The sequence below is a fragment of the Leucopleurus acutus genome, assembly GCF_964270905.1.
Source record: "Leucopleurus acutus genome assembly, chromosome: 4".
NCBI lineage: Eukaryota > Metazoa > Chordata > Mammalia > Artiodactyla > Delphinidae > Leucopleurus > Leucopleurus acutus.
This window is the reverse complement of record NC_139146.1, coordinates 123830021-123902109: the sequence shown is the minus strand read 5'-3', so window position 1 is coordinate 123902109 and position 72089 is coordinate 123830021. Positions and strand designations below refer to the sequence as shown.

Below are 72089 nucleotides of genomic sequence, written 5' to 3'. Positions count from 1 at the left end.
TCATAGAGGAAGTGAGCTCAGGGTCTTCCAACTCTGCCACCTTGACCACTCCCCACTCGTGGTTTTGATTTGCATTTCTCTGATGACTAATGACATTCAGCATCTTTTCATGTACCTGTTGGTCGTCTGTATGTCTTCTTTGGAAAAATGTCTATTCAGATCATCTGCAAATTGGACTTTTTTTTCTTTGCTATTGAGTTTATGAGTTCTTCATATATTTTGGGTATTAGCCCCTTATCAGATATATGATTTGCAGATATTTTCTCCCATTCAATAGGTTGCCTTTTCATTTTGTTGATGGTTTCCTTTGCTGTGCAGATGCTTTTTAGTTTGATATAGTCCCATTTGTGGGTTATTTTTTTTTTTTGCTTTTGTTGTTTTTGCTTTTGCTGCTTATGAATTTTTTAATAAAGGGGGAAAACTGAATCATTTCCCTCAAATTTAGTCATTTTCCACATCCTGCTTCTAATGTCTTCAAAATTAATAACAAAATGGCAACCTAATATTGCCTATGTTTGTCAGGTCAGTTTGTTGGGGCTAGGATCACAAGCCCAAATTCACGGCCAGCCAACTATAGCTGCTGTGACCATTGCAATGAACATGAAGTTCCAAAGACTTTCTTTTTTAAATTTTTACAATTTTTTTAACATCTTTATTGGAGTATAATTGCTTTACAATGGTGTGTTAGATTCTGCTTTATAACAAAGTGAATCAGCTATACATATACATATATCCCCATATCTCCTCCCTCTTGCATCTCCCTCCCACCCTCCCTATCCCACCCCTCTAGGTGGTCACAAAGCACCAAGCTGATCCCCCTGTGCTAAAAGTTCCAAAGACTTTCTTAACACAGAGGTAACCATAGACAGTTGCACACTCGTTATTACAAACCAGACTTTATCCCCAGTCTCCTATCTTGTGTTTAAAGTAGGTGAGCAGGTAAATCTCATACTCCTGTCATTCTAGCTGAAATCCTGGATTCCTGGACTAGTAGTCAGGCCAGAACTGGCAGCTCCATGCCTTTTATCACTTGGAACCCCACCATGTCAACTTCCTGGTCCTCCAGGATATCCCAGTTACATAACTGGGGAAAGAGAATTCAAAGAAAGAGTAACAGAAATGGCTACAGGAGCTCAGCTCCATTTATAAACCATTTACTTTAATCATTAAACTTCCTCAAAAGGGACGGAGCCATGAAGAAGGAAGCCTTGGGATCTTCCTATAGGGCTGGTATATACCATGAACAATAAATTACAAAATAAACTTATTTGATTAAATAAATTTGAAGGGTAATCTTCATTGACATAACGGAATCTGAGTATTTCTATTATATAGAGAACATTTATTTTCCTTTCTCTGTTTTTAATTGATGACTTAATTCAGGCCTTCTGATTCCTCATAAGATGGTTAACTTGTATTGGCTGCAGGCACTTTCCCAGGACCAAACCCTGGAAATGTCATCATAGCAAAAGAGAGGATCTATAAAACTAAAAATAAAAATGTGAGAAACCCTGGAAAGACAGAAACTGTTTTGGGAAAAAAAAAAACAGTAACCCAGATGCAGCATACTTGAAGTCTTGGGAAGAGTTTGTTTGATATCATTTCATTTCCTCAAATGCTATTGGGTGGAAGAGTACCTTCTGCTTTGATACTGTGAGGCAGCAAAATGGCAGGACCACCAGGGCAGTGAGTGGGAGGGTCACACCAGGATGGTGCTGGTGGTGGTGAAGAGTAGATAACAGCAGGTCCTGGAGTTATCCCTTCTTCCTCCTTCACTCCGAGAGCACTGGGTGTGTATAACCAAAACATTAGGAGACTCTGGTCTATGCCCAGCTCTCAACTCCTTAAACTCACCAGGAAGGGTACAATACAGGGACTGGGCTCTCCCCTCCAACCCAAGTTCATATTACTAATGAAGACTGTGAATGTGACTGTGAGCTTATGGGGCACGCTAGATAACTGAGGAGCCCAACAGCTACAAAACAACTAAGCAAGATATAGTGGATAACGTTTGATCTTATTTCATTAAGAAATAGATTACAAATTTAAGATAAGCATAATACATGTTCTCTAAGAAAGAAGAAAGCTAGTGGTAACATGAAATAAGAATTAGTAGTTATAAAGGAAAATAAAGAAGAAAAAGCTGAGTATGAAATACATGATTTAAAATAAATAGCAGAATAGAAACAACCAATAAATTAACAAGGAGGTGAAAAAACAGGTCAAAGAACTCCACCAGCAACACCAGGAATAAATAAAGGGAAATCATGTGACAAGTGTGGCTCAAATCTTAGCTCTGCCACTTACCAGCTGAATGACTCTAAGCAAGTCACTTAACTTAAGCGACTTAACTCCTGGCAACCATTTTACCATCTGTAAAATGGATATATTAATAGTACCTACTCTATACATTTATAGTGAGGATTAAATGAGCTAATATATGCAAAGTGCACAGAAGAGTCTTTGGTACCTAGCCAATACTATATACAATAAGCTATTATCATCATTAAGATATAGGATATATAAAAGAACAATGTGTAGGAGAGAAGCACACATGTCATCATTCAATTAATAGGAGTCCTGGGAGAGAAAAACAATTGAGTGGAAAGAAGGTAATGTTTTGTTTTTTGTTTTTTCAGTACGCGGGCCTCTCACTGTTGTGGCCTCTCCCGTTGCGGAGCACAGGCTCTGGACACGCAGGCTCAGCGGCCATGGCTCACGGGCCCAGCCGCTCTGTGGCATATGGGATCTTCCCAGACTGAGGCACGAACCTGTGTCCCCGGCATCGGCAGGCGGACTCTCAACCACTGCGCCACCAGGGAAGCCCGAAGGTAATGTTTGAAGAAAAGACTGCAAATATTCCAGAATTAAAGAAAGATGAAACATCTCTGATTGAAGGAGCTCACAGAGGACTAAACAAAATGGGTGAGAAAAAAATCTATAGCTAGGCACATTATGATAAAGCTTAAGGTCGAAGAGTGAGAGAAATTATAAATGATTCCAGAAAGAAAAAAATAGAAAACCTTCAAAAGAACAATATTTGATTGACCTCAGACTTCTCCACAATAACATTGGATTCAAGAAGATAATGAAGTAATGTTTCAAGGTGTTGAAGTAAAACAAGTAAAAGAATTGGAAAAGTAGAACTTTGTATCCAGCAAAACTATTATTTAAATATGATGGAGCAAGAACGATGGTGTCAGGCATTCAAGGCTCAGAGGGTTTGTATCCAAAAGCCAACTTTGAAAAGACTATTAGAGGGAATATTCTAAGAAAAATGGAAATAAATTTAAGCAGTCACACTGAGATATATGGAAATAAGAGCTGAGTAAAGAACTTATTAAGTAATTTATAAGAATAATATTCCTGTGTGTGTGTGTGTGATGTATGTGTGTGTGTATGGTGATGCGGAACTAAAATTCCATGTAACTGCAACCAAGAATGTGTGTGTAGTTTGGCTGCAGGAGCAAGTGAAAGAAAGAGGGAGCTGAGAGAGTTCTAAAGTCCTTGTCTTAGAAAATACAAATGTTGGTAAGTATAGGTCTTCGTAAGTTAGGCATATAGAATATATAATTTTCACATCAGCAGAAAAATAATCTATCATAGAGGTGGGAAAGGGAAAAAATAAAAGAACCCCATCTTTTAGCTTCTCCCATGGTGTTAAATCCCTACTTCCTTTATTCTTAATTTTGTCATACACAGGTTGAGTTAACAATTGGCCACACACTCATTTGGCTTATTCCATTGTCACTATTAGAGACAGATAATATACTAGCTATAAATTATATATGAATATATCTAAAACCTCATTAATTCATAAGTAATTTGCTAAAATATTAACTTAATAAGTTATATTCTGTGACACGGCTGACAGAGATGGGTTGAGACTTAATTCCACAACAATTTAAGAAAATTAGGAGTGCATCAAGATTACAAGAGAGAATATTTAAATTACTCAAGACAACATTGTAAGGATCCCAAATATTTCCAAAGCAGCCATTTACTCACATCATTTACTTGCAAATATGCTCAGCTAAATCACTCTTGTATTTATTCAATCTGTTCTCAATTCTTTCAGTATTTTATCGCTCAATTTTCTGTTTAGAACAAATATTTATTAACAGTCTGGACATATGAAACATTTGAATTTTTCTTAAATTAAGACAAAAGCTTTTTCCTTTTGATCTGAAGGAGTGGGGTAAGTTTCTACTGTAAGGAGAAATCTAGTATTAAATCTTTACTAAGTGCAACACAACACTCGGGCCAACGTCACGTCAACCTTGGGTGGCAGTGTACACCCTCTAGGTAGGAAGCTGACCCATCCATGGGGATTCCAGTTTTCACAGTAAGCAGTATCGAAATTTTTTGTTGTTGTTGTTGGTTTTTGGTTTTGGTTTTTTGTTTTTGGGGTACGCGGGCCTCTCACTGTTGTGGCCTCTCCCGTTGCGGAGCACAGGCTCCAGATGCGCAGGCTCAGCAGCCATGGCTCACGGGCCCAGCCGCTCCGCGGCATGTGGAATTTTCCCGGACCGGGGCACGAACCCGTGTCCCCTGCATCGGCAGGCGGACTCTTAACCACTGTGCCACCAGGGAAGCCCAAAATTTTTTTTTTAAAAAAACTTTACACTTGCATATACCATGCGGGTGTGTTCAGACAAGATAACTGGTGCATAGCCAAGTAACACATTCCTGGTTAAAACTACAACACATGTTTCTTTGGCTTATTACTATTATCTATCTTTTTTTTTTTTTTTTTAATGGCAGAGAAGACTTGTTTTACTGAGTGGTTGGTCTTCACAACTGCTGAGGCCAAGGAGAGGAAGGGGGGAAGCTTTATTTCGTGGTCTCTGCCTCCTGGCCGACGTCCAGGAGCTTGGCCTTGGCTGGGAGCAGCTCCCCAGGGCGCTGACGTGCTTCCCGTGTTCGCCCTGAGCTCTCGGCCCTGTCAGCCAGGAGCTCCCTGCGGGCGTTGTCCGTCTGCAGCTCTGATGTGTTCCGTGAGAATCCGCCCTCTCTGGGACACGCTCTCCTTCGCTTGCAGGTACCCGCTGTGATGCAGGCGGTGGTTGCTCGTCTTAGACCCGCGGTGTTCTCTGAGTAGTGGGCAAAGAGTTCTCATCCCCTTCGTCCAGGTTGCCTTCTTGGACATTCGAACGCCCTGTGCTTACCTGTACCCGTGTGCCTGCCCTTTTCCGGCATCCAGCCCGGGAAAGGACAGTCACAAGCTTGCGGCTTGTGATCGGCTCTGGATCTGCCAAAGGGAGCCGGCAGTGGCTATTTCATTAGTCTTCTGAGAGTCCCGCCAGGCCTCGACACAGCGGAGGACGCTGGAGGCGAGCCTCTTTTGAGGCCTGACATTCTCACGGCTGCGGTCCAAGCGCCAAAGAAAAGTTAAGTTATCGGATTTTTTTTTCTCTTAAGAAATGTATTATCTTTTTACAAAATAATTATATTACAAATTCACTGTTGCAAAAACAATATCATCTGTAATCCTTTTGTTAATATTACATAGGAATATTTTACTTTTAATAAAAACAGGACTCTCCTTTTGCCATCAAAATCATAGTAAGGAGTGTTTCCCATGCCATGAATAATCTTCTGTAACAGAATTTTTAATGATTCCAAAGTACTCCACAGTATGGATGCTTTACAATTTATTTAATCAAGCCTGGAATGTTAAATATTTTTCTAGCTGTGCAACCTCTCTTTTCTGCATCTGTAAAATGAGGCCAGTACTCATGCCAGCTTTAAGGGTTGTTATGAGAATTAAATGAATTAACACATGCAAAGTCTTAGAACAGTACTGATTGATATTCCCTGTCTAAACTATGACCACCATCAGGCAAGGACCATGTCTGCCTTGTTCAATATGGTATCTCTAGGATCTAACATCAACTTGGCACAGAGGAGGTGTTCAATAAATGGGAATCGTAGTGTTGGTTTTAACAGTACTGCTGGTAGAATTAAACTCTCAAGAAATATTTGTTGAATAAAGTAATTAACATTCTTTTACTTATATATTGATAGATAACTTTTTTAAAACAATTAACTATACTAGGACACTCTGTAATAAATTCCAGGGTAAGTAACATTCCAGAGTAGCAAACATTTTGTTTTTAAATGCTAAGACCCTTTTCGTTGCCAGCTGGAAATTCAGTGCAGTCTTAAATTCATTGGAGCAACATTTTCCAGGAAGTATTCAATGGGTGTTCCACAAGTAATTAATAGCTATTCTATGAATTTGTTGGGTGATTAAAGAAGTTTGTTAAACTTTGGGTTAAACAGAATTAAACAGTTATCTTTGCCACATCTCTGAATTTTTTTTTTTTTTTTTTGCGGCACGCGGGCCTCTCACTGTTGTGGCCTCTCCTGTTGCGGAGCACAGGCTCCAGACACGCAGGCTCAGCGGCCATGGCTCACAAGCCCAGCGGCTCCGCGGCATGTGGGATCTTCCTGGACCAGGGCACGAACCTGTGTCCCCTGCATCAGCAGGCAGACTCTCAACCACTACGCCACCAGGGAAGCCCATCTCTGAACTTTTATAAAGCTACTGTGCACTGAGAATTTCTGAAAGGGATGTAGTATGTGGTGTTTCTCAAATTAATTTTATCACATAACTTTTTTTCATGGAGCATTTTCTGGTTTAAGTATTGTACTGAACACAGTTCGGGAATTCAAGGATAATGTTTCTGAGATATAGACCTTTCCATTTTATAAACAAGAATGCATATGGGGAGTAGGCTGGAGAGAAGAAAGGGATGAATGTGAAGTGGATGCTATGCTAGACACTTTACATGGAATGTCTGTGGTCATCACTGATGTTGCTTAGTAAACATGCAGGTGCCCACATTTTGGGTGCCGGTAGCATGATACCTCCTAGACCCCTTTGTTGGTGGCGACCTCCTAGACACTTTTGTTGGTGTCACCATGTAACCAGTGCCAGCTAACGAACTGTGATTGGAAAGAACATGTGGCAATTTGGAACTTAGCATGTAATTGCCCATGTGAGATTACCCAGAGCTCTCCTGTCCCTCTGCCATGGCCACCTACAATGTGACAGGTGGCAGTGCTCCATCAGTCTGTGCTCCTGAGTAAAGGGAGGAGGAATGGCTGCATGGGAGCAGACCCACAGCTACTGTAGCTCAAGAGAAAAATAAACCTTTGTTATTTTAAGCTGAGATTTGTGGGACTGTTTATTATTGCAGCCTAACCTGGTCTGCCCTGACTGATACAGTATCTTATTTAATCTAGACAACCAACATACAAGACAGACAATATTGTTGTAAGTGTAAGTGATGTGAAAGTGGAGACTTTGAGAGCCTAAGTAATTTGTGTCTAAAGTTACGCTGCCAGTATTTGAACTGTCTTATTCCAAAGCCCATTTCATTTCCATCTTATCACTCTGCCTCAAAAAATGTGTTGAAATACAACTCTTAGATTTACTAAAGTACTTAGAAATAAGTAGGAGCTAGACAATTTTTATTGAACAATGTTGCTTATGCCCTTGAATTATTCTTTCACTGGGGTTAGTGAAAGGATGGAGTCCTGTGCAACGGTCCCCAACCTTTTTGGCATCAGAGACTGGTTTTGTGGAAGACAGTTTTTCCATGGATGTGGGGGGTGGGTGGGATGGTTCAGGCGGTAATGCAGGCGATGCGGGGGGATGCAAGCAATGTTTTAGGCGGTAAGGCGAGCGATAAGGAGTGATGGGCAGCGACAGATGAAGCTTTCCTTGCTCACCTGCCACTCACCTCCTGCTGTGCGGCCCGGCTCTTAACAGGCCTCAGACAAGTACTGGCTGGAGACCCCTGCTGTACTGTGCCAGCTAAGTACATTTCTAGAGGCTAAAGTGAAGGCTGGATGTAAAATTTCCTCTGGGGTCAGCAGAAATTTGATTCACCATAATTTCAAATCAAGGGATAAATCAACAGAGCAGCATAAATTGTCCAAAATCTAATTTTGGAGTAATTTTCATCAGTTTCAAAATATGTTAGTTATAAGTTATCTAACCTTGGCATTATGAAAGCTATTCCATGCATATTTCGAAAATAAGTATTCTACTTTTTCTATAGAAGCTGGAAGATGGAGATGATATCTTTTTATGTATCAGCAATTTTGAAAATCACATAAATTACACTTTTCTTTCATTAAGTCACTTCAATCATTAATCTTTGAGAGGAAAATAAGCTGCTCTAATTTTTAATCTCTTATTCATTGATTGGACAAATAATTTTTGAGGGCACTGTGCTAGGCACTGAAGGTAGAGAATGAATAAAGCAGACCAAAATCTCTGCAGTCTTGGATGCCGTATTTTAGTAGGGGAAACAGATAATAACAAGATAATAAAATACAGTGTTAGATGGTGAGAAGCACTATGGAGAAAAATAAAGCAGAGGTAGATATAGTTTTTATGTATGATATGGAAGAAGAACGTAATTCACACAATATGGCCTTGGAAGGTCTTACTGAGAAAGTGAAATTTCAAAAAAGCCCTAAAGAAGATAAAATAGCCATCTACCTGGCTTTGTGGAGGGCGCACATTCCAGGATTATGGAATAGCCAGCATAAGGGCTGTGATGCAGAATTTTGCCTGGTATGGTCAAGAAGGCTGAAAGTCACTGTAGCTGGAGTAAAGGGAAGATTTTTTTAGTCTGGTTCATCATGAATACTGACCCTGGCAACTAGCACTGTACTTAGCACATAGTAGGCACTCCGTAAATGTGTGTTGAATAAATAAATCAACCAATGGGCAAAGGGTGTAAATGGGATTAGCACTGGTGGCCAGAGGGATTCTAATTTTATCATATGTGTGCATGTATATACACTTTTTTTTAATAAAAAAGGATTAAAGTAAATATGATCAGATCTTAATTAACCCAGTAGTCAATTCTGGGTTGTGAGAAAGTATAATGTAAGAGAAAGTACTCTTTAAATGTCTATTCAAAATTTCTAAAATTATAATAAACAACAAACAAACCATGGCAAACAATTCAAGAAATAATACCAAAAAATCACAAATCCCAAAGTGTCCAGTACAGGGCTTAGTGTTTTCACTTGCTATGTCATGTTATTCTACACACCTGTGAGAAACTTGGTATTATGTCCATTTTACGCCTGTGAAAACTAAAGCTCAGAGAGGTTATATGAGTTTTATGAGTTGACCAAGCCTATGTACAACTGGGAAAGAGAAGAGCTGAAATTTTCATATAGGTTTTTATAATTCCAGTGCTTTTTTTTGAACACCATTCTGCATATAAAATATATGAAAATATCTTATATGCAGACATAAAAATATATGTATCTGTGTATAAAAATAGGTTTTCTACAAGTATAGACTATAAGATATACTTAACCATTTGTCACATCTAGTAAAAATAAGTAGTAAGAAAAACAAATGTGTAAAATTTTAATAAGATTTCCTGCTATTAATATTTGTTCATAAAGCAGTCATTCTGATTTTGCATCCTGTAGTCATTCTACTGACTACTCCCCTTCTTTCCTCTTACACCTCCAACTAATTGACATAGACACTACTCACCCACTTCCTAGAACTTAAACACATACTTCAGACTTACTCTATTTCCTAGTTATTCATAGAACTGAAGCCCTGTTTCCGGGTTACAGGGGGCTACTGGACTTAACCAGAGAAGTGGTTCTAATTCAGTCTGGTTAGCCTGCCCCATATTCACAGGACAGAATGAAAATCAGAATTACAGATTGTAGTTGTTTCAATTACAGATTGTATTTCTTTCAAGTTTCCATTTAAATACATTATTCCTACAGAAAAAGATTCCAGTGGTGCTAAGACACAGGTTGAGATGGAAATGTATCTCATTTATTAAGAATGAGAATTGGAATGGAATGACTAAAAGCTGGCAAAACATAAAAGGTCAGTGATTTCAGGGATGCCTTAGAGATTGTACATATAAGCGGATCAATGCAAATTAGAACAGATATAATAATTGCCTAGAAAGATCTGATGCTTTAATTTAAAATGCAAACTATTTCCTTAATTTCATTTTCTGATATTTCTTTGTTAGTGTATAGAAATGCAACATATTTCTGTGTATTAATCTTGTATCCTGCAACTTTAGCGAATTCATTAATGACCTCTAGTAGTTTTCTGGTAGTGTCTGTAGGATTTTCTATGTATACTATCGTGTCATCTGCAAACAGTGACAGTTTTACTTCTTCCTTCTCAATTTGGACACCATTTATTTATTTTTCTTCTCTGATTGCTGTAGCTAGGACTTCCAAAACTATGTTGAATGAAAGTGGCAAGAGTGGGCATCCTTGTCTTGTTCCTGATCTTAGAGGAAATGCTTTCAACTTTTCACCATTGAGAGTGATGTTAGCTGTGGGTTTGCCATATATGGGCTTTATTTTGCTGAGGTATGTCCCCTCTCTGCCCACTTTCTAGAGAGTTTTTTTTTAATCATAAATTGATGTCAAGTTTTATCAGAACTTTTTCTGCATCTATTGAGATAATCATATGATTTTTATTCTTCAATTTGTTAATGTGGTGTATCACATTGATTGATTTGCAGATACTGAAAAATGCTTGCATCCCTTGGATAAATCCCACTTGATTGTGGTGTGTGATCTTTTTAATTGCTGAATTTGGTTTGTGAGTATTTTGTTGAGGATTTTTGTATCTATGTTCATCAATGATATTGGGCTGCAATTTTTCTTTATTGTGATATCTGGTTTTGGTATCAGGGTGATGGTGGCCTCATAGAATGAGTTTGGAAGTGTTCCATCCTCTGCAATTTTTTGGAATAGTTACAGAATGTTAGGTGTTAACTTTTCTCTAAATGTTTGGTAGAATTCACCTGTGAAGCCATCTGGTCCTGGACTTTTATTTTGGGGAGTTGTTTTTTTTTTTTTACTGATTCAATTTTGTTACTGGTAATTGGTCTGTTCATATTTTCTATTTCTTCCTGGTTCAGTCTTGGGAAATTGTACCTTTCTAAGAATTTGTTCATTTCTTCTAGGTTGTCCATTTTATTGGCATATACTTCCTTGTAGTAGTCTCTTATGATCCTTTCTATTTCAGTGGTGTCTGTTGTAACTTTTCCTTTTTCATTTCTGATTTTATTGATTTGGGCCCTCTCCCTATTTTTTTGATGAGTCTGGCTAAAGGTTTATCAATTTTATTTATCTTTTCAAAGAACCAGCTTCTAGTTTCATTGATCTTTTCTATGATTTTTTTAGTCTCTATTTTATTTCTGCTCTGATCTTTATGATTTCTTTCCTTCTACTAACTTTGGGTTTTGTTTGTTCTTCTTTTTCTAGTCACTTTTGTAAAGCTAGGTTATTTATTTGAGATTTTTCTTGTTTCCTGATGAGCTTGAATCACTATAAACTTCCCTCTTAAAACTGCTTTTGCTGCATCCCATAGGTTTTGGATTGTTGCGTTTTCATTTTCATTTGTCTCTAGGTATTTTTTGATTTCTCATTTGATTTCTTCAGTGATCCATTGGTTATTTAGTAGCATATTGTTTAGCCTCCATGTGTCGGTGTTTTTTGCAGTTTTTGTCTTGTTGATTTGTAGCCTTATAGCACTGTGGTTAGAAAAGACACTTGATATGATTTCAATTTTCTTTAACTTACTGAGGCTTGCTTTGTGGCCCAGCATGTGATCTATCCTGCAGAATATTCCATGAGCACTTGAAAAGAATGTGTATTCTGCTGCTTTTGGATGGAATGCTCTTTAGCTAACAATTAAGTCCATATGGTCTAATGTGTTTTTTTTTGAATTTTATTTTATTTTTATTTTATACAGCAGGTTCTTATTAGTTATCTATTTTATACATATTAGTGTATATATGTCAATTTCAATCTCCCAATTCATCCCACCACCAACCTCCCTCTGCCCACTTTCCCCCCTTGGTGTCCATATGTTTGTTCTCTACATCTGTGTCTCTATTCCTGCCTTGCAAACCGATTCATTTATACCACTTGTCTAGATTCCACATATATGTGTTGATATATGATATTTGTTTTTCTCTTTCTGACTTATTTCACTCTGTATGACAGTCTGAAGGTCCATCCACATATCTACCAATGACCCAATTTCGTTCCCTTTTATGGCTGAGTAATATTCCATTGTATATATGTGCCACATCTTCTTTATCCATTTGTCTGTCAGTGGGCATTTAGGTTGCTTCCATGACCTGGAGATTGTAAATAGTGCTGCAATGAACATTGGGGTGCATGTGTCTTTTTGAATTATGACTTTCTCTGGGTATATGCCCAGTAGTGGGATTGCTGGGTCATGTGGTAATTCTATTTTTAGTTTTTAAAGGAACCTCCGCACTGTTCTGCATAGTGGCTTCATCAATTTACATTCCCACTAACAGTGCAAGAGGGTTCCCTTTTGTCCACACCCTCACCAGCATTTGTTGTTTGTAGATTTTCTGATGATGCCCATTCTAACTGGTGTGAGGTGATACCTCATTGTAGTTTTGGTTTGCATTTCTCTAATAATTAATGATGTTGAGCAGCTTTTCATACGTTGGTTGGCCATCTGTATGTCTTTGAAGAAATGTCTATACAAGTTTTCTGCCCATATGTTGATTTTTTTTTTTTTAATATTGAGCTGCATGAGCTGTTTATATATTTTGGAGATTAATCCTTTGTCTGTTGATTCGTTTACAAATATTTTCTCCCATTCTGAGGGTTGTCTTTTCATCTTGTTTATATTTCCCTTTGCTGTGCAAAAGCTTTGAAGTTTCATTAGGCCCCATTTGTTTATTTTTGTTTTTATTTTCATTACTCTAGGAGGTGGGTCAAAAAAAATCTTGCTGTGATTTATGTCAAAGAGTGCTCTTCCTATGTTTTCCTATAAGAGTTTTATAGTGTCCGGTTTTACATTTAGATCTTTAATCCATTTTGAGTTTATTTTTGTGTATGGTGTTAGGGAGTGTCCTAATTCCATTCTTTTACATGTAGCTGTCTAGTTTTCCCAGCATCACTTACTGAAGAGACTGTCTTTTCTCCATTGTATATCCTTGCCCCCTTTGTCATAGATTAGTTTACCATAGTTGCATGGGTTTATCTCTGGGTTTTCTATCCAGTTCCATTGATCTATATTTCTGGTTTTTGCCAGTACCATATTGTCTTGATTACTGTAGCTTTGTAGTATAGTGTGAAGTCAGGGACACTGATTCCTTGAGCTCCATTTTTTTCCCCTCAAGATTGCTTTGGCTATTTGGGGTCTTTTTTGTCTCCATACAAATTTTAAGATTTTTTGTTCTAGTTCTGTAAAAGATGCCATTGGTAATTTGATAGAGATTGCATTGAATCTGTAGATTGCTTTGGGTAATATAGTCATTTTTACAATATTGATTCTTCCAATCCAAGAACATGGTATATCTCTCCACCTGTTGGTGTCATCTTTAATTTCTTTCATGAGTGTCTTATAGTTTTCTGCATACAGGTCTTTCTCTCCCTAGGTAGGTTTATTCCTAGGTATTTTATTCTTATTGCTGCAGTGGTGAATGGGATTGTTTCCTTAATTTCTCTTTCTTATTTTTTGTTGTTAGTGTATAGGAATGCAAGAGATCTATGTGCATTAATTTTTTATCCTGCAACTTTACCAAATTCATTGATTAGCACTAGTAGTTTTCCGGGGGCATCTTTAGGATTCTCTATGTATAGTATCATGTCATCTGCAAACATGACAGTTTTACTTCTTCTTTTCCAATTTGAATTCTTTTTATTTCTTTTTCTTCTCTAATTGCTGTGGCTAGGACTTCCAAAATTATGTTGAATCACAGTGGCAAGAGTGGACATCCTTGTCTTGTTCCTGATCTCAGAGGAAATGCTTTCAGTGTTTCACCATTGAGAATGATGCTTGCTATGGGTTTGTTGTATATGGCCTTTATAATGTTGAGGTAGGTTCCCTCTATGCCCACTTTCTGGAGAGTTTTTATCATAAATGGGTGTTGAATTTAGTCAAAAGCTTTTTCTGCATCTATTGAAATGATTATATGGTTTTTATTCTTCAATTTGTTAATGTGGTGTATCATATTGATTGATTTGCATATATTGAAGAATCCTTGCATCCCTGGGAAAAATCCTACTTAATTATGGTGTATGATCCTTTTAATGTGCTGTTATGTTAGATTCTGTTTGCTAGTATTTTGTTGAGGATTTTTGCATCTATATTCATCAGTGATATTGGTCTGTAATTTTCTTTTTCTGTAGTATCTTTGTCTGGTTTTGGTATCAGGGTGATGTTGGCCTCGTTAATGAGTTTGGGAGTGTCCCTTCCCCTGCAATTTTTTGGGAGAGTTTGAGAAGGATGGGTGTTAGCTCTGCTCTTAATGTTTGATAGAATTCACCTGTGAAGGCATCTGGTCCTGGACTTTTGTTTGTTGGAAGATTTTTAATCACAGTTTCAATTTCATTACTTGTGATCGGTCTGTTCATATTTTCTATTTCTTCATGTTTCAGTCTTGGAAGATTTCACCTTTCTAAGAATTTGTCCATTTCTTCCAGGTTGTCCATTTTATTGGCATAGAGTTTTTTGTAGTAGTCTCTTAGGATGCTTTGTATTTCTGCCGTGTCAGTTGTTACTTCTCCTTTTTCATTTCTAATTCTGTTGATTTGTGTCTTCTCCCTTTTATTCTTGATGAGTCTGGCTAATGGTTTATCAATTTTGTTTATCTTCTCAAAGAACCAGCTTTTAGTTTTATTGATCTTTGCTACTGTTTTCTTTGTTTCTATTTCATTTATTTCTGCTCTGATCTCTATGATTTCTTTCCTTCTGCTAACTTTGAGTTTTGTTTGTTCTTCTTTCTCTAGTTCCTTTAGGTGTAAGGTTAGATTGTTTATTTGAGATATTTCTTGTTTCTTGAGGTAGGCTTGTATTGCTATAAACTTCCCACTTAGAACTGCTTTTGCTACATCCCATAGGTTTTGGATCATCATGTTTTCATTGTAATTTGTCTTTAGGTGTTTTTTGATTTCCTCTTTGATTTCTTCAGTGATCTCTTGGTTATTCAGTAACATATTATTTAGCCTCCATGTGTTCATGTTTTTTATGTCTTCTTCTCTGTAATTTATTTCTAATCTCATAGTGTTGTGGTCAAAAAGGATGCTTGATATGATTTCAGTTTTCTTAAATTTACCAAGGTTTGATTTGTGACCCAAGATGTGATCTATACCACAGACTGTTTTGTGTGCACTTGAGAAGAAAGTGTAATCTGCGGTTTTTGGATGGAATGTCCTATAAATATCAATTAAATCTATCTGGTCTATTGTCATTTAAACTTGTGTTTCCTTACTAATTTTCTGTCTGGATGATCTGTCCATTGATGTAATGAGGTGTTAAAGCCCCTACTATTTTTGTGTTACTGTCAATTTCTCCTTTTATATCTGTTCAAAGTTGCCTTATATATTGAGGTGCTCCTGTGTTGGGTGCATATATATTTACAATTGTTATATCTTCTTGTATCGATCCCTTGATTATTATGTAGTGTCCTGCTTTGTCTCTTGTAACAGTTTTTATTTTAAAGTCTTTTTTGTCTGATATAAGTATTGCCACTCCAGCTTTCTTTTGATTTCCATTTGTTTGGTATGGGAATCCCCTCACTTTCAGTCTGTATGGAAACAATTCTATTTGCCATTGTATCAAAAAGAATAAGATACATAGGAATAAACCTACCTGAGGAGGCAAAAGACCTGTAATTCAAAAACTACAAGATGCTAATGAAAGAAATTGAGGATGACACAAACAGATGTAAAGAAATACCATGTTCTTGGATTGGAAGAATCAATACTGTTAAAATGACTATACTATCCAAGGCAATCTACATATTCAGTGCAATCCCTATCCAATTACCAATGGCATTTTTCACAGAACTAGAACAAAAAATTTTTAAATTCATATGGAAACACAAAAAACCCGAATAGCAAAAATAATCTTGGGAAAGAAAAACATTGCTGGTGGTATCACACACCCTGATTTCAGACTATACTACAATGCTATTGTAATCAAAACAGTATGGGTCTAGCACAAAAGCAGGCACATACATCAATGGAATAGGGTAGAAAGCCCGGAAATAAACTTGCACACTTATGGCAATTAATCTACAATAAAGGAGGTAAGAATATACAATGGAGAAAAGGCAGTCTCTTCAATAAGTGGTGCTGGGAAAACTGGACAGCTACATGTAAAAGAATGAAATTAGAACACTTTCTAACACCATACACAAAAATAAACTCAAAATGGATTAAAGACCTAAATGGAAGGCCAGACACTATAAAACTGTTAGAAGAAAACATAGACAGAACACTCTTTGACATAAATCACAGCAAGATCTTTTTTGACCCATGTCCTAGAGTAGTGAGAATAAAAACAAAAATAAACAAATGGGACTGAATTAAACTTAAAAGCTTTTGCACAGCAAAAGAAACCATAAACAGGACAAAAAGACAACCCTCAGAATGGGAGAAAATATTTGCAAATGAAGCAATTGACAAAGGATTAATCTGCAAAATTTACAAGCAGCTCATGAAGCTCAATATTAAAGAAACAAACAACCCAATCAAAATATGCACAGAATATCTAAATAGACATTTCTCCAAAGAAGACATACAGATGGCTAATAAACATAGGAAAAGCTGCTCAACATCACTAATTACTAGAGAAATGCAAATCAAACCACAGTGGGGTATTACCTCACCAGTCAGAATGGTCATCATCAAAAAATCTACAAGCAATAAATGCTGGAGAGGGTGTGGAGAAAAGGGAACCTTCTTGCACTGTTGGTGGGAATATAAATTGATACAACCACTATGGAGAACAATATGGAGGTTCCTTAAGAAACTAAAAATAGAAGTACCATGGGACCCAGCAATCCCACTACTGGGCATATAGGCGGAGAAAATCATAATTCAGAAAGACACATGCACCGCAATATTCATTGCAGCACTACTTATAGCAGCCAGCACATGGAAACAACCTAAATGTCCATCAACAGAGGAATGGATAAAGAAGATGTGGTACATATATACAATGGAATATTAGTCAGACATAAAAAGGAACAAAACTGGGTCATTTGTAGAGACATGATCGATCTAGAGACTGTCATACAGAGTGAAGTTAGTCTGAAAGAGAAAAACAAATATCATATTTTAACACATATATGTGGAATCTGAAAAAATTGGTATAGATGATCTTATTTACAAAGCAGAAATAGAGGTCCAGATGCAGAGTACAAAGGTATGGATATCAAGGGTGAAGGAGGGGTAGGATGAATTGGGAGACTGGGATTGACATATATACACTACTGATACTATGTATAAAATAGATTAACTAATGAGAACCTACTGTATAGCACAGGGTACTCTACTCAGTGCTCTGTGGTGACCTAAATGGGAAGGAAATGCAAGAAAGAGAGGTACATATATATATAGCTGATTTACTTTGCTGTACTGTAGAAACTAATACAACATTGTAAAGCAACTATACTCTAATAAAAATTAAAAATAAAATAAAATTACCAGAAAGTTAAAAAAATAAAATAAAAAATAAATAAAAAGAAATAATAAAGAAACCCCCCCAAACCCCAAATAAACAAACAAACAAAAAAAATGTGGACTGCATTGTGGATTATAATGGCATTCTATTTTCCCCTTAGAATTCCATGGGCCCTGTATTCCCTGCATACGAGAAAATGCAAAATGTTCTTGGCACAAAGAAAGAGTCTCCTTCTGCTTCCTCTGATGTGACAAGTGACAGAGTTGGATAGTCAGAGCTATAGTCATCTCGGGAGGGCACCACCTATGGGGTGCAATAAAAGAAAAGTCACACCTGAGGTACTGCTTTGCTTCAGGAATCCTTCATGGCCAGGTGTACTAATGTCTCTGAGCCAAGCTGGCCTCAGCCAAAGTAATTTTCTTCATTGAATATATTTATGATGGCACTTTTAAAAAGTGCCATCATAAATATATAGAAGTTAAAGTCAAATTTAAAAGTTTCTGTGAGAGCTAGTACATAAGATTGTAAGTCAGAGGTGAGGAGTTGGGGATCCAGTATTGCCTCTGACTGGCTCTGTGACATGGGGCTGGCACTCCAGCCCCCCAGATGACTCTTAAGGTGTCAGTCAGCTCTGGTTCCATTGTACCTTGTTATCCAAGGAAGCATGCAACTACACCAGTGAGATAACACAGGAAAGAGTTCATCATGGTCTCTCCCCAACCAAGTGTTTACGTTTCTAATCTTCACTATCAGAAAATCATTTTTTACATGTGTCAGTTTTCTCATGTTATGAGTTAGGTCAGAGGGGGAAAATATTTTTTTTCTGCATTACCTAACACTATTTCTAATATTGTAGTTGATTAAAAAATTAATTGGATGACTGGATTTTTTTAATTGAAAATGGGAAACCAAGGGCCAGATGATCAGCATAGCTCTACCATTATTGACAGATGATGTTACTGAAAGATGAGTTACTAGCATTCCATATTCTGAGGTTTACTGCAGTTTTTTTCTGTACTAGGAAGGCTACATCAAATTAATATGGTGATTCTAGCATAATGGTTCTCCATTCTTTTTTTAAATTATTTTAATTTTTAAAATTGAGGTATAATTGATATAACACTATGTTAATTTCAAGTGTACAACATAATGATTCAATATTTGTATATAATGCAAAATGATCACCACAATAAGTCTAGTTAACATCTACCAATATATATAGTTACACCTTTTTCCTTGTGATGAGCACTTTTAAGATCTGCTCTTAGCAACTTTCAAATATGCAGTACAGTATTATTGACTATAGTCATCATGCTGTACATTACATATTACATCCACATGACTTATTTATTCTATATCTGGAAGTTTGTACCTTTTGATCTCCTTCACCCGTTTGCCCTCTCCTCACTTCCTGCCTCTGAGAACCACTAATCTGTTCTCTGTACGTGCAAGCTTCTTTTTTTCTTTTCTTTTCTTTTTTCTTTTCTTCTTTCTTCCATTTCCCCTTTATTCCTTCCTTCCTTCCACATAGTTACTAGCATTGCATATTCTGAGGTTTATTGCAGTTTTTAAAAGTGAGATCATACAATATTTGTCTTTCTCTGTGTGACTTATTCACTTAGGATAATGCCTTCAGGTTCCAACCATGTTGTCACAAATGGCAAGATTTTATTCTTTCTTATGGTTGAGTAATATTCCATTATATATATATATATATATATATATATATATATATATATATATGCCACATATTCTTTATCCATTCACCCATTGATGAACAATTAGGTTGTTTATGTGTCTCCAGGCCTTAGCTATGGGTTTACTCCCTGTGTAGACCATTAACCTATGTACAAAGATCCCAAAGATTTGCTGCCTTGGAAAGCTAGGTTGCTAATCATGGGAGGTACACTGAATGGATGTAAAGATGGCTTGGTGTAACCTATCACCAAAACTGGAAAAAGCGCTATTCTACTTTATAATCATCTTGGTACTAGCATTCACATCCCAGAGTCATGAAAAATTAAAATTAATCTGTCAGGCAGAAAGCTGTTGCTCTCAGGGTGAGAAAGTAAAGGGCAGTGAATTGAATTAAACATATTTAATGTAAGTATGGAAAAAGCTCCTATACTTCTGAAAGGGTTTTGAGATATCATTTAGATTTGAGCGTCACCAAATTAAAGGAGGTTCTCTAGCTCCCAAGCTATATTCATTAGTTCTATAAACATGCAAGTAGTTGCCATGTTTTTGGTGGATCTGTGCCATCACAGCCAGATATGGATGAAGGAAGCTCCATCACATGGAAAACAAAGCAGACTGCTACACAAGTCTGTTCACTTTTTACTCCTTTTATTAGGACCAAGCTGGATTTTAAACATTTATAAGGACTTCTCATTGCTTTTATTTCCCTTTTGGGGTTTTGTATTTTATAGAAGGTATGTGAAGATAACTTAATCCAAAAAGCTTGCATTTAATATGGGGAAAAACACATTTACATGGTATCCAGATCCTTTATCCAACTATATTTTGCATACTCCTCCAGTTTTTTATTGGTAACTTTTTCTTTCCATGTTCCACAGTATTATTTATCTTTCTGGCATTTACAGAGCTCCCCTTCTATTTTCTCCCTCACCAATAAGTATCTTTCAACTTTTGGCTTCTTTTCAGTCAAAATCACCTCTACATAGCTTATCTTCTTTCTTCCATTCATTTGGATCACATTCCCCATAAACTTGCAAATAAACTTCTAATAAACCCTAATTTGGGATCTATTCCTGAAAAATAATTCAAGTTGGTATAAGTGTTTTAGCTTCTCTTTTCTAGGAACCTTGAGAAATAAAGTTAAACGTCATTCCTTCAATTTTACATGTAAAGAATATAGTTTTAATAGCATTTGAGAAATATACCTATTTATAGGCTATGGATAATAAAAGATTTAGAAGGAATATGACCAAAACGACATATAATATAAGCAGCAGAGGGGTCTTCAAGTAACACTGTCTTATCTAAAGCAAGTTCTTTGGTCTGACTCTAATGCCTATTGAGGAACTTTTCTTTATTTGGTTTCCTTTACACTTCGAGTAGAAGAAAAAGGAAAAAAGAAAACTGGAAATGTAAAACAACCCTTCAGTCTGCTTCCAAGAACATCTTGTGCAGCTCACAAGATAACATCTCCACCTAGTGTCATTTTAAGGATCCTACAGCAACTCCTTAAAAATTGATTAAACTTTTCAGACTAATATGTCTAACACAATTTTAGTTAGTTTAACCTTAAACATGTGTTATTTAGAATTAATTAATTGGAATTGGGGAGGCATCAGCATGAAAATTAAGAATGTAAGGAGTCTTTCTTCAGAGAAATAAAAAGAGCAGCCACAAATAGTAATCAATATGATAGAACAATTATCCTTGTAGTTCCTGAAGTGGAGAAATGACATGCTTTTTAAAAAAAAAAAAAAAGCTAAGTAGGTGTATCCCATCAGTCTAGGTTTTCTGGTTGCTGTACTTTGAATGCATGCAGCCTATATAAATGAGATTGGTATTCATTGACTGAAAGGCAGAGAGTTTAGGGAAGAGTATTTGTTGAGCTTCTAGTATGCACTGGGTATTATGCCACTTGTTTCTGGACACACTTTGAGACAGTATAACATAGTGGTTTTGTCTGCAGGTTTCAGAGACAAACTGGGGCTACTTATTTGCTATATGACCTTGAGTAAACTACTTAAGCTCTGTGTGTCCCAGTTTCCTCAACTGAAACGTGGGGCTACAGGGGGCTAGCATGTTTGTCAAAGTTACTGGGAAAAATAAATGAACTAATATGTGAAAATCCCTTAAAGTTGTTTCTGGCACATAGTAAGTGCTCACTATTAACATCATCATTTAAACCTCATGAACCCCATTTTAAACTAGGGCTCAGAGAAGTTATTTCTCCAGGGTGTCATAATCACAAAATGGTAACATAGGGATTTGAGCCCAGATCTGTATGACTCCAAAGTTCTTGCTCATTCCTTACTGTTGGAGTATGTTAATATATATATATGTGTGTGTGTGTATATATATATATATATATATATACGCACACACGACTTGTTAACTAAGGAAATTTAAGACATTCATTAGTGCCTCGAATATATGGAGACAACAAATTGAAATCACAAATTAGTGTAGAAGAAAGCAACACGAGGTTGGGAATTAGGGGGGGCCTGTTTACTGTGTTAACTCAGTGGATTATTCTGGGCATCAAGTTCCTCCTTTGTTAAAGGAGAAGCTACATGATCTAGGTTCTTTCCAGTTCTAACACTCCATGACTCTATGGAATTGGTTCCTAAAGTCATCTTTTTCTTTCGTTGTCTGCCACATAAACCCAAGCTCTATTTTTAAAGGAGGCAAAATTCAGGGTTATGCGTGCAGAATGTGACACAACCGTATCCATGAAAGCTGCTTTTACACGAGTACAACCTGGTTCTTCAGCTCCGCCACGGCCAAATCACTCTCCCAACTGATTATAGCTGTACAGTCCGACCTATTACTACTAAGTCTCCGATTCAGCCCAACCTCTTGCGCACTTAAACCACTCAATCTTTACAAGTCTACTCTATTGCAAATCCTTCTTTTAGGCTTATATCTCCCCACCCCCACCCCCAAGTCCTTATTTAAAGAGGTTCATAGTATATATGACCGTCTTGGGTCAGACTAGCAGTTTAAGACTTGAAAACGCTGAGAAAAAGAACCTTTACAATGCATCCACATTCCCCCACAAGTAAGAAAAGTACGGAAGTTCAAATTACAGCCCTTGTTTTTAAACGCCTCAACAAAACACGCAGGACCCTTTTTTGGTATCAGTCTCTGCCCAACTGCGCCGACAACTGGCTCTCCTCGCTCCAATTGGCTAAAGCGTCTGTCACTCCAAAAGTTTTTTTCTCCCCTTCCAAGAGCCACCTTCGGATTTAAACCTTAGTCCCGCCCACTCCCCCGCCACCCTCCCCAGGGCTGGTCACTGATTGGTCGAGGCGTCATTCCGCGTGGGCTGCCAAGGCCACCGAGCGCTGCGCCAGCTGGGAGACCAGGCTAGGCGCGAGGACGCCGCGAGCTTCTCCACGTGGGCTCCCCTCCCCCCTGCGGCGACCACCGCTCCGAGCGACTGGCCCCGAAACGGTGGCGGCGGTTTGTGGTCGTTGGTCCCAGGGATTTAGGACGAACATTTGAAGACCCGAGGGGTGAGGAAGGGATGGGGGCCGCAGGGACACTGGAGACCCTGCCTCCTGGCTGCAGAAAGCCCTGTCCGACTCCCTGCCCCGGCAGTTGAGCAGCGGGGACCCAAGCCCGGCGGGAGGCGGTGTTTGCGGGTTACTCAAGCCCGGCGGGAGGCGGTGTTTGCGGGTTGCCCCAGCCCCGTCGAGCAGCGGAAGGGCAGGTGCCCTCGGCGTGGCTTCCCGCCCCAGGGGCATCTTTTGAGCAGACTGGGCCCGCCGTCGCTGCTTGCGCCGCGTGGCCTCGCAGGCAGTCCGCCCCCAGCCCCGCGGTCCTGTTGGGGCCCCTCTGCGGCTCCTTCCGTCCGCGGCGCCCTGCCCTCTCTCCGCCTTATTTCCGCTCTCCCCCGCTGCCTTCCGGCCGCTTCCCATCCGCTTCCCTCCATGTTCTTCTTCTAACGCTCTTCTGTCGATCGCCGCAGGTCCAGGCCGCCCGCCTGACCTCCCGGCCGTGCAGCCGTTGTCGCACCCGCGCGTTCCCTCTGGAGGCTTTGGGACGACGCCCTGGGCGTCCCACTGCTGGGTGAGATTTGGCAATTACGTCGTTCTTTTCATCGAGTTGTAACGGGGATGAGCCTCGAACTTTCTTCTCAGCCTTGGACTCTCTTCTGTTCCTCCCCAAGGGCTCTCTCGTGTGTCGGGTGTTGACAGTGGCGGGCTGCGGGTGTAGAGGGTGATAGTGACCCCTCTCCCCCGCGACAAGCGGCGTGCAGCCGTGGACTACTACACGCGTGAATACCCGCACAGTATCATCTTTGTTTCCTAACGCCACATGGTTTTAATTACTAATTAAATAAAAATATTTTTGGGGGGTACCGGAAAGACCAATGAACCTGGAGTCAGGAGACATGAGGTTACATCCTTGCATTGGTTTGAATTCTGAGATACTTGTGAAGCTGCTTGGTTTATTTGGGCACCGTTGCTTCATATGTGAATTTAGTTTAGCTAATGTTGACGTTTCTTTCAGCTGTCTGTTTACATTCTTGATGAATACTCTATAGCCTTTATCGTATATGGTGATTCTAATATAGGCCAATATCATGGAACATCAGCAGGTGCTTTTAAAGACTTGCCTTCTTTTACACATCTGTACCACTTTGTGTTTGAGGATGATGCCATAGAACCAGGAAGCAGGATATGTTGCATGTATAAGTAGACTAACATATAAATAACATTCGCGTGTTGATAGAATTTTGCTTAGTTAAATAATTAGAAGGTATTTTCCTTTCACGAATCACTGCAGTGTATAGTTGAGGAGTTTGACAAACTTCCATTTAGAGCTTTTCAGAATTAAAGTTCATCATGGGCTCTCATGATATATTCCTTTCCAGAGTACACATTAAAAATATTCTATTTTAAGAATAGCTTGATTGCAATTATGTGCCATTATAGACATAAAGATTAGTATTAGTGCTGCAGTTATTAAATATTAGCAGTGCCGTAATTAGCACTGCTTCAACTGCTAATTTTCACTTAAGAAGATGGAGTGTTCAACTTGAACATAATTACCTAAGATTATAATACATATCAACACTTGAAATATAAAGTGAAATGTAAAGTGTATCTTTTATTGAAAAATAAGATGTAGCATTACTAGATATATAATGAGGCAAAAATTATTAGTAACAAGAATATGCCCAATTTGTGGACAGAAATTAAGCCTTATATTTTTAAGGGTGTCATTTTTGTTGTTAGGAAACTTAGACATGCTAGTTTAAGGAGGGTTTGGTGTAAAATCTGTCCAGATTTGCATATTAATGCTGGTTGTTGTTTCTCATTTTATTACCTGAGAGTTGGTGAAGCAAGAAAATGAGGGAAGAAAATATGATCTCTGTGTTCAAATTGTAACAGATTTCAGGTGACAGATTATAGAAAACCTTATGTAAGCAATAGTAATGCATAATTTTGTAGTAGTGTACAAGAATTTTGGTCCTATTGTGGATAGCTTTATCCGAAGATCAAAGAGCATATTACACTTTTGTATTCAAAGCACTATTTTAAAAATTTATTTTTAGTTACAATTATTTTTTAAAGTAGTTCAATTTTTAAGTTTTTTCTGAATTTAAACTTGCCCTCCACAGTACTCCTAGAGGTTGTGAGACACCTAGTACTAAAACTTTTTATGCTTTATTTATTTAACTTCTAGGAATAAAAATGTGCTCTCATTCTTTCATAAAAGTAATGGAATTGAACTGATCCATTTATACCCTTTTAATGTTAGACTTACACATCCATACATTTTTGACTAATCCTTCTCATTTTTCCAACCACGTTCCTGTAGTGCAGTCTGTCACTAAAATGAGTTGTTGCTAAAAAACCTCCATTGACCTGCTAACCATGTACCACACTCAGTAACAACTGAACAAATGAGAAACTTAATGCCATGTAATTTAAAGGATGCCTTAAAGATCTAATGTGCTTTCTATAAATGTGTTTTGATATTTTTAAAATTAATACTTTTTCACTATTGCATTCAGTTTTTAAAAATCCAAATAAAATTTATAAAATGTTCATTTTCACAACTTCATAAATTTTTACAGTAATTCAGAAGATGAAGTTTCCATTTAAGTAGTTTGAACACAACTGACAAGTTCCTTTAGATGAATGATTAATTTTCATTTATATTTTGCTAAAATTGTGCTTGTTATTTTTTCATTAATATATTTTCTATTTTGAAAGGGAGTAGGAATTTGAAATTTTATATTTTTGTTAACTTATTAAGATGTTTAATATTAATGAAGATATAGTTAGCATTTCAAGCTAAAGGCTTGATTCAAATTGCTGCTTGAATATCTATCCTGTGATTGGCTATACTATCTCGGACTTCTGCTTTATAGCTTAGTGGATTTTTTGTTTTTCTTCTACTTTTGAAACTGAGATGGAGAGGAATCTTTGAAAGTCCAAAGTTTAGGAAAAAATATTTATCTGTGAAAACTAGAGTTTATAGAGTACAACAACTTTTAATCTACCCTTCCTACTTTTTTTTTTTTTTTTTTGCGCATAAACCATGTATGCCATTCTCATGCTCAGGACCCTCCTTCCTTTACTCAGATTCCTTGGGTCAGCAGGGTAGGAAGAAAGTTTGTAAAACACTTAGGGCTGTGAATACACAGCTGAAAGTGGCAGAGGACTAACTGAGCCTTGGAGGCTTCAGTTGGTATGTCAGCTTTGTCATAATGTATTGGACTGCTATGCTTCCTTGGAATTTTGGTAATTCTCAGATTGATTCTGGAACATTTTGGAATGAATATAAAGATATTGTATGCCTGTTTTAGATTTGATTTATAATTCTCTAGTTGAGATTCCTGAATTCTGGCTCTTTTAGAAATGTATTTTGGTTAAATTAAGTATGGTCTTCATGTTAGATATTTTTAAACTTTCTTAATTGTGACTTAGATATGTGTATATGTTACTTGTGTTTTGGAGACTTTAAGAACATACTCCTTTTTAAAGAGAGGGTAGGATTGGTGACTTTCCAGTGTATCTTATACTTCTGTAATTTCAAGTTTTTATATTTTGATTGAGATTTCTTGAAGTGTACTGAATATAACATACGTTTCTAGTATTTCTTTAGTGAAAAGAGTCTTTAATGTGGAGTCTGGCCTATTGGGGGCTTTAGATAATGTCTTCAAAAATATAACTTCAGTGACATGGATAAACCCAAAATATATGTCTATAAAGTAATTGGAGAGGTGGGGTGAGTTGAAGAAATCAGCCATTTAGAGCAGGCTATGCATTACAGTAAAAAAAAAAAAAAAAAAAGTCCAAGACTTCTTTGGATAAAATGGAAGCAGAAGCTGTATTTATCTATTATGTTTATAGGCAGTAAATTTCGTGTGTAAGGTAGCATATTAAACTAGAGTCATTTTTTCCTCATCCTTTTTCCTGCAGCCTGTTTTAAAAATAGAAATGTCACACTTTGCTTTTCTCTACATTGTATCAATGTGATGTCTTTAGTGTATTGGGCCAGTATGATGTCCTGTGGGATGTTTATTCCATTAAGGTTCCTCTAGACTAAATGATAGAAGAGAGCCAGAGTTTATAAATCTCTGAGGGCTTGAGCCTCAGGTCTTTTCAGTTACTAGTTTTGTGACCTTAAGCAAATTTCCTTACCTTACTTACTCTTGATTTTCCAATGTATAAAATTGGAGGTGGTTTAGGGTCCACTTGCAATTATAATATTTTCTTACTGTAAAGTCTTCAGTGATGGTATAATGGCAAAACCTAGAATAAAAACCATCTTAAACAGAGAAAGGTAGTTATATCATTTAAAATGCTTTTGATTTTAAAGGAATGATAGTAGAAAAAAATTGTGTTTAAAGACAAAAGGTTGGTTAACTAATCTTTCTCTCATTAATGATTTTGATTGTCAAAGAGTAGCATCTCTTTTATAAGAATCTATTAATAATACATTGATTTATTTATTGGGATTTGATGTCACATTAATAAAATATATTCCTGAAGTATAGTATAAGGTACACAGTTAGCTGAATATACAGACTTAAGACTTTTCCCTTGATAAGACTTCTTTCCTACTTCTGCCATTTAGTAAATATATGAGGCCAGTAAATTAAAAGAATCTGAAAATTATATAAAGAGAAAGGAGACGTTACTAGCCATGATGAAATGAACATGGAAGGAGGAATTAAGGAAAAGCTGAACAGCTTTTTACTTTTTATGGAGATGGGCCTTTACAATGTAGCTTTATTATTTAAAACAAAAGTTCTTTAGGATATCACATATACCTGTTCTTCAAGTGTAAATACATTTTTAAAATGAATTATCAGTACCCAAATAATATTGATGGGTGGATATTCTGTTTTATTACAAGGATGACAGAATGTTGACTATTTAAGCCATTGTTGAATTCTGTTACTATTCACTGGTTAGACTAGGGCAGATTTAAGTTGTTTTTTTTTTATTATATTTGGAAAGATAGCTCTTAATTAAGCTTGCACATATGTAAAAGTTGTGTCTCGGAAGAGGGGGATAAGTTAGGTCATTTCATGTATGGAGCACCAGTTGGATTAGAGAGGAGGGTGGGAAGAACTGGTTGGTTAAACCTAAGAAGATGAAATTCAGTATGACTCTAAAATCTAGTTACTTGATATAGGCTAGGACAGATTTGGGTTTTTTGGTTTTTGTTTGTTTTTTTGACAGTTTGCTTAATTTGAACTGTGAGTGTCATGCAGCTGTGTAAAACATGTAATCTTTCTCTGTACTGGTGGACTTTTCAGTCTTGGCCATCATGCTTTTAAAGGTAAAAGAGGATAGTGAGGGAACATGAAACTATACAAGAAGCAGTTAATACACCCATTTTCCAAATGGCTCTGTAGAAAGCTAATAGAGTTACTAAGGAAAATTAGGGTATCATATTGAAATGTTTGGAAAACACTGAGTTAAACAAAGCCGAAAGGTTTGTTTAACTAAAACTTTTTGTGGGCTTAAATATACTGGTTTTCCTTGTGATGCTCTTAAGAGGAAGGTATAGTGATTCTCAGATGTTTTTAGGCATTGAACACAATTTTGAGACCTGTTAATAGCCCCTGGAATAATCATTTTAGGGACATCAACTTAGAAGATGTTGGGTTAAAGAAACTGATAATGTTTAACCTGGAGAAGAGAAGAATCGTTTTTCAAATGCAGTTATATGAAAGAGATATGTTCAGTTTGGCCAGAAGAATAAAGTCAGAACCTATAGGTGAAAGTTACAAGGAAAGAGATTATGATCCATTAAAAGGAAGAACTTTCTTAAAGAGTTAGCCAAACTTACATTGCTCTAGTGGATAGTGAGTTTGTTGTAAGAATTCAAGAATAAGATGGATGACTGCTCTGCAGCAATATTATAAAGAAGATGTAAACATCAGGTGGGTGGTTGAATTAGATGATTTTTAAGGTCTCTGATAAGTTTGAAATTATTTTATTAGGGGTTTTCCAAAAAGTTTTTGTTGATGGATTTTTTTTCCCTCTAAGTTTGTACAGTGTTGTGGTTTTTTTTTTTTTTTAATTGTGTTGTAGTTTTTCAAAGAAGGCATGAGTAATTGATTAGTTATTTTAACCTTTTTTTTTAAACTATTCTGAAAAAAGTCTGGATTCAGGTACTGGTATTGCAGTTTATAAGTTATATGATCTCCGGCAAATTATATCACTCTTTGGAGATCTCAGATTATTAAATAACTAAAACGAGGGTAATATAAAGTAGGGGTTTAGGAGTCCAGTATTTAGGCAGACGGGTCTCTGATTTGCATATCTACCCTACAAGTGCTATGACTTTTGTCTCTCTTAGTCTTAGTTTATTTATTTTTAAAATGGAAAAGAAAACTTACCTCACAGGGTAAGTACTAAATGAGATAATGTGTATAAAGTGCCCGTCATCATGCAGAGTATATAATGTGGTAAATAAATGAATGCAGAAATAAGCATAAAATGGAATTTCAGAAATTAGTAAAGGTAAAAGTGTAAAGTGATTTGTCAAAGGTCTGTTGACTGAGAAGTAGAACCCAGGTCCATTACTTTTAGTTAAACCACAATGTCTCTCCCTGTCTCATTCATTGAGCATTAAACATATGCCAGGGAATGTACATTGTGGTAGAGATCTGGAAATAAAAGACTAGACCCTTCTAAAACTCTGTGGGGGGTTGGAGAGGAGGAGCGGTAGGGATTGACAGCCCAGCACTCTGAGATGGTAGCAGTACAAAGGAATACAGTACCTAATTTAGCGTTGAGAAGGGAGGGTCGACAAGGGTTTTTTGGGAAAATATTAAGAGTGGGAAAGGCCAAGAAAGTGAGGAAGGACTGTGGGAGCAGCCTATGCAAAGGCTGATATATGAGAACATGGCATATTTGTGAAATTGCAACTAGATAAGTGTTGTTGTTGACATATAGTAAGAAATGAAGTTGGAGAGGGGTAGGTGGGCCAGGTTAGGAAAGGACCTTTATGACTTTTCTAAAAAAGAGTTTAGATTTTATCTTTACGGAAGAGTGGGAAATCCCTGAAAGGGCTTTCTGCTTTTAATAAAAGTAGCATACTCTTGATATTCACAGAAAAGTGACAAATTAAGGTCCCTTAACTCCTCATTCCTACTTACCAATGATAACTACTGTTAAAGTTCCTTGTAAATTTTTCCAAAATTGTATGCCTTAATTTTTGTATTCACAAGCATCTGTGAGTGTATACATATATATCTTTAAACAAAACACACAGTTGATATATAGTAAAATGTATTGTTCTCCAACTTACTCTCATGTGATATTTCTTGAATATTTTTCCATATCAGCACACACAAATCTATGACATTCTTTAATAACTACATAACATTCCATTGTGTAGTTATACCATAAATTTTAAATCATTCCTCTATTGGTAGACAACTAGATAGTTTTTAGACTTTTTATTTTGCATACAATGTTTCAGTGAACATGCTTGTGCGTATATCTTTATATACTTGTGCAACTATACCTGTAGGTTAATTTCTTAGTAATTGAATTACTGAGTATATGTACATTTTAGATTTTTTTTTTTTTTTTTTTTTTTGCGGTACGCGGGCCTCTCACTGTTGTGGCCTCTCCCGTTGCGGAGCACAGGCTCCAGACGCGCAGGCTCAGCGGCTATGGCTCACGCTCTGCGGCATGTGGGATCTTCCCGGACCGGGGCTTGAACCAGTGTCCCCTGCATCGGCAGGCAGACTCTCAACCACTGTGCCACCAGGGAAGCCCTAGATTTTAATAAATATTAACAAATTTTCCTCAAAAAAATCATTCCAATTTAATGCACACCTGCCCAAAGTGTATGAAGTTATATTAAGGATTTTTTTGAATTTTCTGTTAGATTCTTCATCCAACAAATAATTACTGAGTACCTACTGTATACCAAGCACTGTGGTGGGTAACAGGGAAAGTGTTCAAGGCAGGTGGGATCTCTGCTCTTATGCAGCCCAGAGTTTAAACCACAGAAAGTCTGCAGGTATTTCGTTTGGTCTCTACAGTTTTTATTATTGTTTTTTTAATTGAATTAATTTCCAGTTTTTTTTAAAACCCTGCAACATTTTGTTTTCAAGGAACTATGAATCTCTTGTAGAGATAATGCTCTCTGAAATGCAGGTTTAAAACGAAGAAGACACCTAACTGGATGATGATGATGATATTGCTCTTTCCTGGATTGTAAGTCCTTTAAGGCAGGGTCTATGCGTGAACTCTCTTTGTACTAAATTTTGGAAGGAACGTTAAAAGCCACGTGGTCCAGCAATGCACCCTTTGTTTGAATTTCTCCAGCATGTCCAACCTGTATTTGAATACTTCAGTTTGGCGGGAAGATACCTTCTGTTCAGCACTTTCCAACTTTGTGCAGTTCTCTCTGCTTAGTAGAACAATACAATAGCCAGGTGTTCCTTTTTTTTGTTTTTTTTTTTTGCTGTACGCGGGCCTCTCACTGTTGTGGCCTTTCCCGTTGCGGAGCACAGGCTCCGGACGCGCAGGCTTAGCGGCCATGGCTCACGGGCCCAGCCGCTCTGTAGCATGTGGGATCTTCCCGGACCGGGGCACAAACCTGTATCCCTTGCCTCGGCAGGCGGACTCTCAACCACTGCACCACCAGGGAAGCCCAGGTGTTCCTTTTAAAATGAAAGATCATATTACCCTTGTGCTCAAAATCTCCAGTGGCTCCTTATTTACTCAGAATAAACCGTGAAGTCCTTCGGCACCTGACTTACAAGGTCTGTGTGATGTGGCAGCTTGTTACCTTGCTGACTTCATCTCCCACTGTTCTCCTCTTGGCTTTACCATACTGGTCCCCTTGCTGTACCTTATATGTGCCATGCATACTTCTACTCTTGGGCCTCTGTCCTCGTTTTTCCATTTGTGTTGAATGTTCTTCCCAAATAACTGCAATGGCTAGGTTCCTTAGTGTTATAGGGAGGCCTATGCTGCTTATCTGTTTAAAATTACACCCTGTCTTCTGCAAACCTCTTCGCCACCCATGTGCCCTATCTCTGTTCTTTTTCCCCCTACTGTTATCTTTTAACATATATTATTTACATATTACTTGTATTATCATTTGTTTTCCTTACTGGAGTATAAGCTATACAAGGGAGGAATTTTGGTCTTTTACTTACTGATGTATCCCAGACATAAGGAATAGTGCCTGGCACACAGTTGGTCCTTAATAAACATTTCTTGAGTAAATGAATGAATTAGAGTTTGCAGTCCCTGGTCAGCAGTTTGTTTTTTTATTGTTCTATTAATTTATTATACAACAGTATTATTTTATTAGAAATTACTATTAATTATATATTCTATTATATTAATTAGATAGTAAATACATTTATAGTGCTTATATGCAAAATACTATTTTAAGCACTTTATGCTTAATCCTGACAATAACTCTATGAAGTAGAAACTGTTACTATCTATCTTTTAGAGACAAACTGAGGCCAAACTTGCCCAAAGTCATAGCTAGTAAAGGGGAGGAACCAGGGTTCACATTTAAGCAGTCGTTTAGGTACCTGAATTTGCTCTCAATTATGACACCATGCTGCTCTTCTTATTTGAAGGAAATTAGCCTTTTATTATGTTGTGTTGCAGATCATTTTTCCCTGTTTGTAATTTTCCATCTTAGTTTTGTGGTATTTTTTGCCTTCAAAATAGTTAATATTTAGGTAGTAAAAATAATCTAGTAATATTTTTCTTTGAGGCTTTTTATTTTTTAGCAGGGCCTTCTTGACTATAAGATTTTAAAAATAAATTTACCCATTTTTTCCCTTAGTTCTGATTTGTAAGAGAAGCTTAAAGTAGTCATATACATATTTTATATCATCTTGACAGCATTGTGGAGATTTCGTTTGTAAGAGACAAGGCTAAAACCTGGAACAATGCTTAGGAACCTAGCATAGTTGGCCCTGCGTATCCGCAGTTCCACAGCTGCAGAGTCAACCAATCTTTGATCGAAAACATTTGAAAAAAGAAATTCCAGAAAGTTCCCCAAACTTGAATTTCCCAGGAATGCTGGCAACTATTTATATATCATTTGCATTGCATTTACAACTGTTCATATACCATTTACATTTTATTAGGTGTTCTAGTAATCTAGAGATGATTTAAAGTATGTGGGAAGAGGTGCATAGGTTATAGGCAACTACTATGCTATTTTATGAGACTTGAGCGTACGTGGGTTTTGGTATCTGTGGGAATCCCCTATGGATACTGAGTAATGAGGAAGGACTATGCTAATTCAAGTAAGAAATAATTGAGAACAGGCTGTGGGGATAGACAGGAAAAGATTGATTTCAAGAAATATTTAGGTGGACACAAAGCACCAAGCTCATCTCCCTGTGCTACGCATCTGCTTCCCACTAGCTAGCTATTTTACATTTGGTAGTGTGTATATGCTTGTAATCTCTCTACGGCAGTTGCCTCTCGATGAGAACCAGTTCTTTCTGGTACATTTACCAAATGCATTTCATTTTTGAAAAGTAGAAATTAATTACGTGCTCCGTGAGCTGAAGGAAGGGAGGTCAATTTATTTCAAAATGGTAGAATTTACATGGAAAAATTCAGCCAAAAGAAGTAAGAAATAGGTATTGTAGGGTTACATTCAAGGTCTGCAGTTGGTTCTACATGGTTCTCATTTCTTTATTTTTACAGCATTCTTTTTTTTCAGATTTAAAAAATTTTATGTTGCACATAATAGAGTTATTTCAAAGTTATTGAGAACTGTTAGATGTGGTGATAAAAAATAAAAATTCTTTCCTTCAAAAGAAAAGAAAAAAAATATTTAGAAGGGAAAATATGCAGGTCTTTGTGACTGATAGCTGTGAGTCAAAGGAAGGACTTGAGGGTTTAGTCCCAAGTTTCTGGTTGTGACAGTTTGGAGAAGGAGTAATACATACTCCTTGTGGTGCCATTTATTGGTTGGATGGATGAATTGATGGAAGTCAGGTAAAACAGGAAGGAACACTTTTGGAAGATAAAATGACATCCAGTTCTGGATCTGTTGAATTCAGGATGCCAAATGAAAATCTCATTCTCAGTGCTCGTTAGGCAAACTCAGTAGGCAGTTTGATAAATGACTTTAATAGTAGTTTAATAAAGTAGTAGTTTATTAAGTTACTTTAATAGTAGTTTAATAAAGAACACTGGGCTGCTAAATTTAAGGCAATGAGGTAGATGGCAGGTAGAAGCTGTATGGGTGCATGAGCTACTCTCCTGCCGTGTTCAGAATTACATGATTGGATGCAATAGGATTGCTTGGAAAGAAATTTAAAGACTGTAAAAAGATTGGGTGTGATGTGTATGATATGGATGTGTTTGTAGCTGTATTCCTCATCACTCAGAAAAACTCAGATATTTTAAAACAAAGAAGGACTTTTGGAGGTCACCTAATTTTAGCTCTATCAATTTATAATTTCTGAATACTTTGTTACTACTTCTGCTTGCTTTTTTCTCCTCTCCCTTTCAGTTACTTCTGTTTTCCCACTTTTGTTTTTGTTGTTGCCTTTCTCTTTTTCACTTTTGACTTCCTTTCTTTGTAGCTTAGGCCTTAAAAAGGTACTGCTTAATTGATCAGAGACATTAAAAGAGTTTTCCAGCTTCCAGTATAGGGAAGAACTTTGGGGGCAGGGCTACAGTGATAACCAAATGTAGCAGCCACAACTATCCTTGGTTTTTTGCTACTCAAAGAAATGCTTCATAGATTCCTCCTGGCGCTCCATGTCATAAACACTGCTTTTAAACTTTGCTTTAGGAACTGCAACCATGAATGAAGGAAATACAGATGGAACAAATGGATGCAGTAAAGTCCGAACTGGTACTCAGAATGAAGCAGCATTACTTGCTTTGATGGAAAAGACTGGATACAACATGGTTCAAGAAAATGGGCAAAGGAAGTTTGGTGGTCCACCTCCAGGTGTGAATTTGTTTATGTTCAAAAAATTGAATCTTTAATGTAGTCATTTACATCAGGTATATCTCCACAAGTATCCCAAACAATAGCTCTTTCCTTGTAACCGCTTTAAGACGTCAGCAATCATTTTTACTGTTGGGAGGGAAAAGAGGTAGATTATATGGTTATGCATGTCTTTCCCTTACATTTTTTAACTCTCCTCTTGGTTTAAGAAGCAGTTGAGAAAGAAGTCAGGATTAGGTCAGTCGGGAAAGGGTACTCTAGCTATGAAAGGGGTGGTCATTTGGAGAGGAATTTGAGAGTAGTGAGTAGAGGAGTGCTGTTTATACTAGATGCAAACAGGTTATTGGATATAATGTTTTGCCTTTCTACCAATAGCCAGTACAATTTCCTTGCTCAAACCCTCCAATTAACTTTCTGTCAGACTTAAAAGAAAATCTTGGCCTCTGACTGCATTGATGGCTACCATTTTACTCCTCCCTCAAGTATGCATTTCCTATACAGACCTGCATGCTCTGGTTGTTCTAATATAACTAATATAAAAAGCACTTGCTTTTCTTTTTTCTGATATATCCTCAAGGCTCATTCCCTCATTTCATTCAGGCTTTATTTTTCTCCATAGCACTTATTACTCATTGCCTCCTTTCTCTATTGAATATAAGCTTCATGAGGGAAGGGGGCTTCTAGTTTGTTCACTGTTGTATCCCCAACACCTGTAATAGTGCATAGCATATAAAAGGCTCACAGTAAATTTGTGGCATGAATTACTGAATAGTGAACATAAATATCTTATTAGAATTTATTTGTCTGTTTATTTATTTTTGTCTTTCAGGTTGGGAAGGTCCACCTCCACCTAGAGGCTGTGAAGTTTTTGTAGGAAAAATACCTCGTGATATGTATGAAGATGAGTTAGTTCCTGTATTTGAAAGAGCTGGGAAGATATATGAATTTCGACTTATGATGGAATTTAGTGGTGAAAATCGAGGTTATGCTTTTGTGATGTATACTACAAAAGAAGAAGCCCAGTTAGCCATCAGAATTCTTAATAATTATGAGATTCGACCAGGGAAGTTTATTGGTGTGTGTGTAAGCTTGGATAATTGCAGATTATTTATTGGAGCTATTCCAAAGGAAAAGAAGAAGGAAGAAATCTTGGATGAAATGAAGAAAGTTACAGAAGGAGTTGTAGATGTCATTGTTTACCCAAGCGCAACTGATAAGACCAAAAATCGCGGTTTTGCATTTGTTGAATATGAATCTCACAGAGCTGCTGCTATGGCTAGGAGAAAACTAATTCCAGGTAAACTTATCCTTTTTCAAAGGTTATTTTTCTGTGTTAACCTTACTATACATATGGACAGACGACAGTACCTCATAGATCAATTTATGAAAATATGTAGTGCCCTTAAAGAGGAATGGAGATTGTTTAAGGAAGTAAAATAAGTCAAGTGATTCCAAAAGACATGAAGCTGATCTTATGAGTCATTATTTATAATAATTTACTGATTTACTAAATGTATACATTTTAATTTAGCTGTTCATTGTTGTTTGATAAAAATACAAAGGACAGTACCTAATTCTTCTAATAAAGGTCCATCTTTGAAGTGTTTTTGTTCTTTTGACTCTTAAAATTAATTTCACCATAAGTTCTGGCTAGGTTTGCCTTAGTAAAAACTGTTTTGTGAGTAGGAAACTAATGCTGACTAAATATATCGACATGTATTTGAGTTTCTGCTTCTTTGGAGAAACAGATTTACTTAATTTTGACTTTTGTTTTAATTGTCTTCAAATTAATTTATTCTTTTTTACAGGAACCTTCCAACTATGGGGCCATACCATTCAGGTAGATTGGGCTGACCCAGAGAAAGAGGTTGATGAGGAAACCATGCAGAGAGTTAAAGTTCTCTATGTACGAAATTTAATGATCTCAACTGCAGAGGAAACAATTAAAGTAGAATTCAGTAAATTCAAACCTGGTGCAGTTGAACGAGTAAAGAAACTTAGAGATTATGCTTTTGTTCACTTTTTCAACCGAGAAGATGCAGTGGCTGCTATGTCTGTTATGAATGGAAAATGCATTGATGGAGCACGTATTGAGGTAACACTGGCAAAACCTGTAATTAAAGAAAACACTTGGAGACAGCATCTTAATGGTCAGATTAGCCCCAATTCGGAAAACCTGATTGTGTTTGCTAACAAAGAAGAGAGCTACCCCAAAATTCTAGGCAAGCCACCAACTCTTCCAGCTCGACTCAATGGCCAGCATAGCCCAGGCCTCCCTGAAATTGAAAGATGCACTTACCCACTTTTTCCTGGAACAAAGCTTACTCCAATTAGTATGTATTCTTTAAAATCCAGTCATTTCAATTCTGCAGTAATGCATTTGGATTATTACTGCAACAAAAATAATTGGGCACCACCAGAATATTATTTATATTCAACAACAAGTCAAGATGGGAAAGTACTCTTGATATATAAAATCGTTATTCCTGCTATTGCAAATGGATCCCAGAGTTACTTCATGCCAGACAAACTCTGTACTACTCTGGAAGATGCAAAGGAACTGGCAGCCCAGTTTACATTACTTCATTTGGGTAAGTTTAAAAGTACTTTAAACAATATTGTAGAATATGAAATTAGGAAGTATTATAGATTATTTATAAATTCATTTCTTTTGAACTCAACATTAGTGGTGAGTATTTAACATAAATTTTACCTCAATTTTGTGAATTCATGGTAAATTTTGTTGAGACCTTTCTTTTGTATAAACTTCCTATATTTAGCTATTTAAACATTACTTGGGGGGGATCATTTAGTTTTGATTTACTTTAGAGTTCATGATCCTGTTTCATCAATTTACTGTTTTTGTAATGACTAATCCTCATTTGAAATGATTTCTATATAAGTTACAAGATTTGTTACTTAAACCAATTTATTAGAGTGTTACTGCATCTTTGGTGAAGTCTACACAATAATCTTTTTTTGAGGGCAGGGATAGGGAGTTGGTAAAATCAGAGGCATTTCAGGTGGGTCATGTGTAGACACAACCTTATGCTCACCAATCTGGAAATCTGTCATTATTACTCATGAAAGACAAAAAGCATCATGAAGAGATGTTTATGACCATTCTCTTTAGTTTCATGCTTTAAAAAAAGTAAGTTTCTCTAAAGCATTTGAGGGATAATTAAGACAAGCTTTGGGCCATATGCTAACTAAATATTTGGCATTGTGAAGGAGGAGATGTAATATCACTCTGGTATTTTCCTACTGCCTGTTTGTTACTGTGTTAACCTCTACCCTCCCCCCTCCCCCTACACCAGTTTGTCTCATTTTTTAATGCAGCTGTAGATTTCAGTTGGTTATTACTTCGTGCTTAAAATAATATTTATTAGAAGAATATTGGCTTATTGAAAAGTCCAATAGAAAGAAAAGGTCTCCTACTAAGGATTATAATTGTTCTTGATTATAATTTCAAAGCCATAGCTTAAATTGATATATAGTTGCAGAATCATACTACTGAAGCTTATATCTATTTAAAATTGATATTCTCAAATTTGGTAAGAAAAGGAAATTGAAAAGGAAAAACATTGTCAAAAGGGAGAGTAATTTTTATGCACTGTATAGACTTGCTTATCCATCATGGCCACTCCCATGGTATTACGATGAATATTTTTAGGAGATTCTGATTAGGAGGTGGAGTCAGAATTTTAGACCTGAAGGGAGGGTTCCTTACAAGAAACTTTTCAGCAGTATCCTCAATTATTAGTTTGGAATTTGGGAACTTTACAATCATCTAAGTTAATAAAGTCTTAGGTATGATTTCTATTAAATTACAAAATAGAAATACTTCCATTTTTCTTTTAATAAAGACAACTGAGTTAAAGGTAAAATTAGGTGGATAGCAAATGATTAACAGAGTTCTTAGAGCAAATTGGATTAAATTATTCTTTCGGAGTGGAATATTAGGCATTTAGTTGCTGAGCAAGATACTTGCGTCTGTTTTAACATGGTAATGCTGAAACATTTTATTTCTATATCCATTCATTTCCCTTACAAAGTTAACTTAAATTTCAAAATTCTTAAAACTTTTTAGTTTGTCAGATTTTCTATTTAAACATGGTTTACCCATCTGCTTTTTTTTTTTTTTTTTTTTTTTGCGGTACGCGGGCCTCTCACTGTGGTGGCCTCTCCCACTGCGGAGCACAGGCTCCGGACGCGCAGGCTCAGCGGCCATGGCTCACGGGCCCAGCCGCTCAGCGGCATGTGGGATCCTCCCAGACCGGGGCACGAACCCGTGTCCCCTGCATCAGCAGGTGGACTCTCAACCACTGCGCCACCAGGGAAGCCCTTACCCATCTGCTTTTAATTCGACTTTTAAGATGTTTTTTACTTGAGTCGTAGGGCCATAGTTAACTTCCTATTCACCTGTAGTTCCCAAAGAAAACCCCTGTTCAGTTATAGCATTTCCAACTTGATTATGTTCATTAGGGATACAGTTAGCTTCAGGAATTGAAATTCTTAGAGGGCGTAGACAGTTTGCTTTAGTCATTCTATTTCAGATTTTATAAACTTTATATCAAAATTGCTTATAACAAAAAATTGAACAATTTGTGTTTTATATATTTTTTCAGTTTTAGTTCATCATCAGAGGCAAAAGCTAAGATCCAAATATAAGCCAAAAATTTCAATTAAATACTAGGGCTTGTAAACACAAGGCCCGAGGCCTTGTCTACAGACAGTACCACAAAAATCCTTATTGTGATTGACTAGAAATATGAGTGAAGCTTGAGTTAAGAGGCAACTAAGCAGGAAAAGAGAGAATTCAAGGAAGTGGAACAATCAGAGATCAGGGGTCTAGGAATCTTTGATAAGAAAGCAAATATCAGATCTTCAGAGGTCATTAAAGTAGGGGCAGGAGCTATAGACAGCCAGGAAGTTACATATTGCCACAGGGCAGGTTAAGAGTAGATTGAATATTGTTGGCAGTGTTCGGGCTTACCTTTTCCTTTTGTTAATATTGGATCCTCTGGGCTTTAAAGAGCTGATGCCTTTTTATGTGCAGTTTCCTTTAGATAAAGGTTGTAGGGTTTTGCTGGATGGCTCAGGGTTGAGATCATTTGGTGGTAGTGATGTGTTTTTAGAGGGGAAGGGATACTCTGTTACTGATATATCCTGCATGTTTCAAGCATTGGATTGTTTTGAGATCTTGAGAGGTTGCTACTGGTTCCTAGAGTCCCTTAAATGCACTTCCATTAGATCATCCTTTGCCTCTGTTTTCTTGAAGAATTTGAATCTAATTTTCTAGATAGTGAGTTTAACTGCTATTTTAAGATGTTTTCTTTGGGTATAGTATTTTTTTTTTAATTTGCTTTGACACTCTTCTATTACCCTTTCAGTTTTGATGCTATTTCGAGCATTACTATCAAATCTTACCTTAATGATCTTTTGCTATTATATGTGATATAAACAGTCATTTACATTTTTATTTCAGAGGTCTTTAAGAATGTGCTTTTACTATCCACATTGTTTTGGCATTACCACGCCCATTTTTCAAGTCTGAAAAATAAAAGAGAAAAAAATTAGACTTTATTTAGTTAAATGACGATCATTGGTGTTGAGGAAAATAGAAGTTTTTTCCAAGGGAGAGCAGGCATCTATATAAGTACTAAAGCCAGAGTACTTCTGGTGACCATTTAGTGCTCTTACTAGAATCCCAAATGTTCTCATTGCATAGTACCTTAAAATAAATTTTTAAAATATTTTGGGTTTTTTTTTGGTTCCATTTATAGCGAGCTTTATTTTAAGCAAAATATTTTAAGAAAAGCTGAAAACTGGGGCTAATGCCAAAATTACCCCCCCCACACACACACCTTTCTTTACTTCAAAGATAGAGACTGTCTCCATCTCCAAAATGTCAGAGAATAACCTCCCTAACCTCACTGGGAACTCAGCACCCAACCAGCAGGGTAAGAAATTATCTATCACCTGGTTATATTAGGAAGCTGTAATAAATAGGATACTTACTGGGTTTAATGGGTAGAGTACAGACTTGGGGGCTAGATGATAGGTTCTATACTAAATATTTGATGTATGGAAACATCTTAGGTCATTCAGTATCACATCTTTTTCAATAAGCCTTTTCTGTCTCATAATTTTGTATCTGTTTAATAATGGATCAGACTATCAGTGTGAATAATCCTGCTTTTGCTAAAACTTTGCCTCTGTTTTGAATCTGGGCCTTCTAATATTGCCACTGCTTTCCCCTGGAGGATTCTTCACCATCTAGGAGATCAAAATCAAGGAGATAAAGGAAAGTCTTAGTTTTGAAGAAGAAAGTCTTGGAAAATATTTAGTGGAAGGAGTGAGGTAGCCTCAGTGTGTGTTCATAATTCATTTTATTAAATAATTTATTAACAAATAACTGTAGGCAAGGCATTTCTTGTCTCATTTCTGTGTTTGTGTAATCCTGATGCAAGTGGTAGTTTTTTACTTGAATGACCAGCTAAAACTTTTAAAACAGAGGTGAAGAACCTCTGTCACAAACGAGCTTGTGCCATTGATTTAATTTCATCTGACTTTTGTACTGTTGTTTTGCCCATGACTGATAAAATTTAATTAAAGAACAAATCTGTTTTGAATGCCTCTCATGTGTTAATTGTACTTTCCTAAGTAATCTGGAGCTAAAGATAAATAAAACATTGTTTTGGCTCTTAAGGAGTCACAGTCTGCTGAAGAAGGCAGAGACACAAACGCTAAGCACAGGTTATTTGGGGAGTACAGAGGAAGGGGACGCCTCCCACCTGATCTTGGTTGTAAATCTTGAGGAGAGTTTATGGGCAGAAAGGGGCACAGTATGAGCAAACACCTATTAGAAAAACAGCGTGATGGTGACTTAATGGCAAACATTTCTGTATAGCATTTGCTTTGGTGATTTCAGTGAGATTTTAAGAATTAGAAATTGAGAAGATGTGGACTTTTAGTTAACTGAAATTTTATCAGTCCTGCTTTTTGAGACTTTGAAGATTTTTTTTTTTTTAGTACAACTGTGTTGACTGTGCTTGCTTCTTCTCTAAGTAATTTTTTTCTTAGATGAATCCATTCTGATTTGTGTGGACCATTTTATATGTGAATATTCATCTTTTATATCTTCTGTACTTTCTTCAGTATTTATTTTGTGTCTGACTTGCATATTGCTTCTCATATTTTGACTTTGTAATAACAAACATCATCAGAAACTTTAATTTTTTTCTCATCATTGAGTGCTAAAATATTTAATATATAATATATATTATAATAATATATTATATTATATATAATATATATATTATATATATATTATATATATAATATATATATAATATATAATATAATATATAATATATATATTCTAAGCATGATAGCCGTTGTGTTTGCTATCTCTTTAATATCATTTAAAGATTAGGGGATTAGGTTTTGATTTCTGTTATCCCTTGTAAGTTGGTTGAAAGTTATTGAAATAGAAGACACAGCAGGATGAAGGTATACTATTCTGAGAAGCTTTAATCTGAAAAATAACTGGTGCTTTTTTCTTATGAGCTATCATTATTTATAGATTGATGGGCAGAAATGAAAAAATAAAATTTTGATTTAAAAAATTTGCCAATAAATTGCTTTGAAACAAAGAGAAACCTTCTCTAGATTTTTTAAATTTAAGAAGTAATTTTAGAAGACACTTAAGCTAAGTATAATATAATGGTTATATTATAGTGAAATTTTATTATAAATAATTAGAAGAAAAATAATAATACTTTTAGAAAGTTATTCTTTTCTTTCCAGTTTTAATTATAGATCTAACTTTTATACTATTTCACACTTAAATTTTAAAGAACAAAAATAATTTGCTGAATTTGCTTTAAAATTCACCTAGTTATGTAGGATGAGCACCAGCATTTTATACACTGATTTGTTTTCATATGACCAAGTGGTGAGATGAAAATTCCATTAACTCAACTATGTTTCTTTGACCCTCTGAGAGGGCCCAGTGTTCTTGAAAATGTGTTTCTATTCCTCTTGAAACTTACAGTTTTTTTTCCTGAAAGATCGTCATCTGGTATTACTCATAATTCTTATCTTACTAACACTTGTATTAACAGACCATAATTGTTACGGAGTTGCTGCTGTGAGAGGAGAAGCTTAACAGAGTAATGAGTAGTCAAGTAAAAGTAAAAGAAGCTGTAGTCTCAGCTGCCAACAAATTGTGACCTTGAAATGGGCAATGAATCATTTACTCTGTGGACCTCAGTGCCTTCATCTCTAGAGTATCAGGGTTTTAATTGGTGACCTCTAAGGACATTTTTATCCCCCAAATTATGGTTTTGTTTAAAATATGACAAAAATTCTATGAAGTACCAAAAATAATACTTGAGTTTTTTTTGTGTGTGTACTGAGATAGATATTTGAATTAAAAATAGTTTAAAATCAAGAGCTACTTTTGTAGGAATTAACTCTTCTCAGTTTAATATTCCTTTCTTTATATATAATAATTCAAAGCTTATATTTGTCCACTTCATAGCAGAACAACTAGATAAAAAAAATGAGTCAGTTACCTGTTTCATTTTCATGATGACAGGTAATTACTTTTTATTTCTTTCCCTGAATTTGTCAATTAATTATAATCAAAACCAAGATTTTATAAAACAACCTAATTACTTAACAGTTTGGAAATTAGTTCTCTTTTTGTAACAGAAAATCTAGGAAAATAATGATATATATTAAAACATATCATGTGACTAGTATTTGTTCCATAGTTATGTTATTAACTGATGAATGTGATCATGTGATTTCATTTACTTTATACATTTATTTAGTCATGCTTGATCCTCTGTCCTACAGTTTCTTAGTATCTTTGGTTAATACATTCCTAAAATATTTGTTCTAATACACTAACTTTAATAGTAGCTACAGCTGTTTAATTTATAAATGTAATGTATGATATTTTTATTTAATATTTTAAAAAATCATGGTTTGTAAATTTTCGCCTGTTGTATCAAAGGCCACACAATAAATTTTGCATGTGCATTCTTAGATGTCAGCAGCAATTCATAATTTTGCCACATGATGTCCCCTAAAATATTTTTCAGTGTGGCTTTAAAAGGAATTTCAGTGTTGTATTGATTTTTCTCTCCTCTAAGGCTTACTTATTTTGGAGGGGTTTAGAATAGTGAAAATCTATGTAGAGGTTGCACTATCATGCCTTTATTTCTGTTTCCTGTTTAATATTTAGTAGACAGTAATTGCTTGTGCTATAGAATGAATGGACTAGTGAATGGAGATGGAAAATGTTTTGGAAAAACGGTTTTACTGTGATGAATTTATTCAAGTGATCATCTGTGCTTTTAACCATTTTAAGATTATTCAGTGTGAGTTGCTTCCAGGCCTTTTGGTTAAGATTAAATTAATCTTAAGTATTGTTAATCTTAAGTATGGTTAAGTATCTACTTTTATTAGTTAATTTCAGATATATTATCTATCCTAGAGCAATTCATTCTCTATCCTAGAAGGATACATCCTCTATCTAAGATCTGATAGTGCGTTACCTCTAAGAGGAATGCACGTCCCTCTGGAGATTCAAAACAAAAGCAAACAAAATTAAAAAAAAAACTCTAATTAGAATCTCTAAATTGCCAAAATGTTAATAACAACTTGGATTTTCTTGCCCTTAAATTTGTAATATTTGGTTAAAGATCTATTAGTTACATGTGGGCCATTCCTTACAGCAAGTGACATTTGAGCTGTAAAAATGGCCTGTATATTGATTTTTATATATATATAATAATTGACATTTTAAGAAAATGATCTATTTGGCTAGCTGTATACCTTCCTGCATTGCTTTTACTAAATATAATCTACATACCACCCTGATAATGATTTCTATTATAAATGTATTTATAACTTTATGTTAAAAAGCATATAGGAATGCAGTCATTAGAAAACACGTCTGTTGTAATTGTATTGCCTGATAATTTGATGAGTACATTCTGAACTCCCTCATTTCTTACATGTTTAAACATCATAGCTTGATTTTTATACACAGATTAATCAAGAATAAACGTGAATAAGTAAACATTGTAAACTAGGATGTACAACTCCAACTTCTTTTATACAGTAGTTATGGTGACCTTCACTTTTTCTTTTGCATATTTGATTTCCTTTCATTATATTTTCTAAGGATGTTATTTCTAGAGATACTTCACGCTTTTTTTTGTAATCCTGGTTTATAGGTGGATTGTTGTAAGACTACAAGCCCATGAAATTAATTTTTTTCTTGTTACCTTTGTTTCAACATACATGTTCCAGTCTGCTTGTTTACTGGCCAGATTAGGGGGTAAACAGATTTACAGCAGATGTGCCATATGTGTCTATGGCTTTTTTTTCTTCTGCTGCTATGTCAATTTTTGGTCCAAAGGTGACCAAATATGTAGTTATAGATTTGTGAAAGTACAATTTCCCCCCACTATCCAAGTTAGAGCATTCCTGTGAAATATTTTGTAGGCTGAAATGGCAATAAAGCGAAGAAGCAGTTACCTTAGGACACATCTTGCTAACAGAAGGACAAAATAAATCAAGGTAAAGCACAAACGCACACAGACACAGTTCAAAGCTATGATGGCTTGATGCTGAGGCACTGATGTAGTTCTGGGGGAAGGATCTTGGCCATGCCAGTCTGGATGTTCAGGCTGCATGCTGCCTTTATAACGAAATTGCTACAAAACAAACCCTGAATGCTATTTTTGCTTTTTGCCTTTTTTCATAGAAGGGAAAATCCTCTTTGGATTTCTTTTGGTTAGCAAAAACAGATACTAATGTATGGTGTAAAGTGAACTTTTGAAAAGTGGGGGATACCTGTATTGGATAATTTGGGGCACAGAATTTAAAAGGTTCCAAGTGAGCCATTATGATTCTTTGAAAAACAGGTTTAAAATTGTATTCTGCACTATAAAGTTATAATTTTTACCAAAAGCAAAATAATTCAAACAGAGAAATGTTTACTCATTTAAATGTCTCACTTGTGTGTATTAGGTGTCTACATATATTTCTTTGAGAGATCACAAATCAAGTTTCCTTGAGGGATTCCTAGGTGTAAAATTTAGATATATCAAGTGTAGGAATAATGAAGATATCAAATCGTTGGAAAGTTAATTTCTTTTCTCTTAAGAACTAGAGGGAAAGAGGAGATACTGAGCAAAAATAGGATTACTTACCCTGTGAAAGCACTCTTTTGGCTTCTGAGGGGGATTTACAAATATAATGAGATAGCTGTGTTTGTTTTTCTTTCTTTAAGTCTGTGATTTACTGACTTAAGATTTTTAAGTGCTTGTATTGAAATGCGTCTAGGATATCTGTGACTCTCTAGGATATCTGCTCTTTTTTACAATCATCTATTTCTCATTTATGCACCAGTGTCCTTTTTAAACCTCACTTTTCCTGATTTTTAAAAATATTTGCACTTTATTTACTTGCTTATTTATTTTTATTTATTGTGGTTTATGCCACAAGCAGGGAGTGGCATGTTACTGAACATGACTTGGGAAGGAGGATGAACAGCCTTTTTCCATCAATCGTCTTAGGCTTTGGCAAGTAGACAGATATCAGCCAGTCTTTGATTTAAATTGGTAAATAAGGCAAATTTCATTGCCTTGAGATTTTATCTGAATTTTTAGGCAGTAATGATTATTTTCAGTTCTTTTAGTCTGATGTTCTATTTTTAAAGTTTTTATATAAGAAGAAAATTTTCTATAGTCAACTAGCAAATATTTATGTTTACATATGAGGTATGAATAAATTGAAACTAAATAATTCAAATGTTGCCTCATTTATTTAATTATATTTATCCTGGGATGCTCTTTAAAGATGTAGTTCATTAATTCAGGGAATTTACATACATTCTAAAGCCCTATTATAAAATCCAGATTAGGAGAAAGATTGAAAGATGTTCAACTTCCCCTCAGCTCAGTTTCTTTTTGGGGAGAGATAGCATTGTCTCATATCGATGGGGCAGGCTGACCTAAGCAGAATATTAATCTTACCTTTCTCTTTTTTTTTTTTTTTTTACATGTGATGGGCTATCCACTGTAGTCCCTGCTTCACTCCCTGAAAGATATGAGGTGGCTTATTAAAAATAAGTAAAATACGAAAAGATTCAAGTCTTACATTGAAGGAATTGAGGCAATGGGAAATTATGAGTAGGAAAATAAAGCCAAGCAAAACTAAACAATATATTGTTTAGGGATGAAGGAATATATGACAAAACTATAAAGGAAAGCAAGAGAATGGTTAACACTTAAAAATTAGGATCATGATTACTTTAAGGACTAAAAGGAGAAGTTGAAAAGGATATAAGAGAGACTTCTAAGGTATTGATAATCTGTTTCTACACCTGAGTGGTGAGTGCATGTTTTTATTTTTAAAATTATGTTGACTGTACATCTATATTTTATACATTCCTCTGTTTGTATAACATACTTTTATAATTAAAAAAATAAGGTGACAAAGAATGAAAGTCAGCCAACCAACCAATAGTAAAAACCTGAATTATTTTGTCAAAACCACAATGAGTCATTCTACTCTAGAGATTGTCAGATTAACATACATACCCTGGAAACAATATGGGTTTGAATTGTGCTGGTCTACTTATATGTGGAGTTTTTTCAGTAGTACGAGATCCAAGGTTGGTTGAATGTGCAGATGTGGTGGGCTGACTATAAGTTATATGCGAATTTTCAACTGCTCAGAGGCTCAGCACCCAACCTCTGCATTGTTCAAGGGTCAACTGTAACTCAAGGCAAAATTGGAAAGTTATGTAGTATTCAGACCAAATAATTTTATTCTGCTCAGCCTATATCTGGAATGTTTTGTTTGCTTTTGGGCACCAGCATTTAATTAAACATTGGCAACTAAGGAAGACTTAGAAACTCTGTAATAAGAAGTTGGGACAGTGAACAACTGAAGTATGTAGATCTGTTTAGTCTGTAAATATTAATGCAGTATTTACGGGGGAATATGATTGCTGTCTTCAACAGCTTGAAGAGCTGTCACATAGAAGAGAGACTTCAATATGAAGCTCCAGGGGTTGGAATTAAGTCTAATAGAGGAAATTTTCAAGGAGGTATGATTGAATATAATGCAGAACCATGTAAGCTTTTAAACTACTAAAAGCTCTGTACAAAAGGAAAAAAAACTTTACTTTTTTAACATTTATTTTAAAATTTTAATTTTGTAATTGAAGTATAGTTGACTTACAATATTAGTTTCAGGTGTACAGCATAGTAATTTGATATTTTTATAGATTATACTCCATGCTAAACTTATAAAATGCTACTATATTCCCTGTACTATACATTACACTTTTTTAAACTTATTTGTTTTATACCTAGTAGTTTGCGCCTCTTAAACCTGTTTACATTGTTAAGTAAATGTATGGAGGCAAAGCAAGATTCTTTACTAGACTATTTTAACTCAGAATTATCTATTTTAACACCACGTGGAGTGTATTAGCCTTGCTATTTTGATGCCCTCTGAAAAATTTGCCCTTTTTCACACTTCGATTTAAGAAAGTTTATTTTTAGAATCCTTATTCTTATCATATGTTTTTGTTATTATTGTTTTGTTTTTATTCAGTTTTTGTTATTATTCAGTCCTGTAGGCTTAATTATTTTCATTTGCAGTTTATTAGCTGGCTGATGGTTAATCCTTGTTAATATATATGTTCATGCAACAAATATGTATTGAACACTGTGCTTTATATGAAGTCCTGAGGATCACTGTAGTGAATCAGACACAGTTGCTGCCTTCATAGAGTTTACATTGTATTGAAGGAGACAGTTATTCAGTTACAGTTCTGATAAACACTCTAAAGTATGGGGTGTTATGAGAAAATATAATTGCATGACCTGACCTAATCTGAGATGAGAGGGTCAGGAAATAGTACATTGCATTTTAGAAAGAATTACAGCAAAAGGAAGTTCAGTACTTTAAATTTAGTATAGCATACAGGCCACATGGAATAAAAGAGCATGGCATTCAGAGCCAGATTTCCTGGATTCACATCCCAGCTTCATTACCTACTTGGAAAAGTTACTTTAACCTGTCAGTACTTCAGTTTCCTCATCTGAATGTTAACAGTATTTATCTCACAGGGTAATTATATAAAATGAGTTAAAATTGTAAAGGGCCTACAGCAGTACCTTTTATATTGAAATATGCTATATAAGTATCGAAGAATAATACTTAGAAAACAAATCCAAGACAACAGATTTTTCCAATTATTCATAATAATGAATTTTATTAGTAATAATAATAGTTAAGATTCTTTGAGCACTTACTGTATGTTAGGTACTGTGCTTAATGCCTTTACATGATACTACATTATTCTGTCAATTCTTTGAGGTACTATAGATATTATTTTAATGTCTTCACTTTCTTTTTTCTAACAAATGAAGAAACCAAGGCTTCAGTAGATTGAATAATTTGCCCAGGATCCCCCAGTTGGCTAAGAGGCTGTGCTCTTAACTGCTGTTCTTTGTTAACTTCACATGATCCCAGTGAAAAACTGACCTTGTCTAATGTTAAACTTTTGATAACAGGCTGTGAACTCGTGGAATATTACTGGCAAGTTATTCTTCTAAAACTTAAAATATAGTGTAATGGGCTTTTGTTTCATACTTTATCTTCTTTTCAGAGACAATTTTATCTCCACTAGTCCAACAAACCCATATACCAGACCACTCCATGTAGTGTGGACCTAGGACATCTGTCTGAATCCTGGAGGAATCATTCTGAGCTACAAAGATCTTGTGAACATAGCTGTTTACATTGTAGCTTTCAGATTTTTAGGTTTACTCTAGGATAAGCATTGCCAGCTGATGGTATATGTGTCAAGGTGGCAGAAGATATGTGTTTTTTTCCTCCATTAGCTGCTAGACAGAATTTCAAATAGGCAAAGTTTGTCTACGTCTATTTCATGGTCTCTTGTTGCTTGGTATTCTCATTTTGCTTTTTGATTATACTCCAAACGTCTCATTTTGTAATTCAGCAACATAATTTATCACTCCAGTTAGGTCTGATTATTCTTTTTCATCATTATTTCCTTGCTCAGGAACCTACAGTGGCTTGCCATTGTAATGTAATAAAGTCCTCTGAACTCCACATTCTCCTGTTCAGGATGCTCTGTTGTTTGGCCCCATCTTACCTAACCATAGATAATACCTCTTGCTTTGATTATCTGAACTTGCCATGCTCATTGGTGTTTCCAGGCTTTTCCTAGTGCTGCTTACTCTGCTTGGAATATTATTCTACTTTTATCTGCTTTATCTGTTATACAAAGCTTTTCTTGGACATTGTAACTGAGAATGATTTGTTCTTTATAATATTACTCAACAGTTTAGTAATTTTTATATTACTGTTTATTTACTATTATAAAGTTTTGATCCATTAGGATTATAAAGCCAGGGGACTTTGTACATATATTTTTTTAAATTGTTGTTTTTATGTCCTTCATTTATTATAGGTCAGTACTATCCTCCTTTAATACTCAGCATGTGGTGCTTTTCAAATAATTGAAAGTGATCTACATTCTGTAAGATTAAAAGATAAAATTCCAAGGAAAGATAAAGTTTGGCTGTGTTTTGAGCAGAAAGGATTAAAAAAGAAATATCTGAGATACAGAGTTGGTAGATGCAGACACACAATCAGATTATGAATGGTGTTTAACAGGATGATATATATGTATATTTCACTGAAGTAGAAATGAACAGTAAATAATTTTTAGAAGGCTGATAAAGTGTTTTAAAATAGTGAAACCTTTGAAATATAGACTGAGTCGTGGGTTATTTTATATTGAATATATAGATATGTATTGTGTGTGTCTGTATGTATATATATGAATGAAATTTGGATATTGGAAGAACAGGAGAGTATGGTTGTAGTAGTTGCTTTTAAATTATCTGAGAAAAACTTCATGTTTTTATCTCTGTCAACAAAATGTAGTGTAGAATATAATGGATTGTATTACGTACAACATTATTTTAATGAACATTATGATAGCTTCGTAAGTTCATTATGTAATCTACAGTTCTATTTAGTGCCGTTTGTTAGGACTTCATAAGTGGAAAATAATTGGCAATAGCTTATTGTGTATTATTTCTAAACTTAGTTTATATTAGCATTGCATTTCTTCATTCTTCTACACAGGTATAGACCTAGGCGATGGAGTTGTTTCAGTTTAGTTTCCTAAAGGCAGGAAAAGCCCTGAAAATTCAGGATGCTGATATAGCAGTCTTATTTGGAATATAGTGGAATCCTGTGCATTTAGTCATTTTCTATTTTCAGAAGAAGAAATAGCAGTATGACACATCCGAGAGTCTGAAAAACAGCTTTTCATCTTCATACCATTTACTATAAAATGTATATGGAAATCTTCTTCAAACTGAAACCAGTAAAATCTTCAAAGATACAGAATATACTTGTAACATTTAGTTTTAAGTGACTTTTAAAACTTTTCATCACATCTTTACAGAACAAGTCATAGTTCTACAGTGTCATATCTTCATGAGTATAATGAAAATTAGAATCCTAATTAGTGGAAATTATACATAGTTTATCATTCTTTTGGCTCTTATTCCTACATAGCAGAAGAGTAAAATAACATATCCAATGATTTCAGTTTTCAGAAAACAAGATCCTGTCTCTGACCTTTGAAGTTTAATGTATCCTATTCTTATTCTTGACTTTCAATATACCTTTTCTTTTCCTGGCCTCTTCCTGTATTTTGATTACTGAATAATCTCATTCAAAATAATTTATCGGAATATATGTCTTTTTTTAAAGGAACAACACTAATAAATGGCAAATTAAACTGGACTAAAGCACCAGTAGTAACCTTGTGTTTGATATTAAACTGAGGTTCTGCTGATAGGTTTTCACCATCTCTTCTGTATATTTATTAACAGAAATGTAATTGTCCTATATCAGTAATTGAACCCAGCATTTTTTTCCTGTTGAACTTGATTTCATTCAACTTAAAGATTAACAGAAAACTAATTCTTAAAACCCCAGGTCCAGGTGGTAGTCTGTGAAGGCATTTTGGAAGGAAGACTTGTTCCATATTTAATAGTAATTCCATTTAGCATCTCTACTGAAAATCAATCACCATTATAGTTTTTTAAAGTTACTTTGAATCATTTTTCTTTTATATCTTATTCTGTATTGATAGTAACTTTATTAAGTGGTTTAATTTTTTATAATTATAAATGATCAACTTCTCATGTGTATGTTCTAATTCCTCTTTTTTATAATTTATTACATTACATACAAACAGAAAAGTGCACAATTCATAACTGAAAGCTTTGTGAATTGCCACAGAGGGACCACATCAGTGTAACCACTAGGTGAAGACATAAAATATCAATCAATACCCTAGAAGCCTCCTTTGTACCCCCACTCAGATATTACTCTCTCTGTTCCCAAGGAAACCAGTCTTCTGACTACTTCTGTTGTTGAAATTTGTACAAAATTTTGTAAACTTTTGTCTGGCTTATTTTGACATTATGTTTATGAGATTGGCCCATGTTGTTGCATGTAGCAGTACTGTTCATTCACTCTCATCAATGTAAGGATTCAATCGAAATCATAGAATTTATTTGCTGTTTCTGTTGTTAGAAATTTGAGTGCTTTCAGTTTGGGCTGTTTGAGATAATGATGCTGTGAAGATTCTTGTACATGGTGTTCTTGCATGTATTTCTGTTGAATACATAGGAGTGAAAGTGGTAGGTCATAGTTTTAAAACTTGAGTAGATAATGCCAAACAGTTTTCCAAAGTGATTATACCAATTTACACTTTATTAGCAGCACGTGGGTTTCAGTTGTTCCATACATATCCCTGTCAATACCTTGGGTATTATCAGTCTTTTAATATTGAATATTCTGGTTAGTATATATTGCTGTCTCGTTGAGATAATAACTTCTATATCACTATTTAGTAATATTAGTGAGCATCTTTTAATAGGGTTATAGGGCATTAAGATATCCTCTTGATGAAGTGTCTCTTGATTTAAGTCTCTTGTCCCTTTATTGTATTGGGTCATCTGTTTTTTTTCTTTATTACTTAAGATACAAGCCCTTTGTTGGAGATAATACTTTAACAGATACCTTCTTCCACTTGTGGCTTACCTTTTACTCTCTTCATGATACTCTTTGAAAATAACAGAAGTTCTTAATTTTAGTGTGATTCAATTTATCAGTCTTTAAAGTTAGTGCTGTTTGTACCCTGCTTAAGAAATCTTTGCTTACCTTGAAGTGATAAAATAGTCTCCTGTATTATCTTCTAGAAACTTTTTTTTTATCTTTCAAATTTAGTGAGGTTGTGAAGTATGTATTGTATGTATATGTGTGTGTACACACATACACATACTTAGATACACATACATATATATATAAGTCTTACTATACATTCTGTATTCTCTTCCACTGATTGATTTTATTACAGTGTGTTAATTATGAAAATCTTAATATTTGGTAGAGAATATCTTCCCAACTTTTTTCTCCATAATTATCTTGACTCATCACAGCCCTTATATTTCCACATGAATTTTAGAATCAGATTATAAATTTTTACCAAAAAAACCCTACTGGGAATTTGATTGGAATTGAATTGAACCTGTGGCTCAATTTGTGAAGAAATGACATTTTCATAGTATTGGGCCTTCTGATCCATGAAAATTATAGATCTATCCATTTATTTAGACTTCCTTTAATTTCTCTAAACATAAATATTTGTTTAAATATTTCCTACATTTTTTATTAGATTTATTCCTAGGTATTTAATGTTTTGCAATGCCGTTGTAAAAGGTGCCTTTTCTATTTCTGATTGTTCCTGTTTATATAAATACAATTTATTTTTTATGTATTGAATAAAACATTTGAGTATAATGGTTTGTTTTGGCTCCACATTATTTAAAATTTTTCTGTATACACAGTCATGTCAATTGCAAATGAGAAATTTTGTCTTCCTTTCTATCCTTATACTTTTCTTTTTTCTCTTGCCTTATTGCACTGGCTAGAACCACTTGTCCAGTCTTGAATACAAATAATGATAGAAGGCATCCTTGTATACTTTCAATATTTCTCCATTAAGGTATGATGTTTGCTGTGGTTTTTATTATAGAAGCCCTTTATCACAGTAAGAATAGTCCCTTCAAGTCCCTTCCTAGTTTGTTAAGAGGTTTTATCACAAATGGGTGATGAATTTTTTCTGTATCTATTTAGATAATTATATCATTTTGTCTATTATTCTTTTAATGTGGTGAATTGCATTGATTGATGTTTGAATGTGACATCAGTCTTGCATTTCTGAAATAAACCCAGTTTGGTCATGGTACATTATCCTTTTTATGTATTGATGAATTTGATTTTTGATACTTTCTTTAGGATTTTGTATCTATGTTCATTCATAAGATTGGCCCATAATTTTCCTCATAAAAACATTAGCAAGTTTTTTCTCTTTTACCATTCTGTGGGAGAGTTTGTTTAAGATTGGTGTTGTTTATTTTTTGGATATGTGGAATATCATTTAAGAAGCCATCTTAGTTTAGAGTTTTCAGCCTTTCTTTTATTACACTGTATGCATTTCCAGGCTACAAATTGACCTCTTAAGTGTGGTTATAGGTGCATCACATATGTTTTGATGTACTTTATTTTTATCATCATCTTTTTGAAAATATTTTGATTTCTTTTCACGAGTATAAATTTCTAAACATATGACGATTTTTGTAGTTATATTGTTTTTATTTTACTATGATTGGAAAGTATATTATGTATCATTTCAGTCCTTTGTCTTTTGTTTTTTAATGACCAATTAAAGTAAATATTTCATGCCTGCTTAAAAAGAATGTGTTTCCAGTTGTTAATTGCTGTGTATTAGTTTGCTAGGGTTGCTGTGACAAAGTACCACAATCTGGATGGCTTCAGCAACAGAGATTTATTCTCCCACAGTTCTGGAGGCTAGAAATCAGAAATCAAGGTGGTGTTGGGGCCATGTTCCCTCTGAAGCTGGTAGGGGAGAATTTCCTTGCCACTTTTAGCTTCCAGTGTTCGCCAGTAGTCCTTTAGTTCATTGGCTTATAGATGCATTACTCCAATCTCTGCCTGTGTTGGATATGGTTATCTTCTCCCTGTGTGTCCCTGTGTCTTTACGTGGCATTCTCCTCTCTGTGTTTCTCTATTCCTATAAGGTTATCAATCATAGTAGATTAAGGGTCCACCCTACTCCAGTATGACCTTATCTTAACTAATTACATTTGCAGTTACCCTATTTCCAAATAAGGTCACATTCTGTGGTACTAGGGGTTAGGACTTCAATATATCTTTTTTGGGCACACAGTTCAACTCATAATATAAATTAGGCCAAGTTTACTAATTATATGTAAATTTCTTTATCTTTCATGTTTTTTTGGCCTGCTTATTCTATTACTATGAGAGGGTCATGAAAATCACCTACTATGACTACAAATTTATCTTTTCCTCCTTTTGTTTCTGTCAGTTTTTGCTTTTTATATTTTGAGGTTGTGTATTAGGTGCATAGAAATCTAGAATTGTTATATTTTTCTGGTGAAGTGTACCTTTTATTATTATACTGTGTCATTCTGTCTCTATCTGTCTCTATCTGCCTGTCTCTATCTGTCCCTGCCTTAAAGAATATGTTTTCTGATATTAACATAGCCTTACAAGCTTTCTTTTGATTAGGGTTGCATGTGTATTTTTTTCTATATTTTAACTTTTACTTTCCCTGAATCTTAGTCTTAAGATGAGCCCAATACATGGTTAGGTTTTGTTGTTGTTGTTGCTGAAGTTTGTTTTTGTTGAAAGTCTGTGTTTTGAGTTTGCTCAGCTTGAACTGAATATACTTATTGAAATGCTTAGAATTAAGTGTGTTGTCTTGCCATTTGCTTTCTATTCCTTGTTCTGTGTCCCTATTCTATTTCCCTTTTCTCCTTTCTTGCCTTCTTTTGATGGATTATTTATTTGCCCTTTTCTCTCTTCTTCTTTTAGCTGTATTAGTCATAGAGTCTTTATTATCCTTTTAGTTATTACCCTGTAGTCTCCAACATGTATTCTTAACTCACTGAAATCTAATATTAATTAGTGCTTTTATTCCATTCCAGACAATGCAAGGACCTTAGTACACTCTTAACTTTTTAAATTTTCTCTTCCAGTTTTGTGTAGTGTCTTGATATTTCTGTATGTCTTTAACTTATATGTTTTAACTCCCCACATAACTAATTATAATAGTGTTTAGTTAATATAGATTAGTATTCATTTACCATTTATATATCATTTCCTTTGCTCTTTATTTCCTCCTATGTGTCAACTATGATTTCTTTATTCTGCTCAAAGAACATTTCATTTGTGTTTTCTTTGGTATGAATATACCTATGACAGGTTACCTCAGTTTTGTTTGCCTGAATATGTCTTTAATTCACCTGCCTTTTGAAAGGGTATTTTTTACTAGATCAGCAGTTACTTTCCTTTAATTCTCTGAGCTTATTAATTCCACTCACTGTCTTCTGGCTTCTGTTGTTTCTGTTGAGAAGTCAGCTATAATTTGCTTATTACTCCTTTATTGTAAACCTCCCCACTCCCCAGCTACTTTTAATATTTTCTCTTGTGATTTTCACAAGTGTTACTGTGATAGACTTACGTGTAGCTTTCTTAGTTTTTATCTTAATTGGCACTTTCACCACTTCTAAAATCTGTGGATCAGTGTTTTTTACTTGTTTTAGAAAGTTCTAAGTGATTCTGTTTTCATGTATTGCTTTTGTCCCATTTTGTCTATCCTTTCTATTCTTCCAGTTATACATTTCTTCCAGTTATACATTTCCAGTTTACATTTCCATTTCTTCCAGTTATACATTTCTTCCAGTTATACATTTCTTAGACCATTTTACTGTATCCCATTTATCTACTATGTTCTTTCTGTTCTTTTCCATTCTTTTGTATGTTTAGTTTGCATATTTTCTTCAGACCTATCTTTTGGTTCATGAACTCTTTTTTTCATGTGTCTAACATGATAAAACCATTATTTGAATTTATTTCTCAGTTCTAAAATTTCATTTGACATTTTTTTATGATTTACACTTTCCCTCCAAAATTTTCAGGTTTGTTTGTTATTTCCTTGAGTATATTAGTCATAATTTTTTTAATATCTAGTTCTGAAAACTTTGTCTACATTTCCTGTAGATCTGTTACTGTTGACTTTTGTTTCTTGTGCTTTTAGGTCACATTGTATCTCTTTATTTGATTGGTTCTTTTCGATTGAATTCCAGATATTGTATATGAAAAAAGCGAACGTGCTGTTAACTTTATTCAGAGAGGATTTATTTTTGCTTCAGAAAGGTGACCAAAGGACTGGCAATCCCAGATTGTCTTAATCCAGGCAGGGATTGAGAAGATTTGAATTTAGTCATCATTAAAGTTGGTCTACTTCTGGTTCAGTTTTATTCACGGTTCCAGACTTGCCTCATCAGTAGCTCCTCAGTTCCAGTTTTTATCCTCTTGTCCTCAGAAATTTGTCTGTCTCTTGCCATCTTCCCTTGCCTTTCAGATTCTTTAGAATTGGCCAATCCTCCTAGGCAAAACACACCTCCAGAAGACGTGCGCACCTCTTTGGGTTTCTTGTCTAAGATCACAGTCCCACAATTCTTCAGTCTTGGCCATTCTCAGTGCTTTCATCTAGGTAGTTTTGCTTTTAATAATTGTCTAGGTGTTATAGTTCTCACTGGGTGGGGGGTTGATTAAATTACCTATTTCATTATATAAAACTCAGAAAATACTGTGACTGTTTTTTCTGCTGAATTATCTTCAAGATGGGTATTTTAAAATCTGTAGTTTTATGTGGATCATCAAACATTTTTCATTTGTTCATACTCTAATGCAGTTTCTTAGCATAGCTTTGGATATACATTCCTATGAAGAGAGATCCACCAAAATGGATGGATGTCCAGAGTTGTACTATATATGGCTAAACTAGGCTTCTAAAGTTTAGCTGTTAATAACCCAGATATTTTTTATGGTTTGTATTATTTTGGCCATTTATTTCTTTTTAAGATGGAAAGAAAGGATATTGATATTTTTCAAATTCACTTAGATTCTTTGGCTATCTGCTTATCAAAAATTGGGCAATCTCAGTTGTTTTTAAAATCCTTTTCTTATTTTATTGGTAGAGTAGTACTTCTTGGAGAAACCAACTAATAAGGACTTAATTTGTATAGAAAGATATGTTTTTTCTGTTAATGTATTAACTCATAATTTTCATTCCAAAATCAAAATACTGTTCTCTTTGTTCATCTTTGCAGAACTTCAGAAATAACTATCACTTTTTTCTTTTCCTCTAAATTTATTTTCATATTTACTGATCAAATACTTTTAACCTAAAGTTATCAAGGATTCCATGCACTTCCAAGATAAGGGGTAACATCAATCTAAAGACTCAATTCTTTTCTGTCTTCACTGCTTACAGACAGGGAACACAGTCTCTTCAGCCTGGACTTATGTAGAAGAATTTGGAGAAAATAAACAGGTAAGAAAAAGTCTCTTAGGAATATTAAGTGATATATTTAGTTTCCAGAAAGCCAGTTATAAATTATTCTTCTTATGGTTTTAAGAAGAAATAGTTAAAATTGTTCAATGAAACCTTGTGAAAATGTTTAATTATTATAGTTTTGTTAATTATAGATGCATTAGCAAAGTTTTAAAGAGTTAAACTGACTTCTATATTTCAGGTCTTCTGAAAACTTTTAACATGCTAGTGTGTACATTGTGAACCACCAGGATGGCAAACAGTATTAAGGTGGATGTAGTTGGAATGAGTGTATTATAAAGTAGATTACCCAGAATTTCTCAAACTTATTTGAAAATGGAACTCTAGTTTTTTCAAACTTACTAAACCAAAATTATTATTGATACAATTTAGAATAAAAGTTATGTTTATTAGGATTCACTGTTTAGTTTTTCCAACATGGTACTGAGAAGGATAAGTTTTAGTAGGAAGCTAAAGGTAGTTTATAATAAGTTTGAGTAAAGATTATTACTATCCAAACTCCTTTTTACATGTAGAGGCAAAAAGAATGTTGTAGTTCCCTGGGTAGTAATCCGTATGTTCTTGAGTAGGTTACAATCCTAGTTTGCTGTAGCTTGGATCATAATTTTCCCTCTCATAGGCTGCTCTTTTATTCCTCTCTTTCCAAAATGGTATAGAAACTAGCATGGAAAGGAATTTGATGTTAATTCAATCTCTTAATACAAAGGTAGCAAACTGGAAGCTCTTGATATGATTTGTTTGGTCTCTTCAGTTTTTTGAAAGGAAAGCAGCTGGGTTTCATTTCGGTACAAATAGCTGGACAGCATTTGTTTTATATTTGTTCCTTTTTGAGTTCTTCTTTTGTTTGTTATATCTTGGACTCTGAAGGCATTTGAGTTTGTAATTGCTGTGTTTAATGTATTTTAAGAATATTTCTGATTTGTTTTTAATGTTTTCCCATTATATAGTATCCCTATTAAAAGTTCTTCCCAAACTGATTTGCCAAGTTGTTGAGTGAAATAACTGTTTCTATGGTCAAGTTTGGGAAGAACCATGTACTATATATACTCCCCTTGGAAATCATAATGCATGTTAGCATCCTGAATAATTGCAGTAGCAATTTGTTTAGCTGTTAAACCCATCTTTCCTAAAATTTTCCCAATGTTTTTTGGCCTAAGGGATTCTTGTTTTGACAAGGTACTTGAATTGTGTGGGATGTAGTTTGAGAAACATTTAAACTAACCTAGAGAAACACTTGGGATTTCTTTATAACTTTTTTGAGGTATAATTGAAATACAATAAAATGCACATATTTAAAGTGTACACTTTGGTCAGTTTTGCTTTATGTATAAGTCTGTGAAATGACACCAAAATCAAGAAAATAAACATTTCTATCACCTCTACTATAATCCATTCCTCCTACTCTCTTTCCTAGGCAACCACTGAACTGATTGCTGTCACTATAGTGACATTAGTTTGCATTTTCTAGGATTTCAAACCCTTGTTTTTGAAGTTTAAATTATAATCTTTAGAGATAATTGAGAATGAAATGGCTGTAATTTCTTAAAAATAAAAGTACTGATATCTGACAAAGTATATGTTTATGATTGTTATACAGTATCGAAGTTTCAGAGTAAGAATTTAAAATCCAAATCACTCTTTCAAAATTATATGGGAAAATACGTTGTAAATTAAAAAAATAATTTAGTTGAAAACAGAAATAGATGATTTTTCCCCCAAAATTGAATCTGAAAAATACAGTCATCTAGTAAAATCAGAGAACTAATTAACTAGAACCTTATAAGGAAACAGTTATAGACAATAATTTTCTTATCCAGCCACCTGTTGCTAAGATTGTCATACTCAAACCCTCCTATAAATCATCTTAAAACAGAAATAGTGGCCTGAGTTACCCTGTGGGCCTAGTCTTAGAAAAAATGTTGGTCATTGACCATCTACTTTTTACCCTTTGCTGTCAGTTACCTGATAGGAAAAATTAAGTAGACAATAAAAATACTTTTTAAAAATTGAAGTAGGGAAAGTAAATGAAGTAAAAATGCCAGTAAATTTGATAATACTAGTGTATTCCAGCCAAAAGTATCACTTAAAAATTTATAGTTAATGATTTTTAAATATTTCATAGGTTATAAGTTGCTTAATAAGTACCAATACTGAAAATTCTTTCCTCTGCCTTATAGTTAGCTCTTGGTCTTCAGTACTAGGAGAAAGTACAAAATAATAAATGATAAATGTTAATAATATTCTAATACAGATGATTTTTGTAAATCTCTGTGTTTGAACCCAGCTGTATTTTATATTCTGGGTATGTATAATAAATACTGTTACCAAAAACTTGTTTTGCAGATGAAATTCAGTGGTTCAGTAAAAGAAAGTTATTGAGTTATAGTTATGACTCTTAGAATGTTAGAAATTGAAATAATAAAAAGGTAAAATGAAATTTTTTCCAAAATTTTTATAAAGATCTCATAGAAATCTAAAGAAATACTTAAAATGTGTATTAAGGTGAGAAATGTATTTCATAGGTTAAAATATCAGGTGCTTCAAACCTTATACATTGCTGTTGGAAGTGTTAAAATGGTACAGTTGCCTTGGAAAATATTTGGCAATACCTCAGAAAGTTAAACGTAGAGTTTACCATATGACCCAGCAATTCCATTCCTAGTTATTTACTCAAGAGAATTGAAGACATATGTCCACACAAAATCTTGTGCATATTATTCCTTAGCGGCATTATTCCTAATGGCCAAAAGGTGGAAGCAACCTGGATGTCCATTGACTAATGAATGGATAAACAAAATGCAGTATCTCCAGACAGTGGTTATAAAAAGGAATGAAGTTCTGATACATACTACATGGATGAACCTTGAAAATATTATGCTAAGAAGCCAGTTAAAAAAGACCACATAAATTATATGATTCCATTTATATGAAAAATCCAGAATAGGCAAATCTATAGAAACAGAAAAATTAGTGGTTGCTGGGTCTGCTGGAGAGGGAATGGGGGGCGACTGCTAGTAAGTACAGAGTTTCTGTTGAGGGTGATGAAAATTTCTGGATAGTGGAGTTTGGTTGCACAACTTTGTGAATATATTAAAACCACTGAATTGTACACTTTAAAAAGGTACATCAAAAAGAGAGGGGGTGGGTGTGAAGGTAGAACTCAGAGCTAACAAGGAAAAGAAAAAAACCAATTATGAAGAATTTACTTTCTAATGGAAAATTAGTTTAAAGACTATCTGGTCAGAAACAAACTAAAAGAAAAAGATTAGTATGAGAAGATGCTTTCAACTGAACTCACTTTAAGGTCTCTATTAAGGGTTTCCCCCTCTTCATATGAAACAAAAGCAGCTAGAGGATCTGTGATGTTCGGTCAAGAGGTGTAAGAGAATTAGAAACAAAAAAGGGACACACAAGAAGAGAGTAAATCAGTATATATCTATTGCTTAGTTTTCACTGAGGAACATATTGGTGGTATTCATCTCTTGTGCTGGACAGAGAAAGGTAGGAGACCAAATTATAATCGCTGCAGAGGCGAGACTGGCAAGCAGGTGATGAATGTCCTGCCAGGCTCTGCTCTTGTGCCCATGTCAGATGTGGCGCTACAGTTACTACTCACTTTCTTGCTTATTCCAGACACAGCTTCAGAATCCCTTGGAATCCAGGGTCCTTTTAGCGATTACTGCTTGATTCGAATTGGCACTTAAGGTTAAGCCTATTTACTAGTCTTAATATAGGTCAAAGTTATTCTGTAAAAATGTGTCCATTCAACATATAAATATGAAATTTTAGAGGATTTGATCAATATTATCTCTAATAATTATATTAAAGCGTTAAAAGGGCCTTTTCTTCAAATGAAGTGTTACATAAAAGTTTAGCATATAAAGCAAGGGAATGCAGAGCTGTGTGAATTTAAGTGGGAAGTGTGGGCGTGGGCAGGCTCAAGCAGAAGCCAGGTAGCTTAGAGCACCCTCTACTTTATTTCTCTCCCCCTACGCACAACAACCTTTTGAAACGCTTTCTCTCAACCCAGTTTTGAGAAGATTGCCAGAGTAAAATGCTTGATCAAGTGGAAATAATACTTTCCTAGGAACTGGGAAGCCTAATTTTTAATTTGTTTTTTTCTCCATTTAACTGTGGGAATATGGAACAGTCACTTAATCAACCATCTTTTGTCTGTAATATTCTTCAGTGAAAGAGGTGGTTTGAATTAGAGACTTCCGAGGACTCAACCTATTGCTATTTAATATTTTGATTTAAAGAATCTAATTAGTCAAAAATTTTATTGATATCAATGGTAAAAAGGCAAAACCAATAAGAATGATCAAAAGGCTTGAACAGACACTTTACTAAAGAAGATGTTCAAGTGGTCACTGAACACGTTATTAGTCATAAGGGAAATCCAAATTAAAGCTAAAATGAGAAACCATTCATATCACTGGAATAGCGATGATTAAAAACACTGGCAATAACAAATGTTGGTGAGGGTTTGGAGCAACTGGACCTCTCATATTTTATTGACGTGAGTGTAAAAATGATCACAATGTACTGTTCGACAGTATCTATCTCTAACCTACCACCCAGCAATTCTACTCTTAGTTATTTACCCCAAAGAAATGAAAATATGTATCCACAAAAGGACTTGTATAAGAATGTGCATAACAGCTTTATCCGTAATAGTCAAAATTTAGAAACAACCCAAATCTTTATCAACAGGTGAGTGTGAGTGGATAAAGAAATTGTAGTATATTCATTCAATGGAATACTACTGAACAATAAAAAGGAAGCTACTGCTACATACAATATGAATGAATCTTAGAAATTATGTTGAGAGAAGACATAAAAAAATACTTTAAGAATACATATTATATGAAGTCCAAGAACAGTCAAAACTAAGCTATAGTGATAAAAATCATAAAGTGGTTGCCTCCAAAGAGCTCTTGACTGGAATGGATGACGGGAACTTCTAGATTGATGGACATGTTTTATAACTTGTTTTGGGTGTTGGTTACATAGCTTTATACAGTTATCAGAACTCATTGAAATGAACACATAGGATGTATGCATTTTATTGTATGTAAATTGTACCTCAATTTAAAAAGTGTTAATTAAGACAGTTGAATAATTCTCAGTGTAAAACTTAAATTCTGAAATTGGCTCTGTATCGTTCCCTTAAGAAGAGAGGGGAAGGGGAGTAATCTGAGGCAGAAACAGTGGGATTGAAGAGCTAAGGATGTTCATTGGGAAGAAAAAGCAGGGGTGGGCAAGTAAGTATATGTTAGGAATTTTAATTCATTTGTTAATTTGTGAATCAGTGGTGTTTTCTGATTTTTATTGTCTGTGATATATAAGTTGTATGTCAGGGGAAAACATGGTTCATCTAGGTTTATCTCACAATTATTGTCTCAAGTTTGACATGTATTATATTTTCTAATCACGCAGATGTTTTCCCGAATATATTTAGATTCTTAACTTGTAAAAAAAATATTTTTGAAATGCTTATAAACATCTGAAGCTTTTCGTTTCCTAATCTTTGTAGTATTAGGGGGAAATTTTTTTCTTGATTTATCCTCTGTGAATAAAGTCATCAAAGTGAACTTTTAATTTTATACTTTAATTTAGTCTCCTTAAAAATGTGAGAATAAAACAGTCCATTAGGGTATTTGTAAACTGAAGGTTTACATCAGGGGAATATCAGAAATACAAATTTTCAGACCTGATAAGCACTCTGCTAGTAGCCAGTTGTCTGTCTATCTTCTTTGTGAAATCTTCTCCTGAAGATCTCTTTTTTATCCACATTTCATGAGTAGGCTGCATTAGATCTTGAATGAATATAAACCCAAAGTGAAAGTGATTTCTCTGAAAACTACATTTCCCCACATACAGAAGTGTAAATATTTAAAGATCTGTTCTTCTAAATCATGTTGTCTGTACCACACTGTTAAAATTTGAAAGAGCTAGTTATATATACATGCTTAATAAGGAATTTATTGTATTTGTGTGATAACATTTAGAAGAAGAGTATCAGAACTTTTTTTTTTTAGCAATTATTTGAATTATCAGGAACACTAAGGTTTTTGTTTATACTCAATGCCATAACGCTTCAGGCAAAGTGGATCCTTGAAGAGAAGAAAAAAAGTTCTCTAATACCTAGAGTTATCCTACTTTGGGATATTAGAAAAGCAAATGGTGTCAAAGTCATTCCTTATCCAGTTTCAAAATACTGAAAATATTTTGAACTGTATGCCTTGAATGTATTTATGTTTTCTTGGAACAAACTGCTTGTATTGATCTTATGGTACCATTAATAAAAATAAAAAGGTTATAAAATTATTCTAATTAGAGTTTTACAGTGCTGGAAATTAAACCTATATTTAACTGATTTTTTTTTTTTCTTAACTAGGTCCTTTCTGATGTTGCTTGAGCTTATTCTCCTGCAGTTGATCTCATTCCTGTTGGCTTAATATTAAGTCCCATGACAATACTAAGTTAATATTCATTTTTAGGTCTCATTTATAGCACCAGGAAAATATAGAAAAAACTTTACCTGTGCATTAGATGACCTAATTTCTTCTGTTCTTAGAAACACCATACCTTTTATAAATAATCACTTCATAGTCATTTTCACACCCTTGGCTTACTCTACACCAAAGAACATAGTTGAGTTTTTGGAAAGTACAGGATTTGCAAATTTGGTCTTTAGTACTCACACACATCTATAAACATTATAACTAATGAAGCAGGAAATTATTCATACGTAAGATGAATGTTTATTGTGGAATAGTAGTATTTCAAATGTTGGTTTCTAAAGAAATAATTTGGTTTAATTTTTGGATTTTTCTGTACTGTAAGTTGATAATGGTTTCTTGAAGTTTATTTTATAAAGATGATTCATTTTACTGTTTTACGGTACCAGTAGGATTCTAATGTTAAATTGGTTTGTGGGGTTATATAAATGTTTACATTAGTATTTAAATAATGAAATATTAGACAGTTTTTGCAGTCCAGGGGTAAATGTGTCTGCTGGTTTGATACCTAATACAGTTTCAAAAAAGAAGCAAATATGAATTCACTGTTTTATATCTTTTCTTCTTGGACAATCCCTTAGTGTCAGTACCAAATTTAAAAGGAGTTTCCTTGTGGATAGAGCAAGAGAAATCAGAAGTTCTCTTTTTCAGTGATCATAAAGACACAAAACAGTTAATAGATATCCAAGAATGCATTCTAGTAAGATCTCTGAAGCATTGTGTCAGTGAAAGTTTACATAATACTGACTGATGAAACTATCAGGATTTGCAGTGCAGTGAGTGCTGAAACAGTCTTTACCAGCAATATAAGATTATCAGGATTTTGAATGTTAGAACATTATGTTAAACTGTGATTATAGTTTTAATGCTTTGTCTCTTTGAATTAAATTTGTAACCATAAAGATGTGAAGCATAATTGTTATGTATTTATTTACAGACTACAATTTCCGTCGCAGCTCAATAAATAGTCTTTCCCCTGTTAGTGCCACCCTCTCTTCTTGGCCTCCCAGCCTGCTTCCTTACACTTCAAGGCCTTATTCTTATCCAGGCTATCCCTTGTCACCAACAGTATCACTTGCTAATGGCAGCCATGTTGGACAGCGACTATATATCTCCAATCAGGCCTCATTCTTCTGAAGAAAATATTATAAATAGGAGTATGAAAGTTTCCTTGTAAAGCATGCAAATTAAAATACTGTTTTATTTTAGAATCGGGTTTGTACATTTGGTTTTAAAATGATAATTATATATTTATTTCAACATAGTAAATATCAGTCACAATTCAGAATAACCTACCATTGTAAAACTTTTAAAAATGCTAAGTTTAAAAAGTTACTTAGTGATTTCTCTTGATAAAGTTATAACAAACTGCTGTTCTTTTTAAACTTTTGGGATTTTAAATAACTTCTGATTCCTGAGTGGTCAGTAGAACCCAGAAGTTTTCATTGTAACTTTGCTAAATAGAGTTTCTCAAGTATTAAAGCACTTGCAGACAATGGTTACACTAGATTTGATTACCAAGGATCACTATCTGTATTAGCGATTAGAACAATTATATAAACAGAAGCATCTAACTATTATGTAGAAAGAAATGAAGGGCAAAAAGATTAAAATGCAGATTTTATGCAGTACTAAAGAAAAAGCAATCTACCATTGTGGTCCTTGAAAATAACTATAAATATTTTAGTTAATTGTTTGTTGTAGAAATACATTATAATTTTGCTGTTAATGTATTTAAGGTTTTTATAGTTACGCTCCATTTGTGTTTTTGATATTCACTGTATAGTTCTTTGAGTAATAAGTGTTATGGTTTTTAATGTTGAAATCATGTGTTAATTTTTGTACTTGAATTCAAATTCTTTGACATTAAATATACAATGCTTCTAATATGCACGTGTTTCACTTTTGTTTATTGGTATGCACAAAAAAATTAGCTCTCACAACCGCTTTGACCTTCTGAGAACAATTTCCCCTACTTGGTATACATAGGCTCAGTGTCTTCATTGGGACCAAAGCAAAGGATACTGCAGAAAGAAAATTAATAGTTTTGTGAAACGTAACAAAAGTCCTTTTCAGGGGCCAATAGAAATACTTTTTTCATGAACGCAGTGACGTTTCCTCCATTTTTTATGAATAATTAATGAATCCAGGTTATTTGGACTGTTTAATAGTTTAGCAGTATACATCTGTAATCAGTTTCTAATGATGGTTTGCATAATTTATAGAGACAAAAATCTTTCCTCTTAGAATACCAGACATTAACTTTGTTGATCAACTCATTGTATGGGGTATAGGGTTTTCATTAATAGAATATGAAATAGTTGCATATATTTCTTTTACTAAAGTTTTTTCTAGCAGAAGTTATCGGAGAGTAAATTAGTTTCTTTTTTCATAGAGTAATCATGGTTGTAGGTTTTTCCCTTTCATCACTTTAAGTATATCTTGCCGCTCCCTTGTGGCCTGTAGAGTTTCTGTTGAAAGGTCAGTTTATAACCTTGTGGGGATTCCCTTGTATGTTATTTGTTGCTTTTCTCTTGCTTTTAATATTTTTTCTTTGTGTTTAATTTTTGTTAGTTTGATTAATACGTGTCTCTGCATGTTTCTCCTTGGGTTTATACTGTATGGGACTCTTTGAGCTTCCTGGACTTGATTGACTATTTTCTTTCCCATGTTAGGGGAAGTTTTCAACTATAATCTCTTCAAATATTTTCTCAGACACTTTCTTTTTTTCTTATCCTTCTGGGATGCCTATAATTTGAGTGTCAGTGTGCTTAATGTTGTCACAGAGGTCTCTGATATTGTCCTCCATTCTTCTCATTCTTTTTTCTTTATTCTGCTCTGAAGCAGTTATTTCCACCATTCTATCTTTCAGTTCTCTTATCCATTGTTCTGCTATTGATTCCTTCTAGAGTATTTTTAATTTCAGTTATTGTGTTGTTCATTACTGTTTGTTTGCTCTTTAGTTCCTCTTGGTCCCTGTTAAACGTTTCTTGTATTTTCTCCATTATATTTCTGAGATTTTGGATCATCTTTACTATCAATACTCTGACTTCTTTTTCAGGTGGTTTGCCTATTTCCTCTTCATTTATTTTGTCTTGTGTTTTTTATCTTGCTCCTTTGCCTGCAAAATATTTCTCTGTCTTCTCATTTTGTCTAATTTACAGTATTTGAGGTCTCCTTTCCCTAGGCATTGGGGTCATAGTTCCTCTTGCTTCTGTTCTCTGCCCTCGGTGGTGAGGTTTGTCCAGTGGATTGCGTAGGCTTCCTGATGGGAGAGACTGGTGCCTGCGTTCTGTTGGGTGGAACTGAGTCTCCACTCTGCACTCCACTCCATCAGTCTCCACTCTGATGAGCAGGGCCATTTCAGGTGGTGTGTTTTGGGGTGTCTGTGAGCTTAGTATGACTTTATGTAGTCTGTGTGCTGATGGGTTGTTTTGTGTTCCTGTCTTGTTTGTCATTTGGTGTGAGGCGTCCAGCACTGGGAGTGGCTGGCAGTTGGGTGGAGTCAGGTCTTGGATTCAGGAAGAGGCCTTTGTGAGAGCGCTCAGTGATTAACCTTCTCTTGGGCCAGGAATTCTCTAGTGGTCTAGCATCTTGGACTTGGTGCTCCCACCCCAGAGCCTCAGGCTCGATTTCCTGCCAAGGAACCAAGACCCCGAGAGTTGCTCATCCCAGCAGTAAAGGGGATTAAAAAAAAAAAAAAAAAGTCTAACAAAACCCCAGAAAAATGGTAAAAAGTAAAATCAAACAAACAAAAACAGAAACAAGGAAACATGCACACACACAGAAGAAACAAAAACGGAACCAAATAAAACAAAAATCAAGAAAACAACCAGACAGAGAACCCCAGAACAAAATCAAACAATTAAAAAGAAAACTGACAGAAACACAAAACCAAAAAACAAAACCAAAGCAGAGTGCCAACTGAAGAATGAAGCAAAGAAACAAAACAAACCAACAAAAATGATTAAAAAAGAGAAAGGGGGAAGAAGACAGATCAACAGAAAAGCAATGTAGAAAGAGAAATATAAAAAAAGAAAATAGAAAATATATTAAAGAAAAATAAAAGACAAAACCCCAGAGAAATGGTAAAAACAAAATCAAACAAAAACAGAAACAAGGAAACACACACACATGCAAAAGAAACAAAAACAGAACAAAATAAAACAAAAAGCAAAAGAACAACAAGACAAATTGAAGAACTCAAAAATGATATCAAATAATTAGGATCAAAACTAACAAATATACAAAACCTAAAAACCAAAGCAGTGTGCCAACTGAAGAATAAAGCAAGGAAACAGAACAAACCAATAAAAACGATTTAAAAGAATAATAGTAAAATAAAATAAAAAGGGAAAAAACAGGACAACAGAAGAGCAGAGTAGAAATGGAAATATATACTAAAAATATATTAAAAAGAAGAAAAAATAAGGAAAAGAACACAACAACAGAAAAGCAAAGTAAAAATTGAAAGATATAAAAAAATAAAAATAAAAAATTTGTTATACAACACGAAGATCCCAAAAGACTAAAACAACTACAAACAAACAAGAAAGAAAAAAAAACAAGCCAGAACGAATGACAGAATGAATCAAAACATAATAAAATTAACAGTAATAATTATGTTTCCCTTGGGGTCTCAGTTGTAAGTGTCCTGGCACATGCTATGAGCCACAGCCCCCCTCCACCTCCCCAAGAGCCCCTCCTCTGCCTCTGGGCTGGTTTCTGGACCTGTTGTGGGCATTGTGGGGACCACTCAGACTCTGATCTGGCCCAATTCCTGCATGTGTTTGCCCCCAAAGTCCACAGCTGCCAGAGCTAGACTGTTTTCATTTGTGGGAACACAAATGAGTACATTGTCTACTCAGATATTCCATAGATGCAGGGTATTGTGAGGATTAAATCTGCAGCTTGTACAGCTTATGGAAAGATTTTTGATCTCCTTTCTTAGTCGCCCCATCCCTGGGGTTCTGCTTGGTTTTATCCCCACCTCTGCATGTGGTCCACCCACAGGGGTCTGGTCCTGAGGCTGCCTTGGAGCTCTTGGGTCTGCCTCAGTGAGGACTGGGTGCAGAGGTGGTATGACTGCTTGGATTGCAGCAACCTTGCTGGCACCAAATGCACAGGAAATCTGGCGGCCAGGGGTGCAAGAGATATGGCCTTAGTGAGGGCCTTTTCTGGTGCCTGATATATGGTGCGTGAGGGCCGGACCTGGGAGGGCGTTTTTTTAAATTGCCCTGCAGCCAGCTTGTGAGCGCCAGCCCTGAGGGGGCTTTTTTTAATTGCTCGTCAGCCAGCACACAAGAGCCTGCCCTGAGATGGCTTCTTGTATTGTCTGTCAGCAGGCACTGGCATGTGGAGAAAGAGAGGCTACAATAGTGGTTCCTCCCCCTGCATGTGACTCAGCAATAGTGCCCTGCTTCCATGGCTGTCTGGTCTTCCTCTGTAGGCATCCCCTGCTGCAGGTTTCCTCCCTCCCATCCCCTCAGTCCATCTTCCCACAGCCAACAGCAGTTCTTGCTCCGGGCCTGTTCTCCAATCTCTACACTCCAACTCCCAGCCCCCTTGCACACCTGTGAACACACGTCCCAGTCTGGGGCATGTACAGCCGCAGTACAGACCATCTGTGTATTTCTCACTCTGTCCCGTCTGCTATAGATGGGCCACTTAACCCTCTTCCGACAGCCTCAAATGCTTTCCTTCTGTCCCCAGAGAGGGTGTTTCCCCTTCAGGGAGGGGTTTTCCCCAAATTCGGGAATCTCTCCTCTGCTTCAGCTCCCCCACGCCAGGGTTCAGGTCCTGTCCTGCTTCCTCTCCTCCTCCTTATCCCTTTTTTTTTTTTTTTTTTTTTTTGTGTCCTACCCAGTTATGCAGGGATGTTTATAGTCCTTTCTGGTGTCCAAGGTCTTCTGCTAGTTTTCAGCCAGTGTCCTGTGAGAATTGTTGCATCTATAGATGTACTCCTGATGCATCCGTGGAGAGAGATGACCTCCATGTCCTCCTACTCCTCCACCATCTTAACTCCTCTGACTTATTTATTTTATAGCTGGAATTTTGTATTCGTTTACCCCCTTTACCCATTTTGCCAACTCCCAGCCCCTTGGATTTGCACTCTGTACCTATGAGTTCAGATTTTTTGTTTTTTGCTCTTAGGTTACACACATGAGATCATATGGTATTTGTCTTTCTCTGTTTAACTTACTTCACTTAGCATAGTGCCCTCAATGTCCAACCATGTGGTCACAAATGGCAAAATTTCCTTTTTCATGGCTGAATAACTTTCCATTGTATATATATACCACATTTCTTGTCCATTCATCTATCGTAGGACACTTAGGGTATTTTTCTGTCTTGGTTTTTTAAATAATGCTACAGTGAACATAGGGTGCAGATATCTTTTTCAGATAGTGATTTTATTTCCTTCAGATAAATACCCAGAAGTGGAATTGCTGGATCATATGGTAGTGCTATTTTTAATTTTTTGAGGAACCTCCATACTGTGTTGCATAGTGGCTGCATCAATCTACACTCCCACCAGCAATGCACAAGTGTTTCCTTTTCTCCACATCCTTACCAACACTTGTTATTTCTTGTCTTTTTGATGGTAGCCATTTTAACAGGAGTGAGGTGATACTCCATTGTGCTTTTCATTTGTGCTTCCCTGATGATTGGTTATATTAAGCATCGTTTCATGTGCTTGTTGAAAATATGTATGTGTTCCTTGGGAAAAATGGCTATTTTGCCCATTTTTGATTGGATTGTTTCTTTGCAGTTGAGTTATGTGAGTTCTTTATATATTTTGGATATTAACCACTTATCAGATATATGATTTGCAAATATTTTCTCCCATTTTGTAGGTTGCTTTTTCAGTTTGTTGATGATTTCCTTTGCTGTGCAGATGCTTTTTAGTTTGATGTAATCCCACTGTTTATTTTTGCTTTTGTTGCCTTTGCTTTTTAAACAGTCATCACCAAGACTGATATCAAGAAGCTTACTGCCTATAATTCCTTCTAGGGGTTTTAGAGTTTCAGGTCTTACATTCAAGTCTTTAATTCATTTTGATTTAATTTTTTTGTATGGTGTAAGATAGGGTCCAGTCTTATTCTTTTGCATGTAGCTCTCCAGTTTTCCCAACAACACTTATTGAAGAGACTGTCCTTCCCGCATTGTATATTCTTGGCTCTTCTGTTGTAAATTGATTGTCCATATATTTGTGAGTTTATTTCCAGGCTCTCTATTCTGTTCCGTTGGTCTACGTGTCTATTTTATGCCAGTGCTGTATTGTTTTGATCATTATAGTTTT

At 35.2% G+C, this 72089-nt stretch overlaps 1 protein-coding gene across 2 annotated transcripts; it reads left to right on the top strand.

Moving 5' to 3' along the window:
- Positions 1 to 34485: 34485 nt before the first annotated feature.
- On the top strand, positions 34486 to 65923 carry RBM46 (RNA binding motif protein 46; the record flags this gene model as incomplete). Of its 2 annotated transcripts, none has more annotated exons than XM_082837827.1 (4): positions 34486 to 34636; positions 35466 to 35933; positions 36445 to 37227; positions 65724 to 65923. In XM_082837827.1, 4 exons carry the CDS (start codon positions 34486 to 34488, stop codon positions 65921 to 65923), a joined length of 1602 nt encoding a protein of 533 aa, XP_082693953.1. The 2 variants fall into 2 exon arrangements, with proteins under 2 accessions (XP_082693953.1, XP_082693954.1); XM_082837828.1 differs by lacking the exon at positions 65724 to 65923 and adding an exon at positions 58182 to 58237.
- Positions 65924 to 72089: the final 6166 nt, after the last annotated feature.